This window comes from Cibotium barometz, chromosome 10, assembly GCF_041138505.1.
Source record: "Cibotium barometz isolate CiBa-2024 chromosome 10, ASM4113850v1, whole genome shotgun sequence".
NCBI lineage: Eukaryota > Viridiplantae > Streptophyta > Polypodiopsida > Cyatheales > Cibotiaceae > Cibotium > Cibotium barometz.
Window position 1 is genome coordinate 17,168,478 of NC_141055.1, and position 72,089 is coordinate 17,240,566.

The 72,089-nt window shown below is 43.0% G+C and overlaps 2 protein-coding genes across 4 annotated transcripts; one reads left to right on the plus strand and one right to left on the minus strand.

Moving 5' to 3' along the window:
* The first annotated feature begins 11,006 nt into the window (after positions 1-11,006).
* LOC147634606 (low temperature-induced protein lt101.2-like) lies at positions 11,007-12,571 on the plus strand. The gene is made up of 2 exons (XM_086803731.1): positions 11,007-11,217; positions 12,369-12,571. Exons 1-2 carry the CDS (start codon positions 11,137-11,139, stop codon positions 12,450-12,452), a joined length of 165 nt encoding a protein of 54 aa, XP_086659857.1. The 5' UTR covers positions 11,007-11,136; the 3' UTR covers positions 12,453-12,571.
* Positions 12,572-21,019: 8,448 nt separating this feature from the next.
* On the minus strand, positions 21,020-26,979 carry LOC147634607 (uncharacterized). 3 transcript variants are annotated; one of them, XM_086803733.1, is made up of 3 exons: positions 26,797-26,979; positions 21,849-21,941; positions 21,020-21,662 (listed from the first exon to the last, which is right to left on the minus strand). In XM_086803733.1, the coding sequence occupies exons 1-3, from the start codon at positions 26,977-26,979 to the stop codon at positions 21,624-21,626; spliced, it is 315 nt and encodes a 104-aa protein (XP_086659859.1). In that variant the 3' UTR covers positions 21,020-21,623. The 3 variants fall into 3 exon arrangements, with proteins under 3 accessions (XP_086659859.1, XP_086659860.1, XP_086659858.1); XM_086803734.1 differs by lacking the exons at positions 21,020-21,662; positions 26,797-26,979 and adding an exon at positions 22,896-26,373 and having other exon boundaries at positions 21,677-21,941; XM_086803732.1 differs by lacking the exon at positions 21,020-21,662 and having other exon boundaries at positions 21,682-21,941.
* Positions 26,980-72,089: the final 45,110 nt, after the last annotated feature.

The window sequence follows — 72,089 nt, forward strand, 5'->3', positions numbered from 1 at the left end:
TTTTTGTAAAGTGCAATGTAATAAACAAGTCTATGTATCTTTCCCTCTAATCTAATCTTAGAAGTGACCTTGTGAAAATTCTTTCATTTTGTCATATTTTTCTATATCGCATTTTACTATTTAGTAGGCTATTCATGTTGTCCATCAAAAGGTATTGGGAATGGGAGTGGATGTTTGTATGGTTTTAATGCTTCAAATGTAATCAAACTTGGTAGATGAGATGTATACACATGAAAGAACATGCCATGTAGGCATCTCCTGAAAAATCCAGGTTTTGGAGTCACCATAGTCAAAAATAGGGTTTTTTGAAAACCCTAATTCAAAGTTAAGATATAGGCTCATAAAATGTTTAATCATATCAAGATCTTCCAATCAAGCCCTTAACCTTGCTTGTTTGACATTGGACCACTTCAAGAGTCATTTTGCCACAAAAAGTCATCAGTCGGACTAGAATTGAGAAAAACATCTTGGAATTAAGTTTTTTTAAAAACGATGAATAGATAGCCCAAACATGAATGTATAAAGATGTCCCAATTCGGACAAGTTTTGAGCAAGTTATGGCCATTTGACCAAAAGTTGACCAGTGGTTGAAAAAGTCCAAACAGAGAGCTATAGGACTTTGACCCAAGTCAAAACATACACACAACCTTTTATTAGCCTTTAATTGCAACACTTTGAGCCATCAACCATAAAAATCCACTTACCCATTGTGAAGATATTGCATTTCGACCAAATGTTGAGAAACAAGCTTCCAAAATCACTAACCCTAAACATTTTCTTGGTTTTCATCTCTAAATGTAATCAAAATTGGTGGACATTATGTACACACATGGAAAAACATGCCCATGTAGTCATCTCCCCAAAAATAAGGGTTTTGGGGGTCAAAAATAGGATTTTTTTTTTCAAAACCCAAATTCAGTCCCAAACCCTAATTCAAAGTTAAGATATAGGCTCATGCAATGTTTAATCATATCAATATCTTCCAATCAAGCCCTTAACCTTGTTGGTTTGACATTTGACCACTTTAAGGGGGTCATTTTGCCAAAAAGTCACCAGTCGAATCAGAATTGTGAAAAACATCTTGGAATTTAGTTTTTTTATGACTAATAGATATCCCTTAGCATGCTAAACATGAGCGTATAAAGATGTGCCAATTCGGACAAGTTCTGAGCAAGTTATAACCATTTGACCAAAAGTTGACAGGTGGTTGAAAAATTCAAAACAGAGAGCTATGGGCCTTCACCCCAAGTCAAACTATACTCATAGCCTTTTATTAGCCTTTAATTGAAACGCTTTGAGCCATCAACCATCAAAATCCATTTACCCATTGCAGTTCAATCAAATGCCAATTTCAAGCTTCCAAAATCACTAATTTTCAGTGTTTATGGTTTTCATGCTCCAAATGTAATCAAACTTGGTAGACATGATCTATACACATGGAAGAACATGCCCGTGTACTCACCTCCCCAAAAATTAGGGGTTTTGGGTCACCATAGCTGAAAATAGGGTTTTTCCAAAACCCTAATTCAATCCCAAACCCTAATTCAAAGTCAAGGTACATGCTCATACAATGTTAAACCATATCAAGATTTTCCAATCAAGTCCTTAACCTTGCCATTTTTGACGTTGTGTTCACATCGACTGTTCTTATGTGTGTTGCACATACTTTGGAATGTGCATGCTGCATGCCCTGTTGTACTGTGTTGCCAACCTTGCATCCGCCATTTTTGTAACGGTGGCTATCTGTGTGTTGGAAATACGCTGCTTTGCTATGTGTTACATGCGTTACATCTCATCTGTGTAACTAATTGTGCATGCCTTGTTATGTGCTAGTGCATGCGCGTTTGGCAGCAGCTTGGTGGCTGTAGTGGCTTCGTTTTGGGGCTGCAGGTCTTGGGAAACATCTCTACTATATGAGAAAACCCTAGTAGGCCAAAAAGTTCATCGCTGCCATTGTTAGTACTACAGCTAGGGCCTACGCATCCGGGTGCAGCACAGCCAATAGGAAAGTGATTTGCAAGATTTGACAGGCATGGGATATGAATTAGGTCTAAGGATTCATGGCCATGCAATTGGATCTTAGTTCGAATGATCTATGTGGACGTAGTGAATGCGGATCCAATTGGTAGCTTTTGCCATGATCGGGTGCCTGGGGTGCTAAACCGGATTGTCAACAGGGTCCTCACAGGGTCTAACGTTGGCTTGTACATGGTTGTTTATAGCCAACAGGAGACCTTTTGGATGCGATGTAACCTTTTCATGGTAGCTCGGATGAGAAAGATGTAGAAGACAAAATTGAAGTACTTTTATAGTATAAGAACTTTCTAGTTCAACTCAGATTTGAAATTTGCACCGTTCTTGAGTTATACGTGCGCAAATAGGCCTTGTCGGTCTCAAAGTTCGCACTTTTGGCATTGTTGGTTCAACATTGGCAAGGATGGGCAGCGTAGGTGCTTGGGATGGATCGATTGATGTTCGACTTAGTATCTAGGATAAATGAAATTTGGTCCACATGTCTATCAAGTCAGATCATGGTTTGGTCGTTCTCAGGTCACAGATTAGCACCTGCACTACTTGAAGGCAGTAACGCGCTGACTCACCTTCTTTGCATTTGGTGACATCTTGGTGGTTGTAGTGGCTTTATTTTGGGCTACAGGCCTTGGGCAACATCTCTTCTGCATGAGCAAACCCTAGTAGGCCAAAAAGTTTATTGTTGCTATTAGTACTACACCGGGGCCTAAGCATCCAGGTATTATATGGCAAGCAGGAAAGTGATTTACAAGATTTGACAGGCATGAGATGTGCATTAGGACTAAGAATGCGTTAGGACTAAGGATTCATTAGGACAAATACTTAGTCCTAATGTACATCCCCTGCCTGTCAAATCTTGTAAATCACTTTCCTGTTGGCCATACGACACCCGAATGCATAAGCCCCAATGTAGTACTAATAGCAACGGTGAACTTTTTGGCCTACTAGGGTTTCTCATGTACCAAATATGCTGTCCAACACCTATAAGCCCCAATGTAGTACTAATAGCAACGGTGAACTTTTTGGCCTACTAGGGTTTCTCATGTACCAAAGATGCTGTCCAACACCTATAGCCCCAAAATGAAGCCACTACAGCCACCAAGATGCCACCAAACGCCAAGAAAGTGAGTCAACGCATTACTGCCTTCAAGTAGCGCACGTGTAGATTCATGACTTGAGAACGACCAAACCATGATCCGACTAGATAGACATGTGGACCGCACTTCATTTATCCTAGATACCAAGTCCATCCAAGCACTTGTGCGGCCCATCCTTGCTAATGTCGAACTGACAATGCCAAAAGTGTGAACTGTGACCGGCAGGGCTTGTTCCCATGCGTATAACTCAAACACGGTGCAAAATTCAAATAAAAGTACTTAAATTTTATCTTTTGCATCTCTGTCATCCAAGCTACCATGAAAACATTACATCGCATCCAAAATGTCTCCTGCTGGGGTTGTAAATTGGCTGTAAATAGCCATGTACTAGCCATGTACAACCCAACGTCAGACACTGTTGACAGTCCGGTATGGCACTCGAGGCACCCGAGCATGGCATAAACATGTGGTGCAAACCAAGGCCAATTTATCCACCAAGATTAGACTCCATCTGACCTTCCGTGTGGCCACAGTTGCCATTTTTGTCTTTGACCTTTGGTCGACCTGCACTGTAGAAGTTGCCAGGTGGATCCGCATTCATTGTGTCCATGTAGATCATCCGGACCACTGAGATCCAATCACATGGACATGAATCTACTAGGGTTCGCTAGGGTTTTCTCATACAGTTAGACCATGACTCCAATTGGCATACTAACTATATAGGCGCCTGGAAAAAGTACCTAGATATGTAGAAATAACTTTAGATCCTTAATTGGACACACTAGTCGGAGAAATTCATAGGAGGAAGCTCACTCTAGGACAAAACTAGTGTTAAATCTTAATTCTACAAGAGGGGGAAAAATGTATGAGCTTGAAATTTTAAAAATACAAATAATATACCACAAAAATAACATGAGGTATGTATAAAATAGGGGAAAAGACGTTAACCCATTCCTAGGTTAACAAGAGCTACTACCATTATCTTACATCAAGGAGTTAAGGTTAACAAGAGCTACTACCATTATCTTACATCAAGGAGTTAAGGTAGATACACCAAAAGGTCATACATTCAAGATATGAAGCAATGGTGTTGAAATCTACAACTTGGACGGGTGCCCGTAATGGTGTGATGGAGTATTTATGGGCGATTCCTACTTTAAGAGCATGTGGTAGCAAGTTAGGATGAAGTTCCAAGTGATTTACTTCATGGATATATTATGAAAGTAGTCATTGTAATAGCATTAAGCCTCTTAAGAGCCTAAAGTGCCCAGCTGGCCACAATTTATGTGAGTGTGAACACTTATGGCCATGAGTGTGAACACTTATGGCCATAGTGAATTTCTCTCATAATACAATACACTCTCCCATTGTGCAATAGATTCTTGCTCTTATTAATCCTCTTGCTAATCTCTCTCCCTAATGCATGCTAGTGAGTGTTTATGAGTGAAGTGAGGTGAGAGGAGGAACGTGTACATGTAGTGTAATGCGACGGTGTGACAACGCTCTCGTAGGAGATGCGATGGAATTGCTTCTCAAGGAGTTGTAGAGCTTGGAGACCTTAAGGGTTATGAGCTTGGCCACTAGAAAGATCCTCACGACAGTTGCGGTTCACTAGGTAATCTCTTGTTGGATATGTTTCAAGGGGGGTTAGGGTGAGCCATAACATTTTTTGGCGCCGCTGCCGAGGACCTGCCGGGAAGCCATCCCTTGGATTTTCCATCGATTTTCTCTAATCTATGCATTACCCATTGCCCATTAACTTGATTAATGGTTTCCCATGAAAAATATATGGATTTGATGGAGATTTGTGTGTGATTTTGTGAGAAATAGCTCTCTTTTTTGTTTTGTAATAAAGAATGTTTTTTTGTTTAATTTCTAGCTTCATTTGTTGTTTTGTTGTTGATAATGTTGTTTTTAATGTTCCTAGGTCTTGCACATAGAGTGGAAGTTTTTCCCAACTGAAGATGCCACTTGGGAGAGAGGAAGAATTGATTGACTATCCCCAGTTCATGAGATGAGGACATCTCAGTTCTTCAAGTGGGGGATAATGTAAGATCCCTCTTTCTATGTAATGAATTAACATGGGGTGATGTTTTCTATAATACACATTTTAGTGAGAGAATACCTATTTAAAGAGAGATGTGTGTAAAACTTAAGAGGTTGAGAAAATAAGAACTAGATAAATAATTAAAGTTATTTGGCAAAGCTGGTGTGTGCACAAATTTATTGGGGCTTCCCATATGCACATGTGTACCCCCCATCATATATTAGGGTTAGATCATTACACCAAATAAATTGAAAAGAGAAGCTTTAGCATGAGTTAATTAATTATGTTAATTGAGTTGATTTACTGAGATAAAGCTCTCGTTATGAAGCTACCATGGAAGGTACAAAATATTTGTAGCTTCGTCCACAATTTCCCTGAGAATCCTTACTCTGTTCAAACCAACCCATTACCTCGTCATATATTGTTACTGTGGCCCTACTTCCCTCATCCTCAACCCCTCACTATCTTAACCTGTTGATCACCTTTACCTATGGGACTATCAAATGATTTGTTGAAGTCCAAAAAGTAGTAATAAAGTCTCTCCCCATATCTTTCTACTTAAATTATTGCTCCAAGGCTGAAATGTGGTCGAGTGTCCGGTGATCCCCACCAAAATCTTGCTTGGCCCATGGCTCAAACCCCTTGTTTCTCTACCTAATTATTTACCTCTCAGCCGCCACAAATTGACCTATGATGTGTAAATTTCTCTTCTTATAGTTTTTCAACCATGCTTTAAATGAGCCTCACCTTGTCTTGTGGCTACTACCATGTGGTTAATTGATTCCTAACATTTACAAACCCTTGGGATAATCTACCTTTTAACACTTCCATCAATGCCTTGAGCCTCACACTTATCCTCTAGCTTAGATCTTAACAGCATACTCTTTCCTCCACATTGGGGCATTTTCATGCTTGATTACATCCAAGTGCCATGGATCACCAAATGTTCCCAATCTATTAGTAGACTTCATGCGTTGATGAAATGCTTCTTTACCTTCATCTCCTAGAAGTAGTTGATTACACACAAACTTGAAAATAGCACTAACTTTATTACTTTTAAGATTAATCATCATGAATTTGAAAACTCAGATCCAAAGCAAATGTAGCTCCATGCAAGTGTGTATGCAATTCATCCATGTGTCAGAATCATGTGTTGTAGTCTCTAAGCGTTTAACTTACCAAATTCTTTTACATGTCGGCATGCTTTTGACATCAACCAATAAACCTTTCCTATGATGAACTTAATAATAAGTTGTGGCAAGTCTAGTTGCACAAAACGCTTACAAGCATTTATCTGTCTGACATGAAATAATGTTGCATATGTAAAGTGCTGATCTCCTATGAATTTCACAACATGGTTAGCATCAAACAAAGGAGGTTGGATGAATGAAAATTTTCCAATATCCTTTAATAATAAGTTTATTATATGAATGGCACAAGGAATCCATGTGCTGAATTGCAAGTCTCACTTCTTTATAATTTGAAGCATTATCAGTGACTATTGTAGTAAAACATTCTTTGACCCTCCCACAGAAGCAATAACTTTTCCTTTTGTAATATATGAAGTATTCTTCTCTCATAAAGATGTGTCTATTGCTTTAAGAAACATTGACCTTCTTGGACAAATACACATGATATTAATTAATGATTTTTTCTAACAACTTGTCCAACCATCTATAGCAATAGTACATCCAAAAGAAGGCACAAAGTCAAATAATTTTATTTTTAAAGCCGACTCAGTGCATTGCTTAACCTTTTCCAAATATTCAATGCACATTTTATTATAATAATATGACAACACAAATGGTGCATTTGTTGTACATATCAATGCATCTTAAAAGATAGGATTTTGAATTACATTAAACGAGATGCCACATGCCACAGAAGCTTATGTCCATTTCAAGTGTAACTCTAATATAAACCGCTTCTTAAAAACTACATACAATGGCACTTTCTCTTTGCGATGATTTTTGGCAAACTATCACAAGATGGTGGTGCACAAGGTGTAGGAGCGTTAGATTACCCTATAGAAGATGGTTTAATTGTAGATGTCCCTACGGAAGATGATCTCTTGGATGGTGTGACTAGAGAAGCTTCACAATTTGAGATCATTATGGCATAACTATCTATTTGTACATCATCATATTGTGTGTTATGATACATCAGTTGATTTGTGGTTATTCCCTTGGTTTTAAACTTTTGCTCATACTTGTATAATTTTGTATACAAATAAAAAAAATCCATTATGTAATGTTCTACATTCACCCCAATTATAAATAACTCTTACAAATTAGTGTTCTACATTCACCCCAATTGTAAACAACTCTTAATGTAATGAAGTAGATTTGTTTGCACATGCACATGGGAGATGGGGCCTAGGCACTTGGGCTTAGGGTCATTTACATGTGTACTTTTGGGGGCCTTATGCTATATCACACATAGGGCTTATGGGCATTGTACCCTTTTGATCATATACATTTTCATGAGTACACTTACTCTTTTGGAGCTCTAAGCTTCCATGGTGAACTTCTCCCTCTTGAGATGTTAGGATAGTGACCCACACCCATGTTGTCACTCCGTTAATTGAGTGGCCAACCCTAGTTTCTTGCACCTGCAAATGTAAAGAAAAGCAAGGGGAGGGGCTCCAATAACCCCAATGTTTCCGAAAAGAAGAAGAAATCTAAGGCAAATTGTTTCTACTATGATAAGCCTCGTCACGTGGCCAAAGCATGTAGATTTGAAGGAAGCACATGACACCTTGAAGCCTTGGAAGAAGGAGTCTACGAATAGTGCTAAAGAGAAATTGGAGCTATTTTTATGGTAATAGAAAAAATCTGTGCAAAAGCAAAATATTCCTTAGCATCCAATGGTTCATGGGATCATCAACAATGGAGCATTCCAACATATGACCAGTCAAAAGGGCTAGTATACTGCCCTCAAGCCTGCAGTTGTGTCCATCCTGGTAGTGAACAATGCCAAATGCCCAACCATGGATTTAGGTACCATTTCTTTTATTTCTAGTAATGGTGATACTAAGAAGTTGTGCGACGTTCTTTATATTCCAGACATCAAGAGAAATCTACTGTCTGTTGTGGCCATAGCTGATGACCATGACTTGAAGGTTCTCTTTAATGAGGCTGGTGCAGTCATCACATATGCTAGCGGTAACGTCTTTGGGAAAGGAATTTGGCATAACAACTTGTATGAGCTATTGGCTTTTATAGCTCGAGCTGATGTGGGGACAAGAAACCTATGACATGAGAGATTTGGGCACTAGAGCTTTGTAGTCTTGAAAGAGATGCAAAGATTTGGGATTGTGTCACATCTACTAGCATTTTTAGAGATGTCATATGTGTGTGAAGCTTATATAACGGGCAAGCAACATCAGCATGCATTTCCACACGAAAGAAAAGGCTCCTCTAGAGCTTATACATGCAGATCTCTGTAATAATAAAATGCCAACCACTACATTGGGTGGTTATTCCTACTTCTTGTTATTGATTGATGAATTTAGTAGCAAGATGTGGGTGTATTTTATTCGGTATAAGGCTGAAGATTTTGGAAAATTTTCAAAGTATGGCATAACTTGGTAGAGAACAAGAAAGAGGCTAAAGAAGTTTCAAAAAGAATGAGGAGGAGAATTCACATCAAGTGAGTTTAATGCCTGCTGCTATAAGGAGTGCAAGATTAGGAGAGATTTGAGAGTTTCTTATGCTCCGTAATTGAATGGTTTACAGAGCACAAGAATCACATAGGTGGTGGAGATGGCATGGAGTATGCTCAAAGGCATGACACCTTAAGAAGCTTATTCAGGTAAGAAACCCTCAGTTGCATATTTGAGGACATCTGGATGAGACTATTTTGTGTATATTCTAGACTCATCCAGAACCAAGTGGGATTCCAAGAGTAGAAAGTGCATCTTCTTGAGGTATAGTATAGTAGAGTCAAAGGGTTATGGACTATACGAACCTCCGGTGAAGAAGATAATTGTCACTTGTGATGTCTTAAGTTACGGCTAGTCACTAGGTGTACATGAGGGACCAAAGGGATAAGAGCAAGAATAAGGTGTGTGGACAAGTTGGTTCATGTGAGAAAGTGGCCGATATCATTGGAATTTATAGGAAGGGTGGGAAATTCTCCTTAGGCCATGCTAGTTTCTTCCAATCTTGCTTAGCCTTACTTCATTAACTCCTTAATCAAGTTACACCTTTTAAAATTCAATAATTCTAGTTAAATGTGAATTCCTTGTTATTTCTTCAAAAACAATTTTCACAAGCACATAGGTTATCCAAGCATGTGAGAACATAGTTTCATGTATAAATTGATCAATAATATTAATTTAAGCATCTACATAAAAAATGAAAGACCAAAGTGACTGAGTTGTAAAGACTCATGACAATGATCCTTTTTGATTGAGATAAAGGAGATCCCTACCAATCTCTTTAAAGTGTGAAGATTATATTGCAAATGTGATGTAAAGGCAATTATGGAGGTCCATGGTTATGACAAAGAAATTTGTTCCATCAGAGAAACAATAAAAATTTGGTAGTGTTGGTAGAGGACATCAACGATGAAATCTCTTGCATGTCCATCTTTTGAAATGAAGAGCTCCAATATCTATGAAAGTACTAGACATGTCTTGTAAATGTGTAGTTTGAAAGGCACAATGCTACTACTAAAACAAACACACACTAGGACCCATTGCACATGTTGTGATGGTGTCCAAACCCCTCCTACATGGAGGCTCCAATAGGTTACATGTGCATGGGTTCATATGCTAGCTTAGGTGGATGATTTACTTGAATGCTCAATGTAAAGGCCATCGTGGAGGTCCATGATTATGCCAAAGTAATTTGTTTCATTGAGGAACAATAAAAATTTGGTAGGATGGCAGAGGATTTCCACGATGAGATCTCTTGCATTATTGACAATGAGATCTCTTACATTATCCATCTTATGAATGAAGAGCTCCAACATCAAGAAAGTAAAAGATATGTCTTGTCAATGTGTGGGAATATAATGTTGAAAATGCACAATGCCACTAGTGACAAAAACTTGCACACTAGGACCCATTGCACTTGTTCTGATAGTGCCAAAGCTACTCCTATATGGAAACTCCACCATGCTACATGTGCAAGTGATTATATGGTAGCTTAGGCAGAGGATATAATTGACAGCTCGTTACAAATACCTCCTCCTCCACCCCCCAAAAATCTTCCACCATGACACATCTCTCTCTCTCTCTCTCTCTCTCTCTCTCTCTCTCCAACTCTCAAAATGAGTGAAATGGTGGTAACAGGGTGAAGGTGAGGTGGTACGGCTCACGAGTCTTGACTATTACCCCATAGTGTAGAGAGACAACCATCTTTAGATGGAGCATACATTGCACATTGTGAGGGCTCTGGGTAGCTACATGCCATTGATTCCTAAAAACATGGAAAGCTACCCACCAAGGGTTCTTAAGGGCAAGTGCAAATAAAGACATATCCAGCCTTCTCTATATATATATTATATAAAGGAAGACTTTCATGAAGCTGCAACGTGGCAAGAATTCGGAGATTCGGGAGGCGATTTGGGAAATCTAGCACTAGTAAGCCCACTAGTTTATTTTAATTGCAAATCATGGTGGAGAACATGGAAAGCTACATGCCATAGATTCCTAAGAACATGGAAAGCTACCCACCGAGGGGGTCTTCAAGGGCATGTGCAAATAAAGACATATTCCAACCTTTTATTTTAATACACACGTATATCATGGTGCTTTCTCTTTAGTAAGCAAAATAAAGACATATTCCAACCTTTTATTTTAATACACACCTATATGAATGTGCTTTCTCTTTATTAGCAACTTTTTCCTGGCTGCTTTGGCATCTGCCTTACGGCCACCCTACTAAACGTTGCCAAGCCCGTCAACATTCGAAGCAGCAATTTCCCTTCTACTTCGAGAGCTTTGATCCGGCCATGGCAGCCGCCACAGTCGTCGAGATCTTGTTGGCAATTCTGTTGCCGCCTGTGGGAGTCTTTTTGCGATATGGCTGCAACGTAAGTCTTCTCTATCGATCCTTCTCAATTATCATTTCACAATCTTCGCCCTTAAAGGTGCTAATCATCAATGATTACATGGTTTAATTACGTGGTTTAATTTCACAATCTTCGCCCTTAAAGGTGCTAATCATCAATGATTACATGGTTTCATTACATGGTACCTTGTGCTGCATACCCATTGTTAAGTGTTATGGAGCTCTAATGTTAAAAGAGTTCATAACTTTCAGCCCATGGCAACCTAGCATTACACTTTCAACCATCCCTTCCTACAAGCAAGGGAAACTTGGGAAGTTAAATTAAACTAAGGTTCAACAAGCTTATTAATCAGGAGAATAGAAAGTTTTAGAGGAGCTGATTAAGTAGTATAGCATTAAACTTGGTACCTATTGCTTCAAACCGGATCATAGTGCTGAGAGAAAAAGTACTTCAATAGCATATTTATCTTCATGCTTGGTAATGTTATAAGAAGAAAAAGTATTCTCTAGAAGTAGGTTCAGAAGTAGGAACCTTGAGTGTGCCCTTTTCACCTCTTCCCTCGGGAACCATGAGATATCATTTTTTTGACATGGGGTGGTGTTGTGAACCCCACCTTGCCTTTACCCCTCTAAATAATCAAAACTTGGGGGTGAAGTTTTGAATGATCCATGGTAGTGTCTCTCATACTAAGTAAACCATGAGAGCTTGGGGTGATACCACCGATTGCGTACGATAAAAGGACGAGAGTTTAGGATGCTTGGTGCATGCAATGATGTGTGAGTTTTACCACAGGAGAGTAGTAGCGAATTATGAGCTAAGGACAAGCTAGAAAGTTCAAGAGAACCCTTTTGACTTGCATCCTAACCACTTGCTTATAGGTGTGGCTTTGTTTTTTACTCTTCCTCTTAATGAGATGTGTATTACCATGTAAGCACACACAATGGTTCTAACTTGCATCCATCATGAATTTTATAAGCACCCTTGTGACTTGCATCCTAAAGAGTTGTTTCTAGTTTCTTTATCAGATGCCCTGGCCATGCTAGTATGTTATGTCTTCGATATGCTAGTGCACACCACTTTACAAAAGAGCTTCAAAACTTGCTTTAAGTTCTCTCTCTCTCTCTCTCTCATTTTAAGCTTGAAAATGATAATCTTGTTTTGTGGTTTTGTAGGTAGAATTTTGGATATGCCTGCTACTCACATGTCTAGGTTATCTCCCCGGGATCATATATGCTATTTATGTACTTGTTAGGTAGTGTCATATATCTTCTAAAGTTTCTATCGGATTCGGCATACACATGTAAGGCAATGCAATACCTATGTCAAGTATCATCATTGTAAGTTTGTCCATAAATTTGTTATGAGCCCATGAATAGTTTGTCTTTGTCGTTGAGGGTTTCTCTTGATGTTTTATTATGGTCTTTGGATAGGTTTGTACTTGTATGATTAGCATATGCACACATAATGAGCTCTCTCTCTCTCTCTCTCTCTCACAACTTTTCTACTCCATAATGCATTGAAATTTGAAAGATGTGACCAAATACTATCAAAAGGTTCTTCGTGAAGACCAAGAGAGTCTAATTACATGTATTCTCTCATGCTTGGTGTGCACATTTCCCTACCATTAGCCTAGACCTCGTACAATATCCATAAAGAACTATAGATTGCAACTGATTTCACACGTTCTCTTGTGCATAACATGCAGGTTTCCCTGCCTCTAAGCATCACAAAATTGTTACCAGGTTTGTGTTTGTGTGTGTGTGTGTGTGTGTGTGTGTGGCATAGGGTGGGGAGGGGAGGGGGGATCAACATCTCAACAACTACTTGGATGAATGTTAAAAAATCCATTAATTTTTTTTTGCCCACAAGCTCTTGTTCCTTGAGTCACAGAGCCTATACTACTCATCAAATGCAAAGGCTGGTTGAAAACATAATCCAACTCCAGTAGTGCACCATCAACAAGGTGCCAAAACTAAATTGCATGGGAATCTAGGATGCAAGATCAAGAAGACACACAAGAGCAAGTTCTTAAAATTAGGGTGGTATATGGTGGTTTGGTAGATGGAATCACTAATCCTTCTACTGATAGTGAAGCATTGTAGTAGGAGCAGTACTTGATTGTAGGGGCAAAGCAAAATGGATCAACTCCCTCAAACTTGGACTTAAACCCCTCACACAAGCTTTCCTTCCTTGTAGAAAGAAGTTGTAAAACACCCCACTACTTGATGGAGTCAATGTCATGCACATTCACTACCATCTAACCTGCCACATGTCATCAGTATGCTGACGTCCTGCAAGAGGCAAGGAGGGAGAATAGATGTGTGCTTGTTTACTTGAAGCACGGCAAGGGTGGATTACACCAAGAAAAGCTATGGAAGCTTGTAATTATATTAGTGTAAAAGTATCATGATTATGGAATGATTAGTGAATGGCCAATATTGGCTTATATAGTAGACATTGGGTTCACACTACATTAATATGTGCCCATGCCCATGCCCATGCCCATGCCCATGCCAAAGCCACATTCACTTTTACATCTTATTGTCCTTGGCCCATGGCCCATGTACAATACACAAACAATATTTGGCCCATGACCATTAACCCACAAGGCCACGGACCCCTTATTTCATTACAAACCATCCCCACCCAAGTATGTTTCGTCCTCGAAACATGCATCATGTCGAAGAACCAAAATATCTCTACATGAGTGACGCATCAATGAAGGCCATCAATCTGTAAAATCTGTAAATCTGTCCAAGAGAGCTTGCATGAGCAATAAGATCATCCCACATCCAACAAATGCTCTTTGGAACCTTATCCAAGTATACTCCCCATGTGTTACTTACATGATATCCACATCTCTTTGAACATCAAATAGACCACATAACAGTAAATTACAGAAAATTCCATCAACCAATTCACTGTTGTAAGCCTCAATGTACTCCTTTAGATGCTTCCAATAAATGCTCAAACCCTTGTAGTATAGTTGCGGGCTGCCAAGTAGTTTCATCTTGGGGTAATCCCTTCCACTTGATTAGATATTCACACAAGGTTCAGTTTTGCGAACTACCTTTTCTCTCATGCCCAACACCTTCTCGGGAATGTACTCCACCAATCCATCTTCACTCATGGAAGGGAGTTCATCCAGCCTTCAAATGTGACACATGGAAGACATCATGAATATTTGTTGTGGTGGGAAGTAGCAATTGATAGGCCACTTCTCCAACTCTCCTTATCACCTTGTAAGGCCCATAAAAGCGATGTGCAAGCTTTGTGTTTGTGTTGCCCTTGAGAGAACCATACCGAGTCTTGGGAATCCTCAAGAAGACATTATCCCCTTCTTTGAACTCCAATGGTCTCCGATGTGCATCTTCAAAGTGCTTCATCTTCTCTTGAGACTTCTTGATGTTCTCCTTGCATGTTTGCAAAAGAACTTGCATTCTTTCCACCTCATCCTTTGCATTGGGATTCACATCATCATTCTTGAATGCTACAATTGGCACATGTATCTTGTAACCATATATAGCCTCAAAAGGCGACATTCCAATACTCACATGGTATGTGCTATTGTAGGCAAACTCCACCAAATGCAACCATTCATCCCATGCACGTTATGTCTCATAGCAATAATGCCTCAAGTAAGTCTCAAGCCACTTGTTCACCCTTTCAGTTTGACCATCAGTTTTCGGGTGATAGACCGTACTTGGAGTCAATATTGGGTGCCCATGCTCTCAAACAATGTACGCCAAAATGTGCCCATGAACTTGACATCTCGGTCAATCACAATTTGTTGTGGCATACCATGTATGCGAAACACACTCTCCATGAATTGATGTGCAACCATAGATGCCAAAAACTTCACTTTTGTTGGCACAAAATGAGCAGCTTTTGTCAACCGATCAACCACTACATAAATGCTGTCCCACCCCTTCTTAGTGATAGGAAGGCTGGTAATAAAATCCTTAGCAATGTGTGTCCATTTGCCTTCCGGAATAGGTAAAGGCTGTAGTAAACCACCGGGCTTTTGTGTGGGATCTTTGTTGAGTTGACATAGCATACATTTGGAGACAAACTCTTCACATCTCTCCAAAGGCCTTTCCAATGAAAGCTCTTTCTAATGGCATCATAGGTTTTAAACAAACCCAAATGTCCCGCCATGGGGGAAGAATGCATCTCAATCATCACTTTTTGCTTGAAAGCCAAATGTGGCACAAGATACACCTTCTTCTTGTAGTAAAGGAGTCCTTTTTGTAATTGAAAATGAGGCAAATCATTACATGTACCATCCTGTAATTTCTGCATCATATTTGCGGCCTCTTCGTCTAACATGTACTCCTCTTGGATATCATCAAATTTGTCTTGCCAACCACTACCACCATACACGACAGGAAACTTGGGCACATTTGAAGCTCATTTGAAGTAGTGTTGGCATTCCTAGGTTACTTTTTGTAAAAAAATTTGAGCCAAAATCTGGCCGCCCATAGCTACGACTTGCCCAAGAATGAGTGTACTTCTCCTCATAGATCCCGGTTAACATCATAGCTTCTTTGAGTGTGCGTGGCCTTTGAGATTTGACATCAGCTCCAATGTTGCTCTGCAACCTCTTGATGTACTTTACCACCTTGAAATCTTCTCTGAAGCCATTGACATGAAGAATGAACTTGAGGAATTTGTGAGTGTAATCCTTAACACTTGATCCTCGTTGTTCCAAGTTATCCCACTCACAAACCAACTTGTCCCTATGCAACTTGGAAGTGAATGCACCTCTCATATTATCCTTGAAAGCATGCCATGTCGTTATTTCATAGTGTTGAGATTGTAGATGCCTCCACCATGCATGAGCATATCCTTCCAAATGTAAAGTGGCATAATAGACCTTGGCCCTCTCGCTCCTTGGGTTCATCTCAAAATATAGATCCATTTTGTTGACCCGCTCTTCAAACTCTTCATTAGAAGTGGCTTCGCCATTGAACTTGGTAGATACGATCTTATCCTTAATGCCTTTGAACTCATCATTATCTTCATGAGCATGTCTATCCACATGAGTACCTCGATCCATGAATGAGTGTCTATCCCTACAAACCATGTGATCCCCATGCATCTCATCATCCATTCAACACGGTCTTCATGCTCCACATATCTTGATCCAAATGCATGGTAATCATGGCCCTGACTTGCGGTATGTGCATGCGTCCGAGAAGATTGTCCAACATGTCCTTTCCCTTTTGCATCACTTGGTGTAGAAGCATACACAGTGTTATGCATTACCCCAAAAGAAGAGTGCATGCTTGGGTTGGTCTTCTCTTTGTCTATCCGCATCATACCATCCATGTCCCCAAACACAATGCCTTTGCTTGCTCTTGAAGCATCCATAAAATTGGGACGATGAGAGGGACCACCAACATCATGTATCCATTCCCCATGAGTTTGTTGTCTTGCTTGCTCAATACTACCCTTGATCTCACTTTTAATGTCATCTCAGAGACCCTTCATCTCTTCAATCATTGGGTTCATCATTGATTCCATCATCATCATCATCATTTGACTCATATCAAAAGGCATAGAAGGCATTGCATTGGTGTTGACATTGGTATCCACCACATGCGCTTGAACATTGCTAGTTGTGGCATAATGTATACCTCCTTATATGTGACATGCCCGTTGTTCCTCATTGGCCATAGTGTTTCCAGCCTTTTGCATTGCCTCACCCTCCTCCACATTCTCTACATGCTCCATGTAGTCCAGATCCTTCAAATCTTGAGGCACAAGCGATTGCTTGTTCAGTTTCTCTTTTGGCATGGCAGAGCTGAAAATGCACATTAGGAATTTTTTGGACCCAAAGAGGGCCTCTTGGATTAACTTTTGATTAGGAATGGACCAATAGGAAGAGGACTGGGTGCACATTTTTGACTTCTTTGACCCTAGGGGGCCTAGGCTTTGGTTTGCTAATGGGGCCTAATTACTACTCTTGTCCCTCTACCTCCTGGGCCCAAACTTAGAGGTCCCCCCCACCTACAATTGCGCAGATTAAAAACCCTAAAATTTTATTTTTTTAATTTTTTTCCCAAAAGTGTGTTTTCCCTCTCAAACTTCCCCCCAACATACTCTAGGTTTGGAAAGCTCATTTTGAACCTTTCTTCCTCTTCTAAGCTCTCCATCGCTGCAGAAACTCCATACCTCTCAAGCTCTCCCTCCTTATCAAGCTCCCTCAGTCTCAAGCTCCCTCTCCCTCTTTCTTTCTTTTCTAAGCTCTCCATTGCTGCAAAAACTCCATCCCTCCTTCTCAAGCTCCCTCCCTCTCAATCTTCCTCTCTCTCTCTCTCAAGCTTCCTCCCTCTCCATTGCTGCAGAAACTCTATCCCTCTTTAGTTTACTCTAGGTTCAGGAAGCCTATTCTCAAACTCTCACCCTTTTTTGAGCTTTCCATTGCTGCATTGAAAACTCGAAACTTTCTCTCCTCTCTACTCCTTTGTTGTAAAACAAGCTTTTCTTTTTCCTTTTCTCTTTTCTTACCACCATGGCCTCTTCTAGTAATGTGAGAAGACCTAGGGAGAAGGTGGAATTGTGCCTGCATAACACAAGAGATGAGAATGGAGTTTGGGCTCCAACAAGATTCAGGGTTGGGGCTTGGGTCTACATGCAACCAAGCTCTAAGGGACCACATCGAGTGCGTCAACTGGAGAATATGCTACATCATTGGAAGGGCGGCTACAAGGCTTCAAGCATACTAAGAAAAGGAAGGACTAGTTGCCATAGTGCAACATGTGTATGCCCTTGGAAACCTGTACATTCAAGGCCAACAACCAAGGTTTCCTTCAAATTGTCAGTGTAACATAAACACAGCTTTAACAACATGCTAATATTAGATTTTTTGTTTCAAATTTTCTTATGATCCTCCATTTTCTTATGTCTCTCTGCAGATACTTTCCCCTCTAATTATGTTGATGAGGAACAACCACTCAAAAGCCTCACTGGAGTTTTCTATGCTATGCATGCATCCATTGGAGAGGAAATGTTTATATCTCAAAGCCCAAGTGATCTTGTACAGAACAATATCTTTTTCTTTTCTCACTCATATTTTGTAGATAAAAAACCAGGTTTATTTGGCAAGCTAGAAGAGATCCCCAACGCCCCTTTTAACAATCCCAAATGGCCCAAACTAGATGCTTGGAACATCTTATGCTTAAAGTTTAAGATGGTAAGTGATATCAAGACATCACTCAAGTTTTCAAAGGCATCTAGGTCAGTAGGGCTAAATTGGTTTTGTGCTTTACATGTTTTTGTGCACATGTTCAATTCCATGCCAAGCACCAAACAAAAACAATGTATATTTGTAAGGAGGTACGTATAACCTCATTCAAGGATTGGTTAATGAGGGGTCACATCAAGGTGATGTGTGCAAGTGCAATGTAGTAGATTCTATAGTGTCTAACCTCATTCAAGGATTGGTTAATGAGGGGTCACATCAAGGTGATCAAGGTGATGTGTACAAGTGCAATGTAGTAGATTCTATAGTGTCTTTCAGGTTCTTGAAGGCACGCTCTATTTTGTGCCGCTCTAGAGCCTGAATTCGCACTGTTCTGGCATAGCTACCCCAGTCCTCCAGGAGCAATTTTGATGCATTGGATGACAAATAATGTAATTTTACATATGATTAAAGCTGTTTTTATCTTATAAACTATTGTTTCTCACAATTAGTGTACTCAATTTCATTATATACATCTGAAATGATCCTGAGTGGCTAGGGGAGTAGTGCTAGAACAGTGTGAATTTTGAGCCTGCATCGTCGCTGCAGAGCCTAAATTCGCACTGTTCTGGCATAGCTTCCCCAGTCCTCCAGGAGAAATTTTGATGCATTGGATGATAAACACTGCTGTTAATGGAGGGTCAATTGGATAGAGATGCCCATCAACCCAAAGATCTACATTTTTCTCCTTAGCTATCCTACGAGCTTGGACAAATTGTGCATCAGTGGGATGGGTTTTTTTAGAGCTGCCATACTCTTCAGGAATACGAATGTGTAAATCAACCTTCCGTTTTCTAGCTTCACAAGGGGCTATACACACAGTTTGCAAAGGCTCCATAGCTAAGCAGAGGAAGAAGCTAAAGCAGAGAGATCATGAGAGAGAGAGAGAGAGAGAGAGACTATTAAAACTTTGCTGTTGGAAGTTTAACACAAATCCGTTTTTCTAAGTAGAAAATGATATTTTTGATATACAAATATACTAACATGGAGTTTTTCATCAATAAATTATATTTATGAGTAAATTTAAAAAATAATATTTTTTGGGGTCTCTACAATTTCGGGATCTCATAGATGTAGTGGTTCCTGACAGTTAGTTATGCTTATGGGGTTGTGGGACCTGACAGTTAGTTATGGATGTACTGGCTCCTGACAGGCTTCTGACGTGACTCTTGAATTACAAGCTTTTTGGAGGAAAAAATTTATTTTCATCATACATATTGGTTGGGTGGTGTTTTTTCCACCTCAAAATGTTAAAAAATAAAAAATAAAAAGTTTACACTTTTTGGGGCTCACCTAAATACGAGAATGTTTTGCTGATGTGGAAGGGAGATATGGTGGGAGTTACCATACTCACAGAGCACCAAGAGAAGAGATGCTTTTTGGTTCAAATCAAAGCCCTCAATGAGTACTACGAAGAGGTATAAGGCTGGTTATGAGATTCAAAATACCCTAGGACTGAATTAGGGTTTATATATTTTTACGAAACCCTAAATTGACATCACTTTGGATATCGGATTTGGGTAGTCGATAGCTTGATGGAAAGAGGGGAATGAGTGCTACTAAAGGGTGTAAAAAGATTAGCAAGATGGATTACGGTTTATGACTAAATTAGGATTTTTAGATTTTTGAGAAACCCTAATTTGGTGACCCTAGAGATGTCCAATTCAGGGTAGCTACGGCTTGTTACAAAGCTCTTGATTGGCTCTATAAAAGGGTATAACTGGCTCGGCAAATGATTATAACCCCAAGAACTGAATCAAGCTTTTCTCCTCACCCAAAACAGGGTGTTCCCGTGAAATTTCGACAACATTTCTCATGTTTTTGCTTCCAAATCTCAATCTCCAAATCAAATCAAAATCATCCACTCTACTTGCCCATCCAAAATGATAAACGTGATTAACAGAGAGAAGCACAAAATGATAAACGTTATTAACAGAGAGATTAGCAGAATGATTAATTCAAATTTCTTTCAATCTTGGTCCACCCATCCCAAATTTAGGTCCAGAGCCCAAAAATTGGTTCCGATTGGTCAAAATTGGACTAGTTTCCCACAAATTTCAACCAAGTCCTAACCAAATCCAACCAATCTTGGCAAAAAGATTAAGCAAAAATTAGTAAGATTAAGGTAAATTTTCAAAAAACTCATAAAAAATGGCAAAATTGGATGAAGCAAAGGATCAAAACAAGAGCTCTGATACCATTGCAAGAGGCGAGGGAGAATAGATGTGTGCTTGTTTACTTGAAGCACGGCAAGGGTGGATTGCACCAAGAAAAGTTATGGAAGCTTGTAATTGTATTGGTATAAAAGTATCATGATTATGGAATGATTAGTGAATGGCCAATATTGGCTTATATAGTAGACATTGGGTTCACACTACATTAATATATGCCCATACCCATGCCCATGCCAAAGCCACATTCACTTTTACATCTTATTGTCCTTAGCCCATGGCCCATGTACAATATACAAACAATATTTGGCCCATGACTATTAAGCCAGCAGCCTTAGACAAACCTTTGTGTTACTTAAACGGGCCACTTAAACAACCGATTCAATTGACACATTGTGAAATTAGGTGCATTGTCTGAATATATACACTATTTAGTCAAAATGAGAGTCCCAAAATAAACGTGTGATAAGGAGCTCACTTTCGTAAGGTGGAAAAAATAATCTGACAGTAAAAGGAAAATATAATTTGTCTGTGTACTAGGGTATGTCACTTAAAATATTCTTGCTTTATCAGATCAAGGTACTTGATAAACCTGGGAAAAAAAATTCACAACACTAACCAAATGTAAGCCAAACCCCCACCTCTTCATCTCACTCCTCTAATCACCTCATCCCCACATCCATAGCAGGTTTTAGCATTAAACTCTGCTGGACAACAAGCTTGCCCAACATTGTTACCAAAATTATTTTTCATAGATCTGTTAGTTCTAATAGCCTAGTTCAACCAAGATGCCATGATACACCCTCTTTTTCTTTTTTGAAAAGCTTTCACCTAGTATAGGCAGCCAGGGTTTGGACCTCAGGCTTGCTACTTAGCAGACATATTCACAACCGCGCTGGCTAGAGTCTGCTGGCATGATGATACACCCTTAAGAGCACCATCACAGAAATATGGTTGTGCACTTGAATGCATTGCACCTCCAAAAACTTCCCCAATGCAAGCTTGTAAAATTAGCCAATGCACTCAAGGTATGGTGTGTTGCTTGACACCTTGAGAGAAAAGAAAGATGTGTCTTAGAGACATAATGTTAAACAGGTGAAAACAGATTCCCACCTGACCTATACTCTTGTCGCGATGTACTTTTGCTACTCTTTGATTTCCAAAGGACCAAAAGGACTTCTCTTGAACAGAGACTGCATTAAGTATCTAACACAGACAACAAGAGGAAAACCTACATGCTGAAGATTGGAGAGCAAAGCCAGTAGATTCCCCTCCTTGCCTGTAGCCCACCGTTTGATCTGATGCTCAGAGATCTCTGCTGCCCATTGCTGTCAAAAATGTATGCATAGAAATCAGCAAAGAAAGCTTATAGTGAAATCATTAACGGCATGCCTATCAACAAAGAAGCTCCAAATTTACTAAGACAAGGTGGTCAACACAGTTCCAAGGCCAATTTATGATATTCATCCACATTGAGGTGGTTAGAAACATCAAAATATCAGTTTCAAAACGCTTGTGGTGCAAATTGGGGGTTCTTTAGAATACACACATGTGCATACAAATGTGTAGATAGATGGGGTGTGTGTGTGTGTGAGTGAGAGAGAGAGAGAGAGGGAGAGAGAAAGAAGGAAGAAGAAGAAGAAGAAAGACAGAAAGTTAAATTTACGGCTGCGAAAAATCAGAAGCACCTAAGACCAAAGACAAATACACATTAAGACCGTGGAGATATTGGGCCAAAAATCTGCAATCTGAGAGAAAAGGAAACATCCAAGAAATAAATCCTACTAGTCAGCTTGGGGAACTACATGCCAGTTATAAGAGGAGGTCCTCCTATCAAAAGTCTATTTCTGGTCTTGGTTTGGGTTTGTGGAAATCCTCAGTAGAGCTTTGCCCTCGTGAAAGACTGCCCACTCTCCTTCTTTGTGAGCTGCTCAAACTTTGGCCGATTCTGCATTCTTCTGCTTGATTTACATTGGAGTCACTTCCTTTGCAATCCATATCTTTTGTGCTCTTGAGTTTTTTCACAGTTTAAGAGGCTCAACCTTAGCCAGATTCGGTGCAATAGGTGACTAATGCATGATTTCTTCTTCATGAAGCTATGGTATGAAGGCAATTCCAATTGATCATTGGCATGAATTCAACGAGTTTGTCTGTTAAGGACCCCTCCTCCTCATACCATCCTTCAGGAACACTACACAACTAAGTAAGTAAGGACGTGTGACGACCAACAATTAGGCAAAAATATCATAGGACTAATAAATCCATATATTTGAACAACGTACCTGGATATTTTCCCAACCGGAAGTTGAAACTGGGCCTTTTTTGGCGCCTCTCATCATCACCTGCCTGCTTTCTTTGTTTGTTCCCCACGCTCTCATAGGTCATTGCTATTGCCTCTAAGTTATGCATCCTCATCCATGACGGCAGTGCATCCTACAGTCTACACTTGTGCATTCCCTTCTTTCACATTCAATAGCCTCTTCCCTTCTTCCTAACATCAAAGCCCTCAAGAAGAGTTGTAAATATGCTGCATTTGATTTATGTAGGGACCACATGCATGGTATTCTACTATTGGTGACAAAGCCATCGAAGAGATGATGTATCTGATTAAAATGCAAGCATGGAAGTGCTGAGATCCTCACCATCAACGATAAAACTTCTGCATTGGTGTTTAGATTTTCATATCCTTTGATTTAGTCTGATTGTGGACATGACTTATCTCTAGTGCAGAGGAAGTACTTTTTCTCCCAACCATAGATAGTTATGGATCAGCCTCACAAGAATGGGAGAGACCATCAGGAGGCAATGTACCTCCTGGTCCAAGGTTAAACATCACTGCTAGGCCAGCCAAGGAAAGGTGGTCCTTGCTCCAATAAATGGCTTCTTGCAAATACTCTCAAGATGGGGGACAACCTGCTGATTTGCTGACCTCCAAGATTGTGTGCAACATCCACTCCTACATGGCAAGCAAGATAACTGCTGATAACGTAATTTGTTTATAGTATTTTTTGGAACAAGTTATATGGTGATGCGGAAATCTTAGTTTGAGAGTGATGGCATTCAAATGGAAGCTTGAGAATCTTGATATGCAGCTTGAGAATTGGTTACAGCATGGCAGATCATATCACAAAGATAAAAGATCTTTGGGAGCAATTGTTCAATATAGATGAGGTGATTCCAGAAAAGGAACTTGTTTCCAGAACATTGTCTTCATTGCCAAAGACTTGAATTTTCATACATCTCTCACCTTGTCCATGCAAGATAACTGCTGATAACGTAATTTGTTTATAGTATTTTTTGGAACAAGTTATATGGTGATGCGGAAATCTTAGTTTGAGAGTGATGGCATTCAAATGGAAGCTTGAGAATCTTGACATGAGTGAAGGTGACAGCATGGTAGATCATCTCACAAAGATCCAAGATCTTTGGGAGCAATTGTTCAATATAGATGAGGTGATTCCAGAAAAGGAACTTGTTTCCAGAACACTGTCTTCATTGCCAAAGACTTACTTGAATTTTCATACATCTCTCACCTTGTCCATGCAGGGCAACCCGGAACCGCTTTAGTTAGAAGAATTAGCGGGTTTATTGTTATAGGAAAAACAAGTCTTCTGTTCTGCGTGACACTGATCCAGCCTTTGTTGCTAATGACAAGGGCAAAGGCAAAGCCAATGGTGGTTATCAACCATCAAACAAGGGCAAAAATGATGCTGACAAGCCCAAAAAGAAGGGAAACTCTCCTCAGGCCAGAAACGTTGAGAAGGAAGAGGATGCCTGAATGAATGATATGCTTTTGCTTTATATATGAGATGATGCTGCTGGTTGGCCAGAATACTACTATCGGCCAGCTCGTCTGGGACCTCCATGACCAATAAATGCCTAAGGCCCCTTTAAATGATGTCGGCTAATTCCACAGGTCCCGACCTGATGTGATAAATGCTTGGAATGCTTTATGAACTGCTGTAACAACTGGATTAATGCTTGAATGCCATGCTTAATGCCAAGAGTGCTCTGCTTAATGCTTATGAATGCCTAGAATGCCATATCACCTCTACACCAACCGGGTGTGCACGCACGACAAAAAGAGGGTTTGTTGTCAATTTTGAGGATGACAACTGCACAGTGAGGGACCATGAGAAGGACTATGAAATAGTCACTTCCAAAGACACTCCATGGACTCTATCATTTGGATAGATATAATGAAAAGAGAACACATGATACCTGTGTGGTTACTACTACTCCTGCCATACAAGGGGTAGAGTTATAGCATGCCAAGTTTGGGCATGTAGATTATGGCAACCTAATGCTTTTACAAAGGCATAAAATAATACACCACATTCCACATGTTGAGGTACCTCCCAAACATATATTTGAAGGATGCATTCTTGTGGCAAAATGCATCGTAATGCTTTCTCAAACAATGGTTCAATGAGAGTTGATCGTAAATTACAGCTCATACATAGTGATCTATGTGGTCCTATGGGGACACCATCACTTGGAAAACATAAGTACTTTGTAACATTCATAGATGATTAGTCTAGATTTTCTTGGGTCTACCCTTTGAAAGCAAAATCGAAGGTTTTTATGTGCTTTTAGCACTATGTTGCAAGGGCTTGAGGAAGCCTAGGAGAATGAACATTGGATGAAAGCCATGCATGATGAAATGGATGTCATATATAAGAATGGCACATGGGATTTGGTTGACTTGCCCTTTGGCAAGAAAGCTATTGGTATGAAGTGGGTTTACAAGGTCAAAAAAAAGTTTGATGGTACTATTTACAAGTACAAAGCCAGACTTGTGGCAGAGGGATATGCTCAACAAAAGGACATTGATTATGATGAGACTTTTGCACCTACTTCTAGGATGATCACCATCAACAGTGTTATTGCAGTGGCTGTCGATCATGCCCAGAATGTATATCGTTGGATATCAAAACAACCTTCCTTAATGGGGACTTACACGAGGAAGTGTATGTGAGTCATCCCAAGGGTTTTGTGGCACATGGTTAGGAAGGGAAAGTATGTAGATTACGGAAGGCATTGTATGGCCTCAAACAAGCTCCTCGAGCTTGGTATGAAAAGGTACATGCTTATTTGACCACCCAAGGCCTCTAGAATAGTCAAACGGAGAGACCCTCTACATCAAGGTGGACAAGGAGGATTTCATTATCATCATCCTAAATGTGGATGATATGTTGCTAACAGGGACCAATGAGGATAAAACTATAGCATTCAAAGTTGTTCTTGAATCCTCATTTGAGATGTCGGATCTTGGGCTATTACACTATTATTTGGGCATTCAATTTGTACAGTTACAAGAGGGCATTGTTTTAGTACAGTCCAAGTACATAAAGGGATTGCTACAAATGTTCAAATTTCAGGATTGTAAGCTTATTTCTACTCCAATAGAACTGGGGCTTAGGCTGAGTATGTATGATGCAAGAGAGCCTTGTGATGCCACTCTACAGCCAGACTGTTGGCAGGCTATTGGCTGTCTCATATACTTGTGTAACACAAGGCTGGACATATAGTTTGTACAGTTGAGTGTGTATGGTTGAGGAGATTGATGTCAGATCTTCGTGGGAGTCAACAGACACCCATTTCCATTCTCATTGATAGTCAGAGTGCTATGGCTGTAGCATGGAACCCAGTCTTCCATGCTCGCACCAAGCACATAGAGATACATTATCACTATGTCAGAGAGAGGCTACACCTACACATGAGAACATTGCACATTTGTTTACTAAGGCATTGCCTAGAGAGAAGTTTGAAGCTTTCCACAAAGCTTCCAGCTTACTCCTATTTGGAGACTACCCTGTACATATTCACACATCACTACAGGGGGATTTGTAGGAAAATTCACTGTGCCGGCTTCTTAGGGGCACTTTTCACCTTCTATATTGAAGGGTTTTTTCCCCCTTGACCACCCAGTGTGAAATGACACCATATGGACATCATTTATTATTATGCCTTGTACATGAAAAGAAAAAATCACTAGCCTCAAGATGAAAGTAGGCTTACAACCTAATTTCATGAGAAAGGAAAATCTGTCCATTAATGGCATGAAATAATATCCTTTAATAACTTCACACTAGTGCACACTAGAGCATGCAACATCAACAGTTGGAGTCAGTAAGGCTATGAAAAAAATCTGTGCATTTCATCTGCACTGTTGGGGCAAACCTGTTCTGTAGGCTTAGGTGTTGTATCTCCACTTGAGGAAGCTAAATCACTGGAAACTCTCTTTGAACTACTGGCTATATTTTCCTCAGCAGTCGAACCCTTTCTTTTCTCTGCTTCAGCACCATCCTTAGCATGTCTTGCTTTCAGGCTCCGTATATGACTCTCAACAGTAGAAGGCTCCATGCCTGTTCAGATGCAGCTCCCCTCAAGACTTCCTCGCTAAATACAGCATTCTCAATCCCAGCTACAGCAAGTCTTGTTGCACTGCTTTTGAAACATTGTGCAAATTGGCACAAACTTGATCCGTAATCTTAAGTGCTTGATGAGCAATTTTTTGAGTCAATGTCATCTCTTTTCTCAAATATTCTTTCCAATTTTTCCTTTGCACCTCCATGTTTCTGTCACTTGGTGCTGCCTGCATCTCTTTTGATTGAGATGCTTTAAGTTGCCTGCTTGCCTGCTTCCTCAATTCCTTCCAATGCAACCCTATCAGATCCTCCTCTACACCTTCATGTTTCTCTTGCAAAGAAACAGCTACCTTTTCCTGTACCTCCTTTGCATTTATCTTCAAGGCAGTCTCTTCCAGTTCAGCAATGTGTTTTGCAGAACCGACTGTCACTTTATTTCCTGCTGCTGAGACATCAGCTGAGTTCCAGTTAGACTGTTGCTCAGGCGGCAAAACAGCAACAGTCTTCACCCACTCATCAATAAATCTACACAAGGTATCTTCATCCCCACTTTCCTCTCTTTCTATTGACTCGGCTCTTTCATTCCTTCCATGACATAAATTGAAGTGAGGTGGATTGTTAGCTGGATGATTTGCAGTAAACTCAGTTGCCCAGTCCTTCCATGACCTGAATTGATGTAGGGTACTAGCAGATGCAGGTGGCGGACGAGCAGGTGGTACTTTTGATGAATGTATTGACTCACTGACCATAATCCGAGCGGAACCTTCATGATTCTCTGAAAAATGTAAATCTGTTTGTCTCCCCATTCTTAACTCTATGCAATCGTCACGCAGACCTTGCTCAGAGAGAACTTGAAATATCATGTGTATCCATGATTGAGGAGACTCCTTGAGACCTACTTCCCTGTGTACAGCACTTCATAAAAGGATTTTCAGCAGGTGCAACCTCGTGTGTCCTTGAGAAAGCAATCCCAACAGCTTCCTGTTGGACATATGGGAACGACTGGGACAACATCAAAGAAACCCTTTCAGACAAACCACCAAAGACATCATCCAAATCCGCATCCAATCCATTCCGAACACCGTTGCCACTAATCGATAGTGATGACTTCTGCGTGTTATCCCAACGATGGACTCTTGGAGGTGAGGATGGCAAACTTGACGCAGCAGGGTCATTTTTCAAGGCCACGTATGAACTGTTAGCAAGCTTCCCTTTACTTTCATCACGGAAGGAAAATGAACTCCCACGGGCTGATCTGTTTCGCAGAAAGAAGTGGATTGGAAGAAATGCTACTGACAATAGAAGGACTTTTTGTTGACTAAAGGAGTTGCTGACAGAAGTGGATTGGAAGAAATGCTATTGACAACAGGAGGACTTTTTGTTGACTAAAGGAGTTGCTTATTTCCATCATGGTCGTCGATCGCAGATTTTCTGCCGCAGCCTGTAAATTGCAACGCAGAAACGTGCATTTATTTAATCGATTGTGAGCTATCCATTCTGATGGATGCTGATGTGTCGTGCATTGAACTGCTGTCCATTCTGCCTGCTAGCATGTCTTACAACGATTGGTCACTGCTTCCGACATATTCTGTCCCTGCTGATGTGTCGTACATTTAATGGGCTTGCTCATGATTCTGCCTACTGATGTGTTGACATTCCACTAAGCGCTTCCATGCCCGACAAAATGGCCATGGGGATGACCATTCTGCGTAACAGGGCTCCCGGCTAGCGCTAGTTGCCTTGACCTGCAGAATGGTCACCCCCATGACCATTCTAGCACTGGTCGCCCTAACCTGCAGAATGGTCATCCCCATGACCATTCTGTACTCCATACCTGCCCTTAAGAAAACCTGCAGAGCTGATTGTATGGGAAGGATCTTCCGATGCAACAGGATGAACAGGACTATGGCAGCAAGAGCTCGAGAAAGAACTTGGCTTTAGAGTGGCCAGACAGGTTCACGGCACCATATGCACCAATAGATGCTCTTTCATTGAAGATACCCTTGTACGGCATGGGTGCAGGTCTCGAGCCATAATCCATATCACCAAAGGCATCATCTCCAAAGACTGGAAGCTCAAACACAGGCAAGGACAAGCCTCGGAATGAAGGAACCCTAGCACAAGTTTTGAGGGTCCCTGCATCCAATGCTGCTGGTGGAGGCTCGACTTCAAAAGCAAGCAATGCAGTTACATACCTGGGTGGACCTCCCTCAGGACTAACTGCCGTAGGGTCTTAAAGACCCTTGTCAGGTGACATCAATGGATGGCATTGATCAAAAATCGTGATGCCTTTTTTGGGCTGTCGGATAAAGTATACTAGGTCCAATAAACTAGGGTAAGAGATCATAGTTTACTTTCTAGTTTACTAAGTGGGCATAGTTAACTTCCTAGTTTACTTAGCAAATCATAGTTTACTTCCTAGTTTACATCATGGAATGAGGGTGAATTTGGGTTTGGGACTAATAAAATTTTGGAGCAAGATGTTATGTGCAAAAGAGGATTTGAACTCGAGACCTTGGGTCACCATTGTGGAAACATCTTACCACTACACTATACCTTCAAGCAACAAAACCATGTTGTGTCAAGCCATTATATTATATGTTTTTCACCCCTAATCTACTTTATCTGCCGATCCAGAAAAGGCGTCATGATTTTGATCAATGCCATCCATTGATGTCACATGACAAGGGTCTTTAAGACCCCGTGGCACTTAGTCCTGAGGGTGGATCTCCAATGACATTGCCAACCTTGCAAACTGCTCGTCCCCAGCCTTGCTGAGGGAGGTGGCGTGACTGGTTGTGATTGAGGACAGGCTTCCTCCCTCAGGTAAACCCTCGGCTCCATTGCTTGTAGTGAACACATATCCTCCACCCCTAAATGCGTCCATTGTGGCAGCTTGGTGCGTGGCCTCAAACCGTAATACCCTTGCAGTACATTGGAAAAATCTGCCACCATGCCAGTTTGGCTTCAAGTGTGAAGAAGAGACGGATAGACTGTCATCTAAGAAACGTGGTGTGGTGAATCAAAACAAGCAGATGACAAAAAACCTTTGTTGTGGACACACACAAAAAAAATCGGCTCGCTGAAGCTCCGCGCCCCCCCCTGCTCGCGCTTCTGTCTGCACTCCCGTCTCCCTGCCCGCCATTGCGCTTTCCCCCCTCCGCCTGCCCTCAGGTTTGCGCCGCCCCCCCCTTCGCCTGGCTTGCCTACGCTGAAGCGCCCCCCCCCCCCCCCCCCCCCCCCCCACTGCTCTTCGCCTTCGCCCCCCCCCCCCCCCCCTCCCGTAGCTCTTCGCCATCGCGCCCCCCCCCCCCCCCTCTTCAGCGCCTCGCCCCCCCCCCCCCTCTCGCCCCCCCCTTCGCCAGCTCTCGCTTCCCCCTCTCTCGCCTTTTCGTGCTGCTTCCGCCGCCCCCCCCCCCCCCCCCCCCCCCCCCCTTGGGATCCGTCTTCGCCGCCTCTGTCCCCTCCCCCCTCCTCTTCTTTCTGTTTCCCCCCCCCCCCAAGGATTTTTTTACCTTTTTACTTTTCGCCTCCCCCCTCCTTCGTGTGCAGCTCGGTTCGTGTAGGTTCTCCGGCCTTCGACACAGCTTCAGACTCTGATGGAGGTTCCTCCCGCCCCACCTCAGAGGGACTCATCCGCAGCCCCCTCGCCCGCCCCTGAGGACACCCCCATCAGGCTTTCTCTTTCGCCAGAGGAAGCGAGCCTCGCCGCATAGGTGGAACGCCTTCAGGCACATTCCACCATCTGCCGTATAGTCGGCACTCGCCCCAGCAGAGGGGAGATCCGGGATCTTCTTCAGGCCCGCCTTCGTGCAGATGTGGGCAAGATCCTGGGTGTACAGCTACTGGGCCGTGGACATTACCAGATCGAGTTCGAGACCGGCCCAGAGCGTGGCCAAGGTCCTTGCCATGAGTCCCCTTGACATCAGGGGTGCTCGGGCTTTCTTCAGACCTTGGCAGCATGGCTTTGACCCAGCAGCGGCTGAGTAGGGAGAGCGCCTTTTCCATGTTACAGTTTGCTTCCCTGGACTCCGTCGGGAGTATCTTCCGCTCCTCTCTAGGCTAGGAGCATTGGTGGGCTCGGTACTAGAGACTGGCCCCATAGCAGCTTCAGTGGTGGCCAAAGCAGCTGGGCTACCTTCGGTCAGAGTTTTGGTGTCTGACATCTCCTCCCTTTCTAAGGTCATTCAGCAACCTAGGATAGGGGGGGGATGGATTGATCAGAGAGTGGAGTTCTCGGGGCTCCCGAACCAGTGCTTCATTTGCACGCAGGTCGGTCATCTGGCCAAGGCCTGCCCTCGCAAGAGACCCGACCCTCACCAGAGCAGCAGGCCCCTGATGGCCCGCCCACAGATGCGGCTCGGCAGGCTGCCTCCAGGACACCTGCTCAGGCCACAGAGACCTCGGAGTGGCAGCCTGGACAGGGGCGCCGCCGAGGGAGACAGCCACAACAGCACGCCCAGAGACCGCTGCAGCAGCAGCCACAGTCTCAGCCTCACTGGGTTCCCGTGAGGAACAGTTTTGCTCCCCTCCAGGAGGAGACCCTTGCGGCGACGACGACTGAGGACTAGGAGATGCCAGCACCCCCTCCTTCACCCCCCCACCCCCGTCCCCTCCCACCGCCTCGCTTCCACCTTCGCCTCCTCCCATCCCCGCTCCGGTTTCGGCAGCGGCTCCCTCTCCACCCCCCTCGCCCCCCCCTCCTCCCCCCCCCGCCCGCCTCACCTTCCCGGGACGCCTTGGCAATCCCCTGGCGCTCACCTGCAGTCCGGAGGGCGCTGAGCACCGACCTCGCTCGAGCACCACAGAGGAGACCTACCATGCCGATTCGGGCTTCATGGATATCATCTATCCGCGGTCGGCTGAGTTGCCTCGGCATTAGACAGCGCTCGGAGGCTTTTGATTACGCCTTCACACGGCTTTTTGGAGCAGAGGGCCCCCATGAGCCAGCACCCATCCGAGTTCATGTAGTGATACCTCCGGCCCGCGGGGAGGAGGCACTTGATTCAACGGTGGCCTTCTCGTTCCCTCTATGTGGCCCTTGCGACCGGGAGTGGACTCTAGAGCTCGCTCTTAGCACTCTGAAGACTCAGGCAGTTGAGTTTTCTCATCATGTGAGCGATCTGGAGGTGACAGATGTGATAGGCCGACTATGGGAGTTGGCTCATTTTTTCTTGGATCACGGGAGTGTGAATGCCTCAGGGATTCATCATTTGGTCGTTCGCATAGTGGCAGACTTAGCACGCGACCCTGGATATGTATGTATACACGAGGTTGCTCTGTCAGAGCGGGAGGCAGTCGCCATGGGCCACAGCCACTGGCGCCTGATCCGTGATTCTTGCAGTACACCGGGTGGGCAGATTCACAGCCGCTCAGATGGGGACTACTCTCCATCCAAGCCGCTTGCGAAGGCCCGCCGTACGGCTGAGACAGCATCCACCTCAGCAGGTCATCCATGAGGATCATCTCATGGAATGTACAAGGCCTTGGCGGAGCACATTTTATACGCTATCGTGGTTGCTTGAGGCAGGAGCTTCAGAGATGCCTGGTTGGTGGCAGCATTGATATTTTGATGATGCAGGAGCACCACTTGGGTGAGAGCAGGATCCGGAGATATGGTTCGGTGATGCCTGGTAGATGGGACACCTTTTGGTCTGCAGGGTTTGGTCCTTTGGGTGGACAGGGAGGAGTATGCATGGTCATTGCAGATGTATGGCGGCAGGCCATTGTGGATCGAGGGATCATTGTAATTTGTGCCTGGTAGAGCACAGTATGTCATTCTGAGGATGCATGATGAGCTATTGGGCGTGCTCAACGTCTATGCGCCCAATCATGCTAGTGCCAGAGCAGAGTTCTGGACCCAGGTTACGGATGCATTGCCAGAGGCCGCACATTGGTGTGTCGGGGGAGACTTCAACATGCTTGAGGACCCGGCCGATAGGGTGGGAGGCAGTCATGTTACAGTGCACGGCACGGAGCTTGCAGCTTGGGACCGGTTTTGCATGTCACTGAGGATCACTGATGCATGGCAGCATGGGGCCTTCTCCCGCTCTCAGGACAGTCTTAGTTTCTCTCGGTCGGATCGCCGGCAGGGAGGGACTAATCTATCACGGATTGATCGCTTTTATGTGGGCGACTGGTTAGGGGAGCGAGGGGGCTCCGTCGGCATTCTCGCTGCTGCTGGCACCTCATTTCAGATCATGCGCCAGTTATCTTGACATTGGAGGAGAGGACACGAGAGCCCAGCTTGCAGTTGAGGATCCCAGAGAGGGTACTTACAGATCCCAGTCTCGCTGAGGACATTGAGAGGATCTGGCATGATAGTCAGTGCTCTAACCAGGATGCAGCAGGCCAGTGTGCCCAGGGACTCATCGAGCTTAGCTCTTTTCTGCACGCTGCAGCTTTGACATGGCTGGGAGAGATTCGCGAGCGGGAGCATCGGCTGAGACGCAGCCTTGCTTCGCTACAGCGCCTTCAGGAGCAGCAGCCTGCATGTGAGTGGGTGGCGTCACAGCTGAGCCAAGCACGCCAGGAGGTTAGAGAGGCAGAGGAGCAGAGACATGAGTTTTACTATCGTCGTCAGGCCTCTCACTGGACGCAGCTTGGTGATAGAGTGACTGGGGAGTTTTTTGAGATCACTGGACCCCGCCATGCTCGAGCAGGAGTCCGTCAGCTTGGTAGACCGGATGGATCGGTAGCTACTGAGCCCGGGGAGATCAGAGCCATTGCCACTGCATTCTATAGAGACCTGCTTTCAGCGGAGCCAGCCACTGAGGATCGAGATGCTTGCAGACAGACTGTGTGGGCCCATGTGCAGAGGAGGGTCACAGATCGTATGCGTACAGTTCTTGGTGCGCCTCTTTCAGAGATTGAGCTTGCCGAGGCCTTGAGGGTCCTGTCGCGACATCGTTGCCCAGGGGAGGACGGACTGACGCTGGCCTTTTTTATGCGCTATTGGGACCTTTTGGGGCCAAGCCTCCGCAAGGGCTTTCAGTATGTTTTGGACACTGGAGCGATGCTACAGAGCTTTTCAGAGGGCTTGATCTTTCTTATCCCCAAGGGGGAGGGAGTATCAGATGATATTTGGCATTGGAGGCCTATTACGATCCTCAATACTGTCTACAAGGTCTTAGCAAAGGCCTTGAGTTTGAGGATCCAGCCCTTCCTGGGGGAGTTGATTCATGCTACCCAGACATGATTCGTCAAGGAGCGCAGTATCCTTGACAACATCTTTACTTTCTGGGAGGCGACGGCCCGAGCTAGATTTCTTGGCGAGGACTTGGTCGTGATGCTTCTCGATTTTGAGAAGGCATACGATAGAGTTGATTGGGGTTTCTTAGAGGGCACTATGCTTCGCCTGAGCTTTGAGCCAGGATGGATCAGAGGGGTGGCGGCTCGGTATTCCATAGCTCGTAGCTAGGTGTTGATTGCAGGAGGACGGGGGCCGAGTTTTGAGCTGACCAGATCAGTCCGTCACGGGTGTCCCCTCGCCCCTTTTCTTTTTCTCTTCTTTGCGGAGGCTATGAGCATGTATTTGATGGCAGAGGAGGTTGGTTTGAGAGGACTCCAGCTCCCAGTCCGGGGGGAGGACCTGCTCGATGCTGAGTTTGCAGACGACACCGGCTTATTTTTGCATGGCCAAGAGGCCAATCTTCTTCAGGCAGAGCAGTCGCTCCAGGTTTTTAGTGCAGCTTCGGGAGCATTGATCAATTGGCGCAAGACAGTGGCCTTTCGGATCAGTATTGCTCCCACTCCGGCATGGAGCCTGGACCCCGGTTTTAGACGGATTCCTCCTGGCACAGCAGTGCGGTATTTGGGATGCCAGATTGGACTAGATTTGTCACCTGAGTAGCAGATTGCCCCGCTTCTTCTGAGCATTCGGAAGAAGCTTTTGTATTGGAGTACAGCTCGACTATCCTTGGCTGGGAGGGTGGTGGTGGCAAATCAGGTGCTGTTAGCGACCATGTGGTACATTACGTCTTGCTGGATCTTCTCGAGCTCTTGCATCAGCCAGGTACAGAGGCTGATCAGGAACTTTCTTTGGTCTGGGCGGGACGGTCAGCCAGCCCGGGCAAAGGTTGCATGGGCAGTTATTACACTTCCGCTGGCTCAGGGAGGTTTGGGCATTATAGATCCAGTCGATCAGAGTAGAGCCTTATTGGGGAAGCTTATTGTTCGGGGGCTGCTTCCAGGCGCTGAGCCTTGGAAAGAGCTTCTCTTGCAGCGGCTGCAGGCTCGGCCCCCCCCCCAGCAGGGGGCACTTGGGCACCAGAGATTCGTTGGATCTTCATAGAGATGAGGAGGACAGGCCTCAGTAGAGGATGGGAGGACAGATTTGCTTTGAGCATCCTGAGAGCTTGGGAGCTGCTGAGACCGGGGCTCTCTCAGCGACCTCCTTCTTGTGTTGAGGAGCGGGCCAGACAGCCGCTCATCTGGAGCCCAGCGGTTCGCACAGAGCAGGGTCATATGCTGGGTTCTCGGCCTCGTCTAGCCTGGGGACCTTTAGCGCCGGCAGGCCCAGCACGTAGTTTTGGAGACTGGCAGGCATTCTGCAGTCTCCCAGAGGAGATCCAGGTGGAGAGGCTGAGTCACTTCAGAGGGGGGTTGATTATGAGGGATGATATTCAGGAGGCACTCACAGTGGAGTGGTTCACGCCTTTCGAGCCGGTGGCCCCACGGTGGATGGAAGCCTTTACACAGTTGGAGATCCTGATTGCTGTCAGAGCTTGCACTGAGGATGGCAGATGCCTCTACTATGAGATTCAGGATGAGGGCAGACTTCAGAGAGTGGAGGTGGAGTCGCCTTTGGTTGCAGAGTGCACCTTTCAGAGGATACGGGTTGTGGCCGCTGCTTCTCGGAAGTGGCATATTGACCCCGACCCTGCTGATGTGCTCCCGGATTGGCGCATATGGGCATATGCAGCGCGCCCCTTGGCCCGGCTACAGTGGGACCCTGGGGAGTACGAGTGGCATGATCCTTATGCATCCCTTGAGGCCACAGAGATCACCTTTTTCCAGTATACTGTTCGGCTGGGGCGGCATATTTTGACGGCGAGGAGGATGGTCTCTCCAGCTGCAGCGGGGCATTGGCGGCTACAGGGACTCTCACAGGAGTTCCTGGAGGATTTTTGGGCTCGGCTCTGGGCTAGTCGACGGGCCCGCAGGATCTCGACTTTCCAGTAGGGGCTCAACAGTTGGCACCTGGCTTGTTTACAGCGGTCTTCCGGCGGCCTGCGTCCGATGTGGCCACCCTATGGAGACACAGAGACATTGCCTTTGGGATTGCCCTCAGGCGCAGCAGATTTGGCTGCGGATGCTGCGTATTCTGGCCCCCCTCTCTCCAGAGGGTATGTTTATGTGGGGTGCCGCTGCTTGGTCGACTTCGTCAGGGCCTGCTATGGGCTATGAGATGGAGCAGGATAGTCAGGCCATCAGATTCATTAGGGGCCAGCCTCGCCTGGTTCCGGCACCGGATTTCTCGTCCGCTAGCTGGACACAGGAGAGGGATTTACGATGGGAGCTCCTCAGCAGCCTCACCATCTGGTTCACCTGGAGGGCCCGGTGTTTCACGGTCTTTGAGGGGAGACTGGAGCCACCAGCAGAGATTGTACGGGGGATTTGGCAGGAGTTGATCCACACCCTGCGAGGACAGTATGAGGGCGACTTGCGGCGCCAGGTTTTTCACACCACCTGGCGCGCAGAGGCCCCTTCGAGGCCCCTTCTACACCTTACACACGGGATCCCCCCCGTTGGCATTACAGGCCACCTGTTTGGCTTCCCCCCCCCCCCTTTTGTATGATTTAGCCCCTCAGTCCTTTGTACTGATGCTTGTATTTTGTAGCACCGAGGGACTCGGGAGAGTCTCCCGGGCTGCCTTGCTGTATTCACTGCTCTGTTTCTCTTATGAGCAGGAGAGATCTTTTGTAGCCCTACGCGCGTTTTTATATAACTAATGAAAGGATCTTTTCTCGGAAAAAAAAAAAAAAAAAACCTTTGTTGTACTTCTTGTTGTTGTCTTTTGATGAAGGTTTCTACAATCATATTACTCCTACTAGGTCCATTGATACATGGAAAGCAGTCATGGACTTCTTTACATATGTCCTAATCACTGCTGTGCTAATTTCTTATGTGGTTCCCCTAATCATTTCTAAGTTTTCCCTATTCACGAGGGTCATGGCTTGAAACACATTGCCTTGTGTAACACTAGTCTCTTGCGATTGCTGCACGTTTGCTCCAATCATTTTCTTATCTATGAGTTTATGGTCTGTAGTACATTTCCTTGTTTCATTGGTCTTTTGTGATTGTGATTGTTTTTTTTCCTAATCTATGTGTTCATGGCATGGTTATAGATGTGCTGCTGCCCTATTCTCTGTTGTGCATCTTATCTCAACTAAGGTTTGTCCTAGCATGCACTAATCTCTGCTCTATATGGTTGTAAACTAAATTCTAATCTGAGTGTTTACCTTGATTTTAGTTGTGCTTGATAGATTTACACATTTATCAGTATGGGCAGTATACGTGGTAAAATTTATTTTTGTTTCTGAGATTTCGGTGATATCAGCCATTGGCATGTGTCGATGGTAGATTCTCCTTGTAGAATTTTGGCTCTTTCCAAGTGTTATTAGGGTGTTTATTTATTTTTGGGATCAATAATATATTTATATTAACTATTCAAGATTTTTCTTTCATCTTCGCATAAGAAGCAAGACTAATCCCATGAGATCTGATATCCCAATAATAACAAGCCTCCATCATGGCCTCAGTAGTGCAGCCTCGGGGAGATTGTTTTTCTAACATTCCTCATGTTTTGACCACACCTTGACAGTTGGTCTAGTTCCAACAGGGTTCTCAATAAAAGCCACAAAAGTATGATCCAATTTCCTTGCGGTACCATCTCTGAGTTTCAGGACCAAATCTAGGAGGCCTTTTCTTTTCAATCCAGTACCTCACCTGCATCCAACAAATCCACATTAGGGAGAGACCCCTAGTATGCATGAAGCTCTGCCAAAAACAAGGAAATAATCAAGGCATATTCCTCTACAGATTCTGAATCAGCAAATCCAGCTCCAAAGACCTAATTTTATTTACATTACATACAGACCAACACATGTATATACATGTATACATCAGCTCAGTATCCTGCAATCTTGTACATGTAGTCTTCAAAAAAACAATTTCGTTTCTGTTAGTCCAGATTACCCATAAAGTGCAAGTTCTAACAATGTTAAATATCTACCCATTGAGCTCATCATCGACTGCCCACTTCCCAAGTAGCCAGTCCTCCCAAAAGGTTTGCATATTCAGACCCTTTTGTATCCACCTGGTCATTTTGCATCGGTTCTAATTAAGGCTGGGCATTCCCAAAACACATCCTTTTCCCACTTTCTATAGAGGACCTGCATCTAGGGAAAATGCCACTAGCCATGTTTCTTTTATGCAGCTTATAACCAATAGGAAGTGCCCACATGCAAACCTTCCACAGAAACACTTGAAATTTCCTAGGGACCTAACAGTTCCATATCAAGTGCCATCTCTTTTTCCAGCTAGAAGCACTCCACTTTCCATTCCATATTTTGTTACAGTACATAACATTAGAATCCCCTTTTCTCATTAAGGCATAAATATCCCTAGTTTTGCCTTCCTTTAATTTGCCTAGTTTTGCCTTCCTTTAATTTGACACCATTAATCCAAGACTAGTCCTTGATCCAGACTGAAATATTAGTGGCTGTGGAGTATAATTCACTATGCAGCAACTCCAGCACCTGAGTCATCAAGTCTCTCTGTTTCCTGGTTAGCTAAAACTCCATAGATAATAGGTTTATCTCTTTCCACCCAGCCACATCTCTGTCCCAACAGTTAGCTAGATATCTAATGCTTTTGTTATTAAGAATCTTTGCCACTTTAGTATCAAGTGCAGCTAAAGGGGGATTAAACTTGTGAGTCCACCATAACCCCAAAGAGAGCATGGAATTCCCAGTTACCCTTGCCCCATCATCCCAAACCATAAAGCCCAGATTATCTTTCCAGTAATTACAGAGCATTTTGCAAAAATCTGAGCATGTGATTTTCAAAGGAGAAAATGAAAACAATTTGTCTATCCAGATTAAGTTCCCCCATCTGCCCTTGGCCAATACCTCAGCCATTTCCACCAATTCCCTTATCATCAAGGTCCAAGTAGAGCCTTGGGATAGCACCCTAGGTAGCATCAAAGTCCTTCTAGCAGCACAATGAGTGGGCAAATGTATGATACCAATACCTCCTTTTTGGGCACTGACAAGTTCTCCTAGGCCAATCAAGCAAGAGCTCTTTTCTTACAAATACCATTTCTCCACAAAAAGTCTCTGATAGGACCTATGATCTCCTTCCAATGACACTTCCCAAATTTTAATATAGGACTTAGAAACATGACATAAGCATTCAATACTGAATTGCAAATATCAATTCTGATATGAAAGGGAACTTTCAAGTCTTCCCACTTCTTCAGTTTCTTCACAAGCCTGTTTATGGCCCACATGTCCCACTTCTTCAGTTTCTCCACAAGCCTATTTATGGCCCACATGACCAACTGTTTATTAGTAAGTCTGACCCCAAAAAGCACCCCAAGCAGTCTAACAATGTGACCCTTTTGTACCACCTCACATCCCCTCCTCTGAAGATCAAAATCAGTCCTCAATCAAGCTTATGATCCTAGATTTCAAAATGTTACATTTAGAATCGTCAGTAAAGCATTGACTAACCAGTTTCTCACTATGTTTGAGTTTTAAACCTGTAATCTTCCCTTCCCTGCAAGCTAGCTCTAGTGACAGAATTAGAGGGTGAGAAGCAATGGCAAAAAGTAAGGGAGCTAATGGGCACCCTTGTTTGACTGACCTGTTGATTTCAAAACCCCCTACTATTCTTCCATTGAGAAGCACTTTAGAATATCCACCCAAGGAGAGAGTATAAATACATGTGGCCATTCTAGCACCAAATCTCATTCTTTCCATCACTCTAGCAATAAATGACCACTCTATCCTATCATAGGTTTTCTCAAGATCCAATTGCATCATAATACATTTTTGTTGAGTTTTAATGGCCACATCTCTACCCAATAGAGTAGCAAAGATATTATCATAAATAGATCTGCCTTTAATAAATACATGTTTTTTTTAGATGATCTCTTGCAACACAAGAGTAATTTTGAGAGCAATCACCTTGGCTAAAATTTTATACATCACAGTCAATAAAGTGATAGGCCTCCAATGCCTAAACCTGCTACAAGCAGTCTATTATTTAGGAATGAGATTCACCAGCCGTTCTTCAAAAGCCTTGTTCCAAAGATCCAGTTTAAAAGCTTTCTTGCAAATTTCAGCCACCACATCTTTTAATGAAGGCCAAAAGGCTATGAAAAATTTAGTTGGGAGACCATTCCAACTAGGAGCCTTCTCCCTACCTAGCTTTAGTAAAGCACACCAGCACTTATCCATCTCAATATCTCTTTCTAACCAATTAGCTTTATCAAAATCCATCTTCTGATTAAGAAGGCCAAGCAACCTGTTTTCAGCTTGAAACCTCTTCAAGGAGTAGTCCTCTTTCAGGCTCAATGTTGAATCCAAGAACTTGACCCATTTTAGAGCAAGTGATTTGCTGTCATGTATAGGAGTACCATCCTCATCCAAAATATTCCCCCCCATCACTCTATCACCTTTATTCTTGGAAAGTTTAAAAAACCTATTGTCAGGTTTTTTTTAATTATTGAATAGATTCCTTCTAGTCCAATACTCATGTTCTCTAAAACATTTATCTTCCTCAGCTTCTTTGATGTTGGCTTGACACTTAAAATACAACTCAGTGTCATCAGAGTCCAGCCCTAAAGTCTGTCTCTTCTCAGCAGCAAATCCTCAAGCAATGCAGACCATTTTTTTTCTCACCTCTCCTTTCCTCAGCCCTCAGTTTACCCACACCTCTAATGACTCCTTGCATCTCATTCGCAAACTGTTTCCATAAACCCTCAGCTCCCTTTCTCCTTTTTAATTTATTAATGGCTACTTCAGTATATTCCACAAAAAGAGGGTCTTTCAGAAGTAAATTATTCACTCTCAATTTCCTTGTTGTGGAAAATGAGATAAGTCCATATCAGTCCCATTAAAATGAGACCAACCTCACTTCAGAGGGAGATGGTCAGATAAGGTAGAGCTGCAATCCACTGCAACCCTCAAAGTGTGAGGTACCCATGAGGCCTGCTGACTAAAGAAAACTCTATCAATTCTTGATGAGGAGGATAAATATTGAAGGCTAAAATAGGTGTGCCCCCGTTTGTCTCTCCAGTCCCCAAGTCACCAACTATCCTTGAGCCCCAACCCCTTCTAAGATCTTCCCACTTCCCTTTTTCCTTCCCTAATAGGACAGTGCTACCACCACATCTATCAACATCTCTTTCTACCATATTAAAATCCGCTAATACAATGCAAGGAGCTTGAACATTTACCACTACAATCCAATCCCACATACTACTCCTAACGTTATGATTATGAGCCCCATACACATTAATAACCCATATTCTTTCATCGTTTACTATAATCTCTACAATCAATATTCTTCCCTCTGGATGATTAGCTATGATACTAGGGTTAAGATCCCTCTTAGCTATAGTCATAACCCCACTGTAACCTGAACTAATACTGCCATTAAAAACATCCCACTCCCTGAAACTATTTATCCTAGAGATTCTCCCAAAAAGGTTGTGTTCCTATACAACCAAAACAGACAAGTCCCAAGACTTCACTAAATCCCAAAATATAGTATTTTTCTTCTTGTCTTTGATCCCTTTCACATTCCACATGCATCCTTTGAACTCTTTATTATTCATCATGTTAATGCAGTTTTTGGAACCATTTCCACTTCCTGACCTTCCTTTTGACTACTCTGAACAAGATCAATCTCCTTTCTAGTTTCACTCAAAGCCCTATCAGAAAATTGTTCTACCAACAAAGAGTTATCTCTCTCAAGTAGTGAGCTATAAGGGTTAGAAAACATGATAGAATCTGTATTCTCCCCCCTCCCATTCCTCCTACTCATAATCTCGACTGCTCTGGGCCTTCCTAGCTTTAGCCTTACTATGCCTAACATTGGTTCTCGTTTTAACTTTATCCTAGCCCCCTTCTTTCTTATTCTCCCCAGTTTCTAACACCACTTCCTTCCCTTTTGAATCTCCAACGAACCACTCTCCTTGTCGCTTCCCCCTCTATTCACCCCTTTAGGCTCCTCCCTTGTGGATTTTGCGACTGGATAGTCTTTAGCAATATGCCCAAAAGCCTCACACCTAAAGCATGCTCCAAGAAATGCACCAAACTTAAGGCCTAATTCCAATTTACCTAGCTGACCTATGTCTACCTCCACAGATTTTGGAGTCTCATTAGAGGGGTTCCATGTGATGCATACACTGTTATCCTGCCTTCCTCCTACCTCATCACTAGGAACAAACAACACAGGGCCAAGGGACTAAGCTATGTCGCGCAGCACTAGTCTAAGCCAAGGAGGCAATCCAATCACTTCAACCCAAACCAGGCATGCGTTATAAAGGCTTTTATTGACATCAAACAAAGGGTCAAAGGGAAAAACATGTATAAACCTTTGACCAAAGAACAAGCGTCCCTTAGGAAACAACTTAGACACAGACTGTCCTTTGATAAACAACACATTGAAAAAACCCTTACCTAGATAGAAAATCTTAGACACAGCACAGTCATGCAAGATAGTTTCCTAAAGCCACTTGCCTAATTCTCCCTTTGACAGAGGCTTGCTCCCGGACAGAAAAGAAACACACTACACATTGAGAATAACCCTACTTGGCTTCTGATGAAATCTTGGCTCACTTCAGGCATACCTTACTTTTCACATGGTTACAGAGTCACTCGTTAAGCCAGTCAGGAACACACCTTCTTTTGACACACTCCACCTCAACCTCCTCACCTCTGCGCTTCATCTCCTCCTCTGCCTCTGGATCCCAGTCTCTCCATCCAATCGCCCCCGTCCTTCTCATGGTCCTTCACTGTGCAGTTGTCATCCTCAAAATTGACAACAAACTCTCTTTTTGTCGTGCGTGCACACCCGGTTGGTGTAGAGGTGATATGGCATTCTAGACATTCATAAGCATTAAGCAGAGCACTCTTGGCATTAAGCATGGCATTCAAACTTTAAAAGACAAGAGCGCAAGGACTGGGGAGGAGGGGTGCTTGAGAGCGATCGGATCTCCTATGTGTCGCGCATGCGAATAGTGAGTGGGCGAGTGGTGATTTTAATTAGCTCGTGTGGGTGCATGCCCAGTGTATGTCGACGGGTGGTCGGCGTATTGGGTCTTGCATGGCGGTGGCTTCTAGCAAGTGGCTCCTTCGCGAGGATGATGAAATAGTCACTTCCAAAGACACTCCATGGACTCTATCATTTAGATAGATATAATGAAAAGAGAACACATGATACCTGTGTAGTTACTACTACTCCTGCCATACAAGGGGTAGAGTTATAGCATGCCAAGTTTGGGCATGTAGATTATGGCAACCTAATGCTTTTACAAAGGCATGAAATAATACACGACATTCCACATGTTGCGGTACCTCCCAAACATATATTTGAAGGATGCATTCTTGTGGCAAAATGCATCGTGATGCTTTCTCAAACAATGGTTCCATGAGAGGATACTCTATGCCTATGCTTTTGGCTATACCTATACGAGCAAGAAGCTTACCCCTAAATCTAGAACCAAAAACATCGAAGGCAAGGAATTTTTAAATGAGAACTATACATTTGGTGCTCTGTGCCATAGAGGCTACATAGAGCACCTTAGAGAGGGCTTTCAAAAAGAAGAGAGTGAAGGCAGATTGAGGGGTGTAGTCCCTGTGGATAATGGCGATGCCATCCACAGGAAGTCGACCAAGATAGTGCGCCAACACAGCATCATGTCCATGGACCTTGGCCTGGTCTCTGCTGCCGCCGCCTCTCTCGGCAGCAAATGCGTCAATTTCAACCACCCTCTGCAATCAAAGGAAAAATCAAAATATTTTTCTATACATAATTACAAAGCATTGGGATTCACATCATCATTCTTGAATGCTACAATTGGCACATGTACCTTGTAACCATACATAGCCTCAAAAGGTGACATTCCAATACTCACATGGTATGTGCTATTGTAGGCAAACTCCACCAAATGCAACCATTCATCCCATGCATGTTATGTCTCATAGCAATAATGCCTCAAGTAAGTCTCAAGCCACTTGTTCACCCTTTCAGTTTGACCATCGGTTATCGGGTGATAGACCGTACTTGGAGTCAATTGGGTGCCCATGCTCTCAAACAATGTACGCCAAAATGTGCCCATGAACTTGACATCTCGGTCAATCACAATTTGTTGTGGCATACCATGTATGCGAAACACACTCTCCATGAATTGATGTGCAACAATAGATGCCAAAAACTTCACTTTTGTTTGCACAAAATGAGCAGCGTTTGTCAACCGATCAACCACTATATAAATGCTGTCCCACCCTTCTTAGTGATAGGAAGGCTGGTAATAAAATCCTTAGCAATGTGTGTCCATTTGCCTTCCGAAATAGGTAAAGGCTGTAGTAAACCACCGGGCTTTTGTGTGGGATCTTTGTTGAGTTGACATGGCATACATTTGGAGACAAACTCCTTCACATCCCTCCAAAGGCCTTTCCAATGAAAACTCTTTCTAATGGCATCATAGGTTTTAAACAATGAACGCTCTTTCTAATGGCCTTTCCAATGAAAGCTCTTTCTAATGGCATCATAGGTTTTAAACAAACCCAAATGTCCCGCCATGGGGAAGAATGCATCTCAATCATCACTTTTTGCTTGAAAGCCAAATGTGGCACAAGATACACCTTCTCCTTGTAGTAAAGGAGTCCATTTTGCAATTGAAAATGAGGCAAATCATCACATGTACCATGCTGTAATTTCTGCATCATATTTGCGGCCTCTTCGTCTAACATGTACTCCTCTTAGATATCATCAATCCAATCCTTGTGAACCTCCGTGATGGCAAATAATGTGCATGCCCACATTCTAGAGAGTGAATCCGCCACCACATTAACAAAGCTTGTCATTGCTATTACCACCGGGGTCAAACGGAAATTTTCCCTATCTGGTGTAGTGTCATGTTCACCATCACATTCAATACATTCTTTCAAAGCTTCCAACTCTTCGTCTTCGTCTTCATTCACCTCTTCGGAAAAGATCATGTTAATGGTGACATTGCGTGCCTTGCAAGACTTGGCATGCTCCTTACTCCACTTTTCTCCACATTTGAAGCATGAGTTTTTGCTTCTCATCTCGTTCAAACCGTCCTCCCTCATAAATTTGCTTTCGTTCACACCACTAGGAGGTTTCCCGTCTCCAAAAGAAGGCCTATTTGAAGCATTGGCAAACCTGTAATTTGTCTTGCCACCACTACCACCATACACAGCAGGAAACTTGGGCACATTTGAAGTAGTGTTGGCATCCCTAGGTTACTTTGTAGAAGAATTTGAGCCAAAATCTGGCCGCCCATAGCTACGACTTGCCCAAGAATGAATGTACTTCTCCTCATAGATCCCGGTTAACATCATAGCTTCTTTGAGTGTGTTTGGTCTTTGAGATTTCACATCGGCTCCAATGTTGCTCTGCAACCTCTTGATGTACTTTACCACCTTGAAATCTCCACCGAAGCCATTGACATGAAGAATGAGCTTGAGGAATTTGTGAGTGTAATCCTTAACACTTGATCCTCGTTGTTCCAAGGTATCCCACTCACAAACCAACTTGTCCCTATGCAACTTGGAAGTGAATGCACCTCTCATATCATCCTTGAAAGCATCCCATGTCGTTATTTCATAGTGTTGAGATTGTAGATGCCTCCACCATGCATGAGCATATCCTTCCAAATGTAAAGTGGCATAATAGACCTTGGCCCTCTCGCTCCTTGGGTTCATCTCAAAATAGAGATCCATTTTGTTGACCCGCTCTTCAAACTCTTCATTAGAAGTGGCTTCGCCATTGAACTTGGCAGATACGATCTTATCCTTAATGCCTTTGAACTCATCATGATCTTTATGAGCATGTCTATCCACATGAGTACCTCGATCCATGAATGAGTGTCTATCCCTACAAACCATGTGATCCCCATGCATCTCATCATCCATTCAACACGGTCTTCATGCTCCACATATCTTGATCCAAATGCATGGTAATCATGGCCGTGACTTGCGGTATGTGCATGTGTCCGAGAAGATTGTCCAACATGTCCTTTCCCTTTTGCATCACTTGGTGTAAAAGCATAGACAGTGTTATGCATTACCCCAAAAGAAGAGTGCATGCTTGGGTTGGTCTTCTCTTTGTCTATCCGCATCATACCATCCATGTCCCCAAAAACAATGCCTTTGCTTGCTCTTGAAGCATCCATAAAATTGGGACGATGAGAGGGACCACCAACATCATGTATCAATTCCCCTGAGTTTGTTGTCTTGCTTGCTCAATACTACCCTTGATCTCACTTTTCATGTCATCTCGGAGACCCTTCATCTCTTCAATCATTGGCTTCATCATTGATTCCATCATGCCTCTCATCATCATTATCATTTGACTCATATCAAAAGGCATAGAAGGCATTGGTATTGACATTGGTATCCACCACATGCGCTTGAACATTGCTAGTTGTGGCATAATGTGTACCTCCTTATAAGTGACATGCCCGTTGTTCCTCATTGGCCATAGTGTTTCCAGCCTTCTGCATTGCCTCACCCTCCTCCACATTCTCTACATGCTCCATGTAGTCCGGATCCTTCAAATCTTGAGGCACCAGCGATTGCTTGTTCAGTTTCTCTTTTGGCATGGCAGCTGAAAATGCAAGAGGTCGTAGATAAGGTAAATGGTGTCCAAATCTAGTGATCTTTGGCTCTATAGATCCGCACCGGAGTCTACTAGACACCTATGATGAGAAACTTGAGGTTCCGGGTACCCTAGCATTCTCTGTTTTGGGATTTGCAGAGGTATAGGTTGAAACACTAATTTGGCTCTATCTGTAACTTGGTTGAACACAATGCTAATCAATACACTTAAATACACTAAGATTTGAAGGACACTTGCTCAAATACAAGAAGTAAAATTGCTGAATTTGACAAGAGACACACAATGAGCCGGAACGGCCGACCCCTCCCTTGAGTAAATTGTATTACTATTGGAGAAATTCAATACATAGCTTCACGGGCATCCATTGCCAAATCCTCCATGCCAATGCATATGAAATTCAGCATTTAGAAAACAATGGTATGTCGATGTAGATCACCAAGGAGCTGCCTTGATGCCCGGCCCGACTTCAGTGCCCATATTCTCTACCATTGGCTCTATGTTCTACCAAGCAAGGTAGCAACATCTTCAAGAGCACATAGGACAAGAGAAATACTACACAGGGCGGCTAAACAAGGAGTCCTGCCCTTCTACTGAGTAAGTAATGACAACACATTGTCCAATTAGCTTACCAGTCTTCATAGAAGTTGTTGCAAGCGGAAGCCTTCGCATTGGAAGCTTTAGAAGTGTTGATATCTTCGATTTGCCGCAATCCTTCGCGACAAAAGTCTTCAAGAGGATGAAGGGAACCTTGGGAAAGCTTCCCCTATGGTCCAACTTGAGAAAAGAAGGCTGAAATTAGGGTTTTCAGCAAAAAGACCAGAAATTACAGCAAAAATGAGAGCTGTTTTGCTGAATTTCAGTCATTGGGAGTGAGTAGGAGAGTGATTAGCACTTGGAAACACTCTTGGAAGCTTGGAAAACACCCTAGCAAGTTGGGTATGGCTATGGAGAGCTTGGAAATGGAGAGAAATGGTGGAAAAACAGAGTTTTCAGCCTCCAAAAATCCTCATGAAGAGAAAACACGAATTTCTCTTAATAAGTAAGTGAATTGGGGTCCAATCAGGTGAAGGGACATGGGGAGATGCCCATTTATGAGTAAAAAGGGAGGATCAGGTCCTGGACATTGAGTCTTGTCCGCCTCGGGACTTCAGTGAGTGTGAACTTGGAAGCGGTCATAATTTATAAGTGACTTTTGGGCGCCCAAACTTTAATGAAATGGGAACGCACTCACTTATAAATATTGGCCAAGTCCTAAGGGCTATTTGAGCCTAAATTGGGTAATACTTACCACCTGTTCACATGCCACACAACCATGTCAGCAGACAGTTTCACACGCACGGTTCACAGGCGGGCGTCCCCTAGCCCGGAACTACACATAGGTCATGCAGGCATGAAAACAGCATGCAATTTCATTTGCAGGCAAGCACATAAAGATGCTATGCAATGCAGCATTGGCATGAGCAATTCCCGTTCATGAAACCATATAAGACCAGGCGTTTCCAGGCAAGTATATGCGATACCAGACCCAGTGGAAAGCCAATCCTCCAGGCGTTTTCGGGCATGTACACAAAGGCACAAGTCCCAGCGGAAAGCCAAGTCCTCCAGGCGTTTCCGGGCATGTACACAAAGGCACAAGTCCCAGCGGAAAGCCAAGTCCTCCAGATATTCCGGGCATGATAACATCAAGTCCCAGCGGAATATCATATCCAACTATACAGCATGACACGTGTCAATCACCTGCATAGGCATATTCCATAAGCCATGGACACCAATCCAATATGTACATAGTGTGAAAGCAAGAGTGAACCATTTGGGTGGCCAAATGGTGACATTCCCCCTCGCTTCTAAACAGTTGTCCGCAACTGAAATGCATCCAAATATGTTTGAAGCATATGCGGGCAATCTTTGAAGAACTCTTCATCTACCCATTTAGCATCAATGGGAAGATAGTTCTTAAACTTCACAAGGTAACGCCTCACAACTTTGCCTGCAGCAAGCTTGCGTTCCTTGTGATACACAATCTGCTCTGGTTGCAAGATCTCCTCAAGCTCATCCACTTGTGGTGGATCCTCAATGACCATTTCACTGGGCTCCGGCCCTACATACTTGCGAAGGAGACTCACATGAAAAGCATTGTGTATGTGCCAATGACTAGGTAATGCCAATCTGAAAGCCACTTCATTGATCTTCTCGATCACTCGAAAAGGTCCATAGTACCTGGTTGCAAGCTTAGGATATGCACCCTCTTTGCCAGGCCTCTTTGCAAGTCTTGCTTTCTCAAATTTCAGCAATACCCAATCATTCTCTTTAACATCCAATTGCCTTCTATGCTTGTCGGCAGCCTTTTTATGCTTGTCTTGTGACCTTGCAATGGCTGTCCGCACCTGAGCAAAAGCAATATCCAAGTCTCTTACATACTCATCAGCTGCAAATATCTCATCCTTGGTGCGAAGGATGGGTGGCAAAACCACCTTACCATAAACAATCTCAAACGGGGCCTTTCCCGTAGATGCATGCACCGTGTTGTTGTATGCAAATTCCACAAGCGGTAAGTACTTCTCCCAAGAAGACTTCTGATCCGCCACATAACATTTCAAGAGATCCAACACGGCTGAATTTGCAGCCTCACTTTGCCCATCCGTTTGAGGGTGATAAGCTGATGAGAAGTCCAATTTGGTGCCCATATTATCAAATAAGGCCCGCCAAAAGAGACTTGTAGTCCTGGGATCTCTATCCCCCACAATGGACTTCGGCATTCCATGATGTTTGAACACTTGTGCAAGATATATTTTAACCATATGCTCAGCTTTGATGGTCTTTTTGACCGGCAAGAAATGAGCTTGCTTGCTAAACCTGTCCACAATTGTCCAAATTGCATCATTACCCTGTTGGGTACGTGGCAAGTCCATAATGAAATCCATTGTAATACTTTCCCATGGCTGCGTGGGAATAGGCAATGGCTGAAGCAAACCTGGTGCCTTTTGCCTGTCAAATTTGACCTTTTGACAGGTGATACATGCACGTACATGTGCTTCTATGTCCTTCCGCATACCTGGCCAAAAGAAATACCGCTCAATCATGTGCGTAGTAGGCATTATGCCTCTATGACCAGCATATGGAGGAGCATGGCACTCATCCAAAACCTTTTGCCTCATGTCAAACACTACACATAGGCAATTATCTTTCATGAGATAACCCTCTTTGATCACATATGAGGCATGTGCATGACCAGCCATCAAATCAGCCCAAATAGTGGCAAAATCAGCATCCGTATGATACAAATCACGCATGGTAGACAAGTCCCCATGAGAGGCAACCGAGATAGCTGCTACATACGGCTTTCGTGACAATGCATCGGCCACTACATTCTTCTTTCCCGGGGTGTGCAAGATCTGAAAATGAAACATAGAGAGGAAATTGGCCATCCTCATATGCTTCTCTGACAATTTAGTTTGAGTAAGAAAATATCTCAAACTCTGGTGATCTGTCTTCACAGTGAAATCAGCCCCAAGAAGGTAATGTTTCCATATAGTAAGTGCATGAATTACAGCCAAGAGCTCTTTCTCATAAATGCCAAGAGATAGCTCTGCATCATGCAATCTACGACTCTCATAAGCCACGGCATGTCCCTCTTGATTAAGAACAGCCCCTATGCAATTTCCAGATGCATCACATTCCACACAAAAAGGCTTTTGGAAATCCGGAACGATCAACACTGGACCATGAGTAGTTGCATCTTTCAATGCGAGGAATGCATCTCTCTCTACATTAGTCCATTTGAACACGGCATTCTTCTTTGTCAAATCATGCAAAGGAGAAGCAATCCATGCAAAGTGCCGAATGAACCTGCGGTAGTAAGAGCATAATCCAAGAAAACTGCGGATCTCATGCACTGAACTCAATTCGGGCCAATTCCGAATTGCATCAATCTTTGCAGGATCCATCCGCACTCCATCTTTGGACACAATATGCCCAAGATAATGTATCTCTGACAAGAAGAACTCACTCTTCTTTGCATTTATGAAGAGTTTATGCTTATGGAGCTCTTCAAAAACAATAGCCAAATGAGCTTTATGCTCTTGTTCGGTCTTCGAGAAGACTAGGATGTCATCAAAGAAGACACCTGTAAATTTCCTGTATCCACGGAATATGCAATCCATCATTCTATTGAATGTAGCCGGGGCATTTGTAAGACCAAAAGGCATAACAAGATACTCATAAAGCCCAAATGCTGTCCTGAAAGCAGTTTTGTGTACATCCTGAGGCACTACACGCACTTAATGATATCCACTCTTGAGATCAATTCGGCTAAAGCATGCCGATCCATCCAACTTGTCAAGGATGTCGTCTATGCGTGGAATCGGAAACCGATTCTTGATGGTAAGCTTATTCAAAGCTCTATAATCCACACACATACGAAAGGATCCATCCTTCTTTTGAACCAAGAGGACGGGTGAACAATATGGAGAAGAGCTTGGCTGAACCAAACCCTTCTCAAGAAGCTCATTCACTTGCTTCATGATCTCCTCTTTTTGGGATGCACTTACACGATAGACTGGCCTATTAGGTGGTGAGCTACCCGGCACAAGATCAATGCGATGATCTTCCGGTCGTACAGGTGGTAACTCATTTGGTAACTCATCAGCAAAACAATCATTGTGCTCTTGCAAAAATTTCAGCCTATCATTACAAAGAGTGTTTACATGTACATTAGTTTTCTCAATAGGATCTCGTACAAAAATCAAGTACGCAAAAACACTCTTTTTCATTACTTTCTTAATTTGTACATGAGATACAAGGGGAATGGTATCACCCTCTTCACCAGCATCAATTACATGTTCTCGGCCTTTATGCATGAAGGTGATCCTGTTAGTCTTGTAAGCCTTGCACGGATCAATACGTGTATGCCAAGGCTTTCCAAGCAATACATCACAGCCATTCAAAGGCGCCACAAGAAAATCCTCATGATCCACATAGCCTTGAATGTGTATGCGCAACTTGCCAAAAATAGGCATGACCTGCACTTCTCTACCAACAAAGGCAGCCCCTGCTTCAATTTGAGGACCCATGTCCTCCACTTCAATACCCAAAGCAGCTGCCATCTGAGTGGATATGAAATTCTCCGATGCACAATCATCAAACATAAACAAAGCAGGTTGATCTTTGAGCTGTCCCCAAGCTTTACATACAACCCTATCTTTGCTATCATGTGAAGTGTTGCCCTGCACATCCGGAACCATATGCACATTAGGCTTCGGTACATTAGCATTTTCAGCTTTGTTCTTCTTATTTGGGCATGCTCTTGCCATGTGCTCAGTGCTGCCACAAGTAAAGCGTTTGCCTTCACGCATATATTGCTCCTTCTTCTCAGCACTAAGACCAAAGTTTGCCGGCTTGTAAGGGCGCTTGTTAGCAAACTTATTTTCAGCTTTTGGACCTGATTTGGCTTGGTTTTGGTCTCTTTTAGGTGGCTGTCCATCATTTTGCAGGTTTTGGACAGCCCTCTCTTTGCCTTGAAATGAGGGTTTAGCCTTATTGGATCGACTCAATTTGAGTTCCAATTGCTCGGTGGTGGTGGCGGCTGCGATTAATTGGTGTAAGGTATGACCAGGATACATTTGTAATCCCGCTTTGTACACGGGTTGCAATCCCGATTGAAACCTTCTCTTCCTTTCCGCCTCGGTGACATGCATAAATGGAGACACCTCTAAGAGCACTTTCAAAAACTTTTGTACATATGCATTTACCGATTCCCCCTCATTTTGCTTTACCCAATCCCACTTCATTGTTATCTCATTCAATGCATTGGGAGGCAAGAATTGAGCATAGAACCTCTCCTTGAACTCTTCCCATGATCTAACAGGATTCGGTGAGAGCTTCTCCGTGAGCCACCAATGGGCAGCAGTGCCTTTCATGAACATGCTTACATGCCGGATCATGGATTTCTGAGTGAAATCCTCATCACTGAAAGCAATATCAAACTGGGCAATAAAAGCAAGTGCCTTTGATGCATCATACTCTCCATGATATGTGTCAAACTTCACAGATTTGTCTCCGGCTTTGAAGTCACGAGACTTTGATGCATGTGTGTGCATCTCAACATGTTTTCCCCCATGTTTGTCCATTGGGACAACTCCTGTGACTGGCATCATTTTTGGACCAAAAGGTGATGCATAAGGCATAGATACATGTGCCCTGTAAGCATGAGGCATGGCTGGCCCCTCAACATGCATTGATACATTTTCAGCCATAGCTTCTCCCTCACGAGCACACTCGAAGGCATGAGTGGCATGAGAGATACGCGGAATACCTGCACCAACAGAAAATTGCAGCCCATGTTGCATGTGTTGTGCATGTACATTTTCAGCCGGCAATGGCATTTGACATACATTTTGACCACTGCCATAAACATTGTATCCTTCACGGGCTACATGAGATATTCCTGCATGGCGTGAAGTCACTGATTGTTCCTCTCCCATCGCATGGAGGTTCATCCTCTTAGACATAACTTCTTGTTCGGGCACTTGTGGGGATTCCAAGACATGTGGGATGGTTGCCTTTTCTGCATAGGCATCCTCGGTACGAGCCAAGTATGCACGTGCTGCATCCCTCGGTTGCATGTGCAACTCTTGAGCAATCATTGCCATTGCATGATCCATATAAGATTCAGCTTTCTTGGCCTTCAAACGATCATGTACCAATGGATCCTCGCGGCGATAGAGATTCAATTCTTCTTGTTGTGCATGGAGAAGAGCCTGCATACGAGTAAGTTCAGCTCTCAAGACTATGGACTCTTCTTCTTGCATCTTCTCTTTGCCACGAGACGGCTGTCCCACATATTCATGTTCCCTATTGTGCACCACATGAGTTTGCTCATCCTGTAAAGCATTGGAGGCATGCATTTCATTGTCCCTGCCACTTGTATTAGCATCTCCAACATTCATTGTATGGCTGTCCATAATGTTCTAAGTGTAGAGATAGCTAGTGTTCACGGTGATCGTCTCTCACGATAGAAGTGAAAGAGAACCGTATGCTCTGATACCAATGTAACTTGGTTGAACACAATGCTAATCAATACACTTAAATACACTAAGATTTGAAGGACACTTGCTCAAATACAAGAAGTAAAATTGCTGAATTTGACAAGAGACACACAATGAGCCGGAACGGCCGACCCCTCCCTTGAGTAAATTGTATTACTATTGGAGAAATTCAATACATAGCTTCACGGGCATCCATTGCCAAATCCTCCATGCCAATGCATATGAAATTCAGCATTTAGAAAACAATGGTATGTCGATGTAGATCACCAAGGAGCTGCCTTGATGCCCGGCCCGACTTCAGTGCCCATATTCTCTACCATTGGCTCTATGTTCTACCAAGCAAGGTAGCAACATCTTCAAGAGCACATAGGACAAGAGAAATACTACACAGGGCGGCTAAACAAGGAGTCCTGCCCTTCTACTGAGTAAGTAATGACAACACATTGTCCAATTAGCTTACCAGTCTTCATAGAAGTTGTTGCAAGCGGAAGCCTTCGCATTGGAAGCTTTAGAAGTGTTGATATCTTCGATTTGCCGCAATCCTTCGCGACAAAAGTCTTCAAGAGGATGAAGGGAACCTTGGGAAAGCTTCCCCTATGGTCCAACTTGAGAAAAGAAGGCTGAAATTAGGGTTTTCAGCAAAAAGACCAGAAATTACAGCAAAAATGAGAGCTGTTTTGCTGAATTTCAGTCATTGGGAGTGAGTAGGAGAGTGATTAGCACTTGGAAACACTCTTGGAAGCTTGGAAAACACCCTAGCAAGTTGGGTATGGCTATGGAGAGCTTGGAAATGGAGAGAAATGGTGGAAAAACAGAGTTTTCAGCCTCCAAAAATCCTCATGAAGAGAAAACACGAATTTCTCTTAATAAGTAAGTGAATTGGGGTCCAATCAGGTGAAGGGACATGGGGAGATGCCCATTTATGAGTAAAAAGGGAGGATCAGGTCCTGGACATTGAGTCTTGTCCGCCTCGGGACTTCAGTGAGTGTGAACTTGGAAGCGGTCATAATTTATAAGTGACTTTTGGGCGCCCAAACTTTAATGAAATGGGAACGCACTCACTTATAAATATTGGCCAAGTCCTAAGGGCTATTTGAGCCTAAATTGGGTAATACTTACCACCTGTTCACATGCCACACAACCATGTCAGCAGACAGTTTCACACGCACGGTTCACGGGCGGGCGTCCCCTAGCCCGGAACTACACACAGGTCATGCAGGCATGAAAACAGCATGCAATTTCATTTGCAGGCAAGCACATAAAGATGCTATGCAATGCAGCATTGGCATGAGCAATTCCCGTTCATGAAACCATATAAGACCAGGCGTTTCCAGGCAAGTATATGCGATACCAGACCCAGTGGAAAGCCAATCCTCCAGGCGTTTCCGGGCATGTACACAAAGGCACAAGTCCCAGCGGAAAGCCAAGTCCTCCAGGCGTTTCCGGGCATGTACACAAAGGCACAAGTCCCAGCGGAAAGCCAAGTCCTCCAGATATTCCGGGCATGATAACATCAAGTCCCAGCGGAATATCATATCCAACTATACAGCATGACACGTGTCAATCACCTGCATAGGCATATTCCATAAGCCATGGACACCAATCCAATATGTACATAGTGTGAAAGCAAGAGTGAACCATTTGGGTGGCCAAATGGTGACACTATCTTGGGCTCCGGTTATCAAAATTCAAAACTTTTTGGTTCAAATCAAAGCCCTCAATGAGTACTACGAAGAGGTATAAGGCTGGTTATGAGATTCAAAATACCCTAGGACTGAATTAGGGTTTACATATTTTTGCGAAACCCTAAATTGCAATCACTTCGGGTATCGGATTTGGGTAGTCGATAGCTTGATGGAAAGAGGGGAATGAGTGCTATTAAAGGGTGTAAAAAGATTAGCAAGATGGATTACGGTTTTATGACTGAATTAGGGTTTTCAGATTTCTAGGAAACCCTAATTTGGTGACCCTAGAGGTGTCCGATTCGGGGTAGCTATGGCTTGTTATTACAAATCTCTTGATTGGCTCTATAAAAGGGTATAAATGGATCGGCAAATGATTATAACCCCAAGAACTGAATCAAGCTTTTCTCCTCAGAGCTAAAACAGGGTATTCCCGTGAAATTTCGGCAACATTTTCCCTGTTTTTGCTTCCAAATCTCAATCTCCAAATCAAATCAAAATCATCCAATCTACTTGCCCATCTTTTGGCCAAAACCATCAACCTCTTGTTGCTTATGTCCAATGATCTTGCCACTTGGATGCAATGGAATGTCGATAGTGTCTATCGGTGTAATGCGTCGAAGCTTGCTGATCTCCCGGCCAAGCTCTTCCCACCCTCGTACCTAGTCCGAATCTAGGCACAAGTTGGGGCCATGTCTTCACCACCGGATACCTAGTTCTCCATTGTACCGCTTTACCACGGCACTCACGGCACGGTGGATTCAAGCCATGCTCTCCCCCGGGGCTCTCTGCCAATGCCCGAGGTACCCTCACCACATACTAGATTCTATGAAATGAAGTGGGTACAATGTGAGGTGAGGTGTGCTTGCTTAAATCAAATGAGTGAGTTGGAGATCTTACACATATGAGGCATGACTCATGCCAACCATTTCATATCAACTACATCAAGAGCATGAACTCATGCTTCACTCAATCAATACTCATGTGTCTCCATCCATCCAAGCACATAAGCCAACCAAATCAAGTAAATCCAATGGCATCAAATCAATAGGCAATGTATGTGTAATCCCAAGCATAGAATGGCATCCCTCACAATTGGCTCAACTCACATGTCACATGAATGTCCAAGGGCATTCAGGAGGCATACCCAAACCACATTCAATGCTTGTAAGAAGGTTGTAGCTTGTCAAGTAAAGAGTCCATGGCTCACTGCAGCTACTGTCCCATCTTCAATCTTGTGCTGAAATTAGCCTAGACAATGGCTAATAATGGCTGGAAACGGGCTGCTCATAAGCACTGACATGGCTGCACCTGTGCGCTAGAGAAAACGGCCGCCGTATGCGTTGGAAACAGGTCATGTCTGTGCGTTGAAGGCGGCTGCAATCGATGCTTTTATGTAAGCTTAAGCCTAAGCTTAGCCATGCTTGATGGAGATGAAATCGCCTAAAACAACCCTCAAACGGCAGTCAAAACCGGCTGTGATTCACAGCAAAAACACATGCATATAAATTTGCCTAAGCAAGCAACGATCCACAATAGCCATGCGACTGAAATCGCCTCAAACATGGTAAAAAAAAATGCAACACACAAGTGGCCAAAAACGGGCAGAATTGAAGAGGGAAGAAGACCACATAAAATTTCAAAAAATTTTGCACAAAATGTACTCACCCTATTCCTCTCATCAAGCTCTACAAAAACCCTCAAGAATTGAAGCAAAACGGGACATGAGTGAGGAGTAATGGCTATGGAAAGCTTGAAGGGAAGCACAAAATGATAAATGTGATTACCAAAGAGATTAACAGAATAATTAATTCAAATTTCTTTTAATTTTGGTCCAGCCATCCCAAATTTAGGTCCAGAGCCCAAAAATTGGTTCCGGTTCGTCAAAATTGGACTAGTTTCCCACAAATTTCAACCAAGTCCTAACCAAATCCAACCAATCTTGGCAAAATTAGGCAAGACTAAGCAAAAATTAGTAGGATTAAGCCAAATTTTCAAAAAACTCATAAAAATTGGCAAAATTAGATGAAGCAAAGGATCAAAACAAGAGCTCTAATACCATTGCAAGAGGCGAGGAGGGAGAATAGATGTGTGCTTGTTTACTTGAAGCACGGCAAGGATGGATTGCACCAAGAAAAGTTATGGAAGCTTGTAATTGTATTAGTATAAAAGTATCATGATTATGGAATGATTAGTGAATGGCCAATATTGGCTTATATAGGAGACAATGGGTTCACACTACATTAATATATACCCATACCCATGCCCATGCCAAAGCTACATTCACTTTTACATCTTATTGTCCTTGGCCCATGGCCCATGTACAATATACAAACAATATTTGGCCCATGACTATTAAGCCAGCAGCCTTAGACAAACCAAATGTAAGCCAAACCCCCACCTCTTCATCTCACTCCTCTGTATTGACAGCTTACAAATCACGGCGCCATCTCCGCTAATCACCTCATCCCCACATCCATAGCAGGTTTTAGCATTAAACTCTGCTGGACAACAAGCTTGCCCACAATCAAGTTGCAAAACTAAGAGTAAACATTGTTACCAAAATTATTTTTCATAGATCTGTTAGTTCTAATAGCCTAGTTCAACCAAGATGCCATGATACACCCTCTTTTTCTTTTTTGAAAAGCTTTCACCTAGTATAGGCAGCCAGGGTTTGGACCTCAGGCTTGCTACTTAGCAGACATATTCACAACCACTCTGGCTAGAGTCTGCTGGCATGATGATACACCCTTAAGAGCACCATCACAGAAATATGGTTGTGCACTTGAATGCATTGCACCTCCAAAAACTTGTTCCCCAATGCAAGCTTGTGAAATTAGCCAATGCACTCAAGGTATGGTGTGTTGCTTGACACCTTGAGAGAAAAGAAAGAAGTGTCTCAGTGACATAATGTTAAACAGGTGAAAACAGATTCCTGCCTGACCTATACTCTTGTCGCGATGTACTTTTGCTACTCTTTGATTTCCAAAGGACCAAAAGGACTTCTTTTGAACAGAGACTGCACTAAGTATCTAACACAGACAACAAGAGGAAAACCTACATGCTGAAGATTGGAGAGCAAAGCCCGTAGATTCCCCTCCTTGCCTGTAGCCCACCGTTTGATCTGATGCTCAGAGATCTCTGCTGCCCATTGCTGTCAAAAATGTATGCATAGAAATCAGCAAAGAAAGCTTATAGTGAAATCATTAACGGCATGCCTATCAACAAAGAAGCTCCAAATTTACTAAGACAAGGTGGTCAACACAGTTCCAAGGCCAAGTTATGATATTCATCCACATTGAGGTGGTTAGAAACATCAAAATATCAGTTTCAAAACATCCACATTGAGGTGGTTAGAAACATCAAAATATCTGTGGTGCAAATTGGGGGTTCTTTAGAATACACACATGTGCATACAAATGTGTAGATAGATGGGGTGTGTGTGTGTGAGTGAGAGAGAGAGAGAGAGAGGGAGAGAGAAAGAAGGAAGAAGAAGAAGAAGAAGAAGAAAGACAGAAAGTTAAATTTACGGCTGCGAAAAATCAGAAGGCCTTACCACGGAACGTCGTTCCGCCTTCCTGGAACGCCGGAACGCCGTTCCGGGCAAAGGCACGTTCCCGGAACGCCGGAACGTTCCCAAAAAAAAAAAAAAAAAAAGGGGGAGGGGGGTGTGTTTTGCTTGTAGAAATGTATGTTCATGTCTTGGGGGAGCAAATATTAGGAAGCATATTTGGCTATCCGTATACAAAAAGTTACATTTTTTTGTGTCATACGCTGACATGTCATATGACGTGGCGTTCCGCGACGTTCCCGTTCCCGCTCCCGTTCTAGCATCCGACGTTCCCGGAACGTTCCCGTTCCGTGGTAACTATGTCAGAAGCACCTAAGACCAAAGACAAATACACATTAAGACCGTGGAGATATTGGGCCAAAAATCTGCAATCTGCGAGAAAAGGAAACATCCAAGAAATAAATCCTACTAGTCAGCTTGGGGAACTACATGCCAGTTATAAGAGGAGGTCCTCCTATCAAAAGTCTATTTCTGGTCTTGGTTTGGGTTTGTGGAAATCCTCAGTAGAGCTTTGCCCTCGTGAAAGACTGCCCACTCTCCTTCTTTGTGAGCTGCTCAAACTTTGGCCGATTCTGCATTCTTCTGCTGCTTGATTTACATTGGAGTCACTTCCTTTGCAATCCATATCTTTTGTGCTCTTGAGTTTTTTCACAGTTTAAGAGGCTCAACCTTAGCCAGATTCGTTGCAATAGGTGACTAATGCATGATTTCTTCTTCATGAAGCTATGGTATGAAGGCAATTCCAATTGATCATTGGCATGAATTCAACGAGTTTGTCTGTTAAGGACCCCTCCTCCTCATACCATCCTTCAGGAACATTACACAACTAAGTAAGTAAGGACGTGTGACGACCAACAATTAGGCAAAAATATCATAGGACTAATAAATCCATATATTTGAACAACGTACCTGGATATTTTCCCGACTGGAAATAGTTGAAACTGGGCTTTTTTTGGCGCCTCTCATCATCACCTGCCTGCTTTCTTTGTTTGTTCCCCACGCTCTCATAGGCCATTGCTATTGCCTCTAAGTTATGCATCCTCATCCATGATGGCAGTGCATCCTACAGTCTACCCTTGTGCATTCCCTTCTTTCACATTCAATAGCCTCTTCCCTTCTTCCTAACATCAAAGCCCTCGAGAAGAGTTGTAAATATGCTGCATTTGATTTATGTAGGGACCACATGCATGGTATTCTACTATTGGTGACAAAGCCATCACAGAGATGATGTATCTGATTAAAATGCAAGCATGGAAGTGCTGAGATCCTCACCATCAACGATAAAACTTCGGCATTGGTGTTTAGATTTTCATATCCTTTGATTTAGTCTGATTGTGGACATGACTTATCTCTAGTGCAGAGGAAGTACTTTTTCTCCCAACTATAGATAGTTATGGATCAGCCTCACAAGAATGGGAGAGACCATCAGGAGGCAATGTACCTCCTGGTCCAAGGTTAAACATCACAGCTAGGCCAGCCAAGGAAAGGTGGTCCTTGCTCCAATAAATGGCTTCTTGCAAATACTCTCAAGATGGGGGACAACCTGCTGATTTGCTGACCTCCAAGATTGTGTGCAACATCCACTCCTACATGGCAAGCAAGATAACTGCTGAAACGTAATTTGTTTATAGTATTTTTTGGAACAAGTTATATGGTGATGCGGAAATCTTAGTTTGAGAGTGATGGCATTCAAATGGAAACTTGAGAATCTTGACATGAGTGAAGGTGACAGCATGGTAGATCATCTCACAAAGATACAAGATCTTTGGGAGCAATTGTTCAATATAGATGAGGTAATTCCAGAAAAGGAACTTGTTTCCAGAACATTGTCTTCATTGCCAAAGACTTACTTGAATTTTCATACATCTCTCACCTTGTCCATGCAGGGCAACCTGGAACCGCTTTAGTTAGAAGAATTAGCGGGTTTATTGTTATAGGAAGTGCATACAAGGAAAAACAAGTCTTCCTGTTCTGTGTGACAGTGATCCAGCCTTTGTTGCTAATGACAAGGGCAAAGGCAAAGCCAATGGTGGTTATCAACCATCAAACAAGGGCAAAAATGATGGAAACAAGCCCAAAAAGAAGGGAAACTGTCACTCAGTGAGCGTAGAAAGAGGATAGCCGAAGAAAAGAATAAAGAATCCAGTATGGCTGTTGGTAACTCTTCCACCACTCCTGCAGGCAAAGGTGATGCATCAGCAAACTAGGATGATTGGGCTTTTCTTGTATGCAATTATGATGCTACATAGGAGCCCATATCTCTTAGTGTTGATGAGAAACAAGTTATATGGTATTTTGATAGTGGAGCTTCTAGACATCTCACCTTTAGGAGGGATTTGTTCACTAAACTAGGGGCTGCCTCAGAAAGCAAGAAAGTCCCATGTGCAAATAACTTCTCTTACCCTATGAAAGGCATTGGTGAAATCATGCTCACAAAAACTGATGGTACAGATTTATGCTTGCCAGGTGTACTTTGTGCCCAGGATGAAGAAGAATTTGTTTTCAGTGTTCTCTTTTGCTAAAAGTGTGACATGAGAGGGATTGATCGTAGTAAAACAACCTTAGGCTTAACTAAACTTCACTTAGAAACACTTAAGAGAAAGAGAATGGTTTCAATGCAAATGCAATGCAGCTATATTAAATGCAATGGTTACAATGAGATCTATATATATTCATTTAGTACTAGCATAGATCTATACTCGTACTAAATGAATATCCTTCTCGGGAAGAGAGAGATATGCTGAATGAAGATGACTGAATGCTCCTTTCTCCAATGTTGAGGTCTGCCCTTGAGATGCTGGCTTTCCTCTATGTAGGAGGCAGGAGGATTGCTGAATGCTGTCTGCTGTCTATGACTGAATGATGCCCTTGCTCCTCAAGCCATAAACGCTGAGAAGAAGAAGATGCCTGAATGAATGATGCGCTTTTGCTTTATATATGAGATGATGCTGCTGGTCGGCCCAGAATACTATTGTTGGCCAGCTTGTCTGGGACCTCCATGACCATTAAATGCCAAAAGGCCTCTTTAAATGCTGTCGGTTGGTTCCACAGGTCCTGACCTAATGTGATAAATGCTTGGAATGCTTTATGAACTGCTGTAACAACTAGATTAATGCTTGAATGTCATGCTTAATGCCGAGAGTGCTTTGCTTAATGCTTATGAATGCCTAGAATGCCATGTCACTTGTACACCAATTGGGTGTGCATGTGGCATTCCCCTTTGCTAAACCGTTGCTAGGTGGTACACCTGACAACCCTTCGACTCCATTGCTGATTCTCCTCCATTGAAACCACTGCCCCACTTTATCTTCTTCTGCCCGGACTGAGGTCGACTGTAGGAGTTGAATCCTTTGAGCCAAAGACTTCTCCACTATGGGAACTATATGGCAAAAGCTGATAGATCTGCTTCGAAAAACCTGAATCACCACTGACTTGTTTGTGGAATCCTTTCACACCATCTCTGTTGATCATGGAACTTTGAACCTTCTGAGGCAATGTTGGAGTAAACTTTTGTCTTCTTATGTGGAAGAGAACCCCCTACTGATGCTAATTGAAGCCCAAAACTCCATTTGCTCCTTTGATGATGGATGTCATTTTTCCTTAGAAAACTCATGGGTGATCATATATGCCTTACAGATGCAAGATGCTTAGAATGACTATCTTTACTAGATTGCTAGAATGACTACTATGCTGATGCAAGCCATGTGCAACCCTATATGCTATGCAAGAATGCAAATGGATGGGTTACTAATGCATGCCTAAGGAGAAAACTTTAAGGATGGCCCGTAAGATCTTGAGGACTAGATTTAACTGAGCGGAAGCGACTAACATGTTGACTTATTGAATGACTTATGGAATGAACATGAACTCAGGTTATCCTGTAATGCTTTGATACCAATGTGACATGCGAGGGATTGATCGTAGTAAAACAACCTTAGGCTTAACTAAACTTCACTTAGAAACACTTAAGAGAAAGAGAATGGTTTCAATGCAAATGCAATGCAGCTATATTAAATGCTATGGTTACAATGAGATCTATGGTGGTCCTAAATGAATATCCTTCTCGGGAAAAGAGAGATGCTGAATGAAGATGACGACTGAATGTTCCTTTCTCCAATGCTGAGGTGGTCCACCCTTGAGATGAGGGCTTTCCTCTATGTACGAGGTAGGAGGATAGCTGAATGCTGACTGTTGTCTATGACTGAATGCTGCCTATGAATGATGCCCTTGCTCCTCAGGCCAGAAACGTTGAGAAGGAAGAGGATGCCTGAATGAATGATATGCTTTTGCTTTATATATGAGATGATGCTGCTGGTTGGCCAGAATACTACTATCGGCCAGCTCGTATGGGACCTCCATGACCAATAAATGCCTAAGGCCCCTTTAAATGATGTCGTGTCGACTAATTCCACAGGTCTCGACCTGATGTGATAAATGCTTGGAATGCTTTATGAACTGCTGGAACAACTGGATTAATGCTTGAATGCCATGCTTAATGCCAAGAGTGCTCTGCTTAATGCTTATGAATGCCTAGAATGCCATATCACCTCTACACCAACCGGGTGTGCACGCACGACAAAAAGAGGGTTTGTTGTCAATTTTGAGGATGATAACTGCACAGTGAGGGACCATGAGAAGGACTATGAAATAGTCACTCCCAAAGACACTCCATGGACTCTATCATTTGGATAGATATAATGAAAAGAGAACACATGATACCTGTGTGGTTACTACTACTACTACCATACAAGGGGTAGAGTTATAGCATGCCAAGTTTGGGCATGTAGATTATGGCAACCTAATGCTTTTACAAAGGCATAAAATAATACACGACATTCCACATGTTGAGGTACCTCCAAAACATATATTTGAAGGATGCATTCTTGTGGCAAAATGCATCGTAATGCTTTCTCAAACAATGGTTCAATGAGAGTTGATCGTAAATTACAGCTCATACATAGTGATCTATGTGGTCCTATGGGGACACCATCACTTGGAAAACATAAGTACTTTGTAACATACATAGATGATTAGTCTAGATTTTCTTGGGTCTAGGAGGATTTCATTATCATCATCCTAAATGTGGATGATATGTTGCCAAAAGGGACCAATGAGGATACAACTACAGCATTCAAAGTTGTTCTTGAATCCTCATTTGAGATGTCGGATCTTGGGCTATTACACTATTATTTGGGCATTCAATTTGTACAGTTACAAGAGGGCATTGTTTTAGTATAGTCCAAGTACATAAAGGGATTGCTACAAATGTTCAAATTTCAGGATTGTAAGCTTATTTCTACTCCAATAGAACTGGGGCTTAGGCTGAGTATGTATGATGCAAGAGAGCCTTGTGATGCCACTCTACAGCCAGACTGTTGGCAGGCTATTGGCTGTCTCATATACTTGTGTAACACAAGGCTGGACATATAGTTTGTACAGTTGAGTGTGTATGGTTGAGGAGATTGATGTCAGATCTTCGTGGGAGTCAACAGACACCCATTTCCATTCTCATTGATAGTCAGAGTGCTATGGCTGTGCATGGAACCCAGTCTTCCATGCTTGCACCAAGCACATAGAGATACATTATCACTATGTCAGAGAGAGGCTACACCTACACATGAGAACATTGCACATTTGTTTACTAAGGCATTGCCTAGAGAGAAGTTTGAAGCTTTCCACAAAGCTTCCAGCTTACTCCTATTTGGAGACTACCCTGTACATATTCACACATCACTACAGGGGGATTTGTAGGAAAATTCACTGTGCCGGCTTCTTAGGGGCACTTTTCACCTTCTATATTGAAGGGTTTTTTCCCCCCTGACCACCCAGTGTGAAATGACACCATATGGACATCATTTATTATTATGCCTTGTACATGAAAAGAAAAAATCACTAGCCTCAAGATGAAAGTAGGCTTACAACCTAATTTCATGAGAAAGGAAAATCTGTCCATTAATGGCATGAAATAATATCCTTTAATAACTTCACACTAGTGCACACTAGAGCATCCAACATCAACAGTTGGAGTCAGTAAGGCTATGAAAAAAATCTGTGCATTTCATCTGCACTGTTGGGGCAAACCTGTTCTGCAGGCTAGGTGTTGTATCTCCACTTGAGGAAGCTAAATCACTGGAAACTCTCTTTGAACTACTGGCTATATTTTCCTCAGCAGTCGAACCCTTTCTTTTCTCTGCTTCAACACCATCCTTAGCATGTCTTGCTTTCAGGCTCCGTATATGACTCTCAACAGTAGAAGGCTCCATGCCTGTTCAGATGCAGCTCCCCTCAAGACTTCCTCGCTAAATACAGTATTCTCAATCCCAGCTACAGCAAGTCTTGTTGCACTGCTTTTGAAACATTGTGCAAATTGGCACAAACTTGATCCGTAATCTTAAGTGCTTGATGAGCAATTTTTTGAGTCAATGTCATCTCTTTTCTCAAATATTCTTTCCAATTTTTCCTTTGCACCTCCATGTTTCTGTCACTTGGTGCTGCCTGCATCTCTTTTGATTGAGATGCTTTAAGTTGCCTGCTTGCCTGCTTCCTCAATTCCTTCCAATGCAACCCTATCAGATCCTCCTCTACACCTTCATGTTTCTCTTGCAAAGAAACAGCTACCTTTTCCTGTACCTCCTTTGCATTTATCTTCAAGGCAGTCTCCTCCAGTTCAGCAATGTGTTTTGCAGAACCGACTGCCACTTTATTTCCTGCTGCTGAGACATCAGCTGAGTTCCAGTTAGACTGTTGCTCAGGCGGCAAAACAGCAACAGTCTTCACCCACTCATCAATAAATCTACACAAGGTATCTTCATCCCCACTTTCCTCTCTTTCTATTGACTCGGCTCTTTCATTCCTTCCATGACATAAATTGAAGTGACGTGGATTGTTAGCTGGATGATTTGCAGTAAACTCAGTTGCCCAGTCCTTCCATGACCTGAATTGATGTAGGGTACTAGCAGATGCAGGTGGCGGACGAGCAGGTGGTACTTTTGATGAATGTATTGACTCACTGACCATAATCCGAGCGGAACCTTCATGATTCTCTGAAAAATGTAAATCTGTTTGTCTCCCCATTCTTAACTCTATGCAATCGTCACGCAGACCTTGCTCAGAGAGAACTTGAAATATCATGTGTATCCATGATTGAGGAGACTCCTTGAGACCTACTTCCCTGTGTACAGCTCATTTTCAGCAGGTGCAACCTCGTGTGTCCTTGAGGATCTTGTAGCAATCCCAACAGCTTCCTGTTGGACATATGGGAACGACTGGGACAACATCAAAGAAACCCTTTCAGACAAACCACCAAAGACATCATCCAAATCCGCATCCAATCCATTCCGAACACCGTTGCCACTAATCGATAGTGATGACTTCTGCGTGTTATCCCAACGATGGACTCTTGGAGGTGAGGATGGAAAACTTGACGCAGCAGGGTCATTTTTCAAGGCCACGTATGAACTGTTAGCAAGCTTCCCTTTACTTTCATCAAGGAAGGAAAATGAACTAGGTTGTATGACCATTCTGTACTCCATACCTGCCCTTAAGAAAACCTGCAGAGCTGATTGTATGGGAAGGATCTTCCGATGCAACAGGATGAACAGGACTATGGCAGCAAGAGCTCGAGAAAGAACTTGGCTTTAGAGTGGCCAGACAGGTTCACGGCACCATATGCACCAATAGATGCTCTTTCATTGAAGATACCCTTGTACGGCATGGGTGCAGGTCTCGAGCCATAATCCATATCACCAAAGGCATCATCTCCAAAGACTGGAAGCTCAAACACAGGCAAGGACAAGCCTCGGAATGAAGGAACCCTAGCACAAGTTTTGAGGGTCGCTGCATCCAATGCTGGTGGGGAGGCTCGACTTCAAAAGCAAGCAATGCAGTTACATACCTGGGTGGACCTCCCTCAGGACTAACTGCCGTAGGGTCTGAAAGACCCTTGTCAGGTGACATCAATGGATGGCACTGAGATCAAAAATCGTGATGCCTTTTTTGGGCTGTCGGATAAAGTAAACTAGGTCCAACAAACTAGGGTAAGAGATCATAGTTTACTTTTTAGTTTACTTCCTAGTTTACATCATGGAATGAGGGTGAATTTGGGTTTGGGACTAATAAAATTTTGGAGCAAGATGTTATGTGCAAAAGAGGAGTTGAACTCGGGACCTTGGGTCGCCATTGGAAACATCTTACCACTACACTATACCTTCAAGCAACAAAACCATGTTGTGTCAAGCCATTATATTATATATTTTTCACCCCTATCTTACGGTCCAAAAAAGGCGTCGCGATTTTGATCACAATGCCATCCATTGATGTCACCTGACAAGGGTCTTTAAAACCCCGTGGCACTTAGTCCTGAGGGTGGACCTCCAATGACATTGCCAACCCTGCAAACTACTCTCGTCCCCAGCCTTGCTGAAGGAGGTGGCGTGACTGGTTGTGATTGAGAGCAGGCTTCCTCCCTCAAGTAAACCCTCGGCTCCATTGCTTGTAGTGAACACATATCCTCCACCCCTAAATGTGTCCATTGTGGCAGCTTGGTGCGTGGCCTCAAACCATAATCCCCTTGTAGTACATTGGAAAAATCTGCCACCATGCCAGTTTGGCTTCAAGTGTGAAGAAGAGACGGATAGACTGTCATCTAAGAAACGTGGTGTGGTGAATCAAAACAAGCAGATGACAAAAAACCTTTGTTGTACTTGTTGTTGTTGTCTTTTGATGAAGGTTTCTACAATCATATTACTCCTACTAGGTCCATTGATACATGGAAAGCAGTCATGGCCTTCTTTACATATGTCCTAATCACTGCTGTGCTAATTTCTTCTGTGGTTCCCCTAATCATTTCTAAGTTTTCCCTATTCATGAGGGTCATGGCTTGAAACACATTGCCTTGTAACACTAGTCTCTTGTGATTGCTACACGTTTGCTCCAATCATTTTCTTATCTCTATGAGTTTATGGTCTGTAGTACATTTCCTTGTTTCATTGGTCTTTTGTGATTGTGATTGTTTTTTTTCCTAATCTATGTGTTCATGGCCTGGTTATAGATGTGCTGCTGCCCTATTCTCTGTTGTGCATCTTATCTCAACTAAGGTTTGTCCTAGCGTGCACTAATCTCTGCTCTGTAAGGTTGTAAACTAAATTCTAATCTATGAGTGTTTGCCTTGATTTTAGTTAGATTTACACATTTATCAGTATGGGCAGTATACGTGGTAAATTTTATTTTTGTTTCTGAGATTTCGGTGATATCAGCCATTGGCACGTGTCGATTGTAGATTCTCCTCGTAGAATTTTGGCTCTTTCATAAGACGGCCCCCCTAATTTCCAAGTGTTATTAGGGTGTTTATTTTTTTTGGGATCAATAATATATTTATATTAACTATTCAAAATCAATCATACATCATCCCCAAGAACCCGACTATCAAACTCAGTCATATATCACCCCCACAAACACAATTATCTACTCCTTTTTTATCTCATTCAAGATTTTACAAAGAAATTCCCATCTTTCATCTTCGCATAAGAAGCAAAACTAATCCCATGAGATCTGATATCCCAATAATAAACAAGCCTCCATCATGGCCTCAGTAGTGTAGCCTCGGGGAGATTCTTTTTCCAACATTCCTCATGTTTTGACCACACCTTGACAGTTGGTCTAGTGCCAACAGGGTTCTCAATAAAAGCCACAAAAGTATGATCCAATTTCCTTGCGGTACCATCTCTGAGTTTCAGGACCAAATCTAGGAGGCCTTTTCTTCTCAATCCAGTACCTCACCTGCATCCAACAAATCCACATTAGGGAGAGACCCCTAGTATGCATGAAGCTCTACCACCAAAAACAAGGAAATAATCAAGGCATATTCCTCTACAAATTTTGAATCAGCAAATCCAGCTCCAAAGACCTAATTTTATTTACATTACATACAAACCAACACATGTATATACATGTATACATCAGCTCAGTATCCTTCAATCTTGTACATGTAGTCTTCAAAAAAACAATTTCGTTTCTGCTAGTCTAGATTACCCATAAAGTGCAAGTTCTGACAATTTCGTTTCTGCTAGTCTAGATTACCCATAAAGTGCAAGTTCTGATAATGTTAAATATCAACCCATTGAGCTCATCATTGACTGCCCACTTCCCAAGTAGCCAGTCCTCCCAAAAGGTTTGCATATTAAGACCCTTATGTATCCACCTAGTCATTTTGCATTAGGTTCTCCTTAAGGCTGGGCATTCCCAAAACACATGCTTTTCCCACTTTCTATAGAGGACCTGCATCTAGGGAAAATGCCACTAACCATGTTTCTTTTATGCAGCTTATAACCAATAGGAAGTGCCCACATGCAAACCTTCCACAGAAAGACTTGAAATTTCCTAGGGACCTAACAATTCCATATCAAGTGCCATCTCTTTTTCCAGCTAGAAGCACTCCACTTTACATTCCATATTTTGTTACAGTACATAACATTAGCATCCCCTTTTCTCATTAAGGCATAAATATCCTTAGTTTTGCCTTCCTTTAATTTGACACCATTAATCCAAGACTAATCCTTGATCCAGACTGAAATATTAGTGACTGTGGAGCATAATTCACTATGCAGCAACTCCAGCACCTGAGTCATCAAGTCTCTCTCTTTCCTGGTTAGCTAAAACTCCATAGATAATAGGTTTATCTCTTTCCACCCAGCCACATCTCTATCCCAACAGTTAGCCAGATATCTAATGCCTTTGTTATTAAGAATCTTTGGCACTTTAGTATCAAGTGCAGCTAAAGGGGGATTAAACTTGTGAGTCCACCACCATAACCCCAAAGAGAGCATGGAATTCCCAGTTACCCTTCCCCCATCATCCCAAACCATACAGCCCAGATTATCTTTCCAGTAATTATAGAGCATTTTGCAAAAATCTGAGCATGTGATTTTCAAAGGAGAAAATGAAAACAATTTGTCTATCCAGATTAAGTTCCCCCATCTGCCCTTGGCCAATACCTTAGCCATTTCCACCAATTCCCTTATCATCAAGGTCCAAGTAGAGCCTTGCGATAGCACCCTAGGTAGCATCAAAGTCCTTCTAGCAGCACAATGAGTGGGCAAATGTATGATACCAATACCCCCTTCCTTTTTGGACACTGACAACTTCTCCTAGGCCAACCAAGCAGGAGCTCTTTTCTTACCAATACCATTTCTCCACAAAAAGTCTCTGATAGGACCTATGATCTCCTTCCAATGACACTTCCCAAATTTTAATATAGGACTTAGAAACATGACATAAGCATTCAATACTGAGTTGCAAATATCAATTCTGATATGAAAGGGAACTTTCAAGCCTTCCCACTTCTTCAATTTCTCCACAAACCTGTTTATGGCCCACATGACCAACTGTTTATTAGTAAGTCCGCGACCCCAAAAGGCACCCCAAGCAGTCTAACAATGTGACCCTTTTGTACCACCTCACATCAAGTTTATGATCCTAGATTCAGAATGTTACATTTAGAACCTGTGGCATTGGTAAACTCTTAAACAATTTCTAAGGCCAATCTCACATTGTTGTTCTCACCCTTTAAGAATAACAGAGAATCATCAGCAAAGCATTGACTAACGAGTTTCTCACTATATTTGAGTTTTAAACCTGTAATCTTCCCTTCGCTCTGCTGCAAGCTAGCTCTAATGACAGAATTAGAGGGTGAGAAGCAATGGCAAAAAGTAAGGGAGTTAATGGGCACCCTTGTTTGTTGACTGACCTGTTGATTTCAAAACCCCCTACTATTCTTCCATTGAGAAGCACTTTAGAATATCTACCCAAGGAGAGAGTATAAATACATGTGGCCATTCTAGCACCAAATCTCATTCTTTCCATCACTCTAGCAATAAATGACCACTGTATCCTATCATAGGTTTTCTCAAGATCCAATTGCATCATAATACATTTCTGTTGAGTTTTAATGGCCACATCTCTACCTAATAGAGTAGCAAAGATATTATCACAAATAGATCTGTCTTTAATAAATACATGTTTTTTTTAGATGATCTCTTGCAACACAAGAGTAATTCTGAGGGCAATCACCTTGGCTAAAATTATACATCACAGTCAATAAAGTGATAGGCCTCCCAATGCCCAAACCTGCTACAAGCAGTCTATTTAGGAATGAGATTCACCAGCCCTTCTTTAAAAGCCTTGTCCCAAAGACCCAATTTAAAAGCTTTCTTGTAAATTTCAGCCACCACATCTTTTAATGAAGGCCAAAAGGCTATGAAAAATTCAGTTGAGAGGCCATTCCAACTAGGAGCCTTCTCCCTACCTAGCTTTAGTAAAGCACACCAGCACTCATCCATCTCAATATCTCTTTCTAACCACTTGGCTTTATCAGAATCCATCTTCTGATTAAGAAGGCCAAGCAACTTGTTTTCAACTTGAAACCTCTTCAAGGAGTAGTCCTCTTTCAGGCTCAATGTTGAATCCAAAAACTTGACCCATTTTAGAGCAAGTGATTTGGTGTCCTGTAAAAGAGTACCATCCTCATCCAGAATATTCCCCCCCATCACTCTATCACCTTTATTCTTGGAAAGTTTAAAAAGCCTATTGTCAGGTTTTTTTTAATTATTGAATAGATTCCTTCTAGTCCAATATCCATGTTCTCTAAAACATTTATCTTCCTCAGCTTCTTTGATGTTGGCTTGACACTTAAAATACAACTCAGTGTCATCAGAGTCTAGCCCTAAAGTCTGTCTCTTCTCAGCAGCAAATCCTCAAGCAATGCAGACCATTTTTTTTCTCACCTCTCCTTTCCTCAGCCCTCAGTTTACCCACAGCTCTAATGACTCCTTGCATCTCATTGGCAAACTGTTTCCATAATCCCTCAGCTCCCTTTCTCCTTTTTAATTTATTAATGGCTATTTCAGTATATTCCAAAAAAAGAGGGTCT

Coding starts and splice junctions, on each gene's coding strand:
- LOC147634606 (XM_086803731.1), top strand. CDS start 11,137: ATGGCAGCCGCCACAGTCGTCGAGATCTTGTTGGCAATTCTGTTGCCG. Junction 11,218..12,368: donor TTTTGCGATATGGCTGCAAC/GTAAGTCTTCTC, acceptor GTGGTTTTGTAG/GTAGAATTTTGGATATGCCT.
- LOC147634607 (XM_086803732.1), bottom strand. CDS start 26,979: ATGGAGCCTTCTACTGTTGAGAGTCATATACGGAGCCTGAAAGCAAGA. Junction 21,942..26,796: donor CACCTAAGCCTACAGAACAG/GTTTGCCCCAAC, acceptor CATTTTTGACAG/CAATGGGCAGCAGAGATCTC.